Source organism: Nelumbo lutea, chromosome 6, assembly GCF_056320005.1.
Source record: "Nelumbo lutea isolate HS-2025 chromosome 6, American lotus-T2T, whole genome shotgun sequence".
Classification (NCBI taxonomy): domain Eukaryota; kingdom Viridiplantae; phylum Streptophyta; class Magnoliopsida; order Proteales; family Nelumbonaceae; genus Nelumbo; species Nelumbo lutea.
The window spans coordinates 16,354,785-16,426,873 of NC_142689.1; the positions used below are offsets into that span (position 1 = coordinate 16,354,785).

Here is a 72,089-nt window from a genome sequence, read left to right on the forward strand (position 1 = left end):
ATTGTATGCTATTTGCAACCCTAATTCATGAATTTCAATTAGTCCTATTAAATTTAGGAGTGCAATTCGGACGAGTTTGGTTGGGTTAAAGGTTAACCAAGGCCCAAACTTAAAGGTACAAACCTAACCTAACCCAACCGGAGGTCAACCAGAGCTAAACTAAATACAACTTGACCCAGATTCAGGTAATTAGGCTCACATACTTTAGGTGAGCCAGGTGACAATTCACATACTTTAGGTGTTTGTTTGATTGGGAGAGAAGGGTCCAGATCTGAGCCAGGTGTTGACGTTCAATTCCTTGCTAGTTGGTATAACCACCAGGCTTAATATAGAATTATTAATTACAATGACTTTTAAGTGCATTTTTTCCATGAATAACAGTATATAAATACGGAAGATGTTTCTGATGTGCAGCTACAATGTATGTATTATGAGGTTAGTGTGAAGAATGCTCTAAATCTGGACTTATGCATAGCCTAAAGGTCTTTTGTAAGTGACCTGAAGAACCATAATTAACTTCATTTTGCTCAACACCTTCAATTAATTCCGTTTAATATATTCAATTCAACAATTGATTCCTTAACTAATCCTTTTCAACATTCATATAAACTCCAATGAGATTCAGCTTTAAGTAATTAATTTATAATTTAGTTGCATCATTAGTTTTTCTATAACTCAATTACTTCCATTTTACTCAATTTGAAAGCAGTCCTCTCCAATATTTATATGCTGTTTTTAGGTTTTGAAACAGGGTTGTCCATTTGAAAATATACCTGTTCACAGTCCAGGCTTCAGGCTTGGCCCATGAATATTTTACACTGCTTCAAGCTCGGGATTCGGGCCAAGCTCATTCAAATTTTGGCGAAACCTAAGAACAACCTTAATTATTTATTTACAGGGTTATAAAATTTCTAATACAACATATCACCACTACTTGTTAAATTTACGTACAGTTTAAATTTTTTAACTTTTTAGATACTTGATTATTAAAAGCAGTTATTTCTAAGGATTAATAAGATTTATAAGATTAGTTTGCTAAGCCATCTATGCATGTGCTTTTTAATAATTCTATCATTTACCAACTTTTCCTATATGTTTCCTGACAATTTACATTGCATATCAGCTACACAAATAAATGTTTCTTTTGTATTTATACATTATAAACAATAAAGCTTTACATTTGTTACAGCTTATATATTTTTAGGATTTATTTTTTTCCTAACGTATTCATGTGTATCTTGGTTTATATATATCCAAAATGTATTCAAATATGTCCCTTAAAATTCATTTTTTGATTTTTTTTTATTTTTGTTTTCAATACTTTAAAGTTTAAACCACAAATAAAAAAGAAAAAAAAAATGAGAAGAATATGAACCTTAGGCTCAATTTGGAAAGAGTACAAATAAAAATATGTATACTGCATTGAACCCAAGCCCTCAGGCTGGACCCACTCAAATTTTAATGAATCCTCAACCTAAGCGTATCCAAGTGGTAGTCCTAGTACTCATCAAAATGTGATATTTTCTTCGAGTCCGGATATATTGGCCACATTTACCCATATGCACACATGGAACATTGGTTGTGTTGTGATCATCGATTTTCTTGAGATGCAAATGAATGAGCGTGACCAACAATGTGTTGTGGTCAACAGATCTGAACTCATTTTCTTTTGACTTTTTATGATTTGCAAGGTCATTAAACATCCTATTTATTAAAAAAAAAGTATCAATTGCTACTAGTAAAATTTTCATGTGAGACCAATGATCAAAATATTGGTATTGCAAAGAAATAAAATTAGTTGATTACTAATTGACTTTGTAGAATAAAATCATTTGCTTGAGTTTCATCATCTAAATTAAAATACGCTTGTTATAAGGATGATAATTAAGGAAATTGTACAAAAAGAACTAATTTCGAATTTCTTGTAGAATTCAATAGTAAATCCATATTTAATTCGGATCACTGTTCAATACTTAATTTGCATGAGTTGATGTTGTTTGTAGTATATAAGAGAAAAATAAAATAAGGATATAGGCATAAAGAAAGATTTAAATGCCCCACACGGCCCACACCATAAAAAATATAGATGTACAATATATTAAATTTTTTTTTTCATTTTGGTAGAAGAGGGAAACATGGAATTAGTCAAGCAAAGGTTGACCACTTGACCTCATAAAAAAATGTATAAAGTGGATCAATTAGATACTACCCAAACCCACCCAAATAATACAAGTAAATTTAATGCCTAGAAAATAGGGTGGTTACATGGCGATGGCGATAGGTTGCATTGCAACAAATTATCATGGTAAGTCAAGATTTATTGGTATCACTATAATAAATGTAGCAAAGGAGGAGGCACATAAAGAGAGTGTTTGGTACCACTGTTAAAATCTCTATTTGTAGTTGAGCCTCAAATTTCATCAAGGCATTTTGACTTTATCAAACCTACATCATGTTAGACCGAGCAGATTAAGTATAAATGTTTGTACCATTCTATAAAAGGGGTTATGTTGGGTTACATGTAATTTACTTTTAGAGTAAATAACTTTTTGACATTTTCTTCTTCACTGGGCATTTCTATTTCTAGTAGTATCCTATGTGGCCCTGATGTGTCAGAAACTTAGAAATGTAAATGGATTGGATTCAAATCAGGTATATTTGAATACGATCTAATATTGTTCATAGTAGATCTGATCTGATAGGATTCAATTTAAATTCAAATCTTGTTGGTAAGTTGGATCTTCAGATTTGACCCGATCTGATTTGTTTTCTTTAAAAATTAATAAATTATTAAAAATATATATATATATATATATATATACTAATTTAAATAAAAATATAAATATACATGTTTTTATAAGATTTTGCACTCTACATATTTGCATTTGTACTCCTTCCAAACTAAGCCTTATGTTCTTGTTAAACATTTCTAAATCCTCAAATTACCCTTTTTAAGGGACAATTTTATCCTCTCTCTTACATATTTGTATAGGCCTTATATTTATTATTTTTTCTTCTTTTTCATCCAAAGTGGGCAAAACAGAGATAACATACTTTGCCCACCCATTTTTCTCATTTTGAAATGCTGTCCTTTTCATCCATGTGAATCTCAAAAGAGCATTTTAGTAAATCAACTTTTCTGCCTATCCGATTAATGGAGAAGGGGTGTTGTAAGTAGGGATGCTCAACGAAAACCAAAAAATCAAAAAACCAAACCAAAAAAAAAAAACTGAGAAATCGGAGAACTGAACGGATCAGTCAATTAACCTATTGGTTTCTCAGTTTTTCAAAAACTGGTGGTACTAGTTCGGTTCAGTTAACTGAACCATAAACACCTCTAGTTGTAAGCTAAAAGTTCATAAAAGTCTTGGTCACAAATGAAAGTTCAAGGGACTAAGTATCACTACCCTCTTGGTCACAGGGTGGTAATCTATAATTTTCCCTAAAAAATTGACTTAAGTTAGTGCAAGATGCCCTACTTTTTTTAGTCACTATAGTAAAATACAATTTTTTCTAATTCAACTACCAAAGACAAACCAAGTGGTCAAGGCATGGTGCCAACCGGTTAGGTGGTAAGGTATCCTACTCATTGTAGCGGGGACTTGGGATCGAATCCTGCCTGCACCTAGGCATGGAGTTGGGGGATGGGTTACCCCCGATTGTATAGCCCCTTAGAGCAAAAAGAAACCAAAAAAAAAAAGGAAGGCAACAACAACAACAAAGTGGTGAAAGAAAAACCGAAGAAGACAAGTTTGGATAGAAGGCAACTCAATATACAACTCCATCAAACATCAAAAACCGGATTATGGGCTGTACATAGATTGCAAGGGAAGAAGATTGAGTAATAAGGTTCATTGCAAAGGTATTCAAGCTGTAAACTAGTTGTCAAACGTAAGGCAACAAGAGACCTTTTTCTCTCTCTCTCTCTCTACTACTACCAAAAAGAAGGAAAAAAAAAGGAGCGTATAAGCCAAGTTTCGTGCACATATGCTTCCCAATATCAACCAGCCCCTTTATATCCACCATGTTAATGGGTTTGTTCCAATCCCACCAAACCAGCAGCTTGATGGAATAGTTCTAAGATTTGAATCATGACCCCTAATCCAGCTCACACTCGAGATGGATTGTGATCCAGTCTTTGTAAGGTCAAATCATGAGTGTTGGTCCCCTTGAGAAGTCTCTCCTCTGTAATTTAAGGGTTAATGGTGTTACTTAGGGTTTGGATATCTCCTACTGGTTACTGCAATTGTTTTTCTCTCTGCCAATTAAATTTAAAGAAGATATAGTAAATATGGAAACCAATGTCAGCTTGGTGTAATCGTTGCTCATTAGAGAAAAAGGAAACTTGGCTCCATTTGTTCACATTAGTACAAATTCAAAGTACTTTGTTCTTGCTTCATGGTTTACTTTGCTTTAAATTTTATTAATTTATTTAAGGGTCGTTTACTAGAACACCATTTCTACAGTTTGTAATCGATTTATTTAATCAACCTTACAATAGATGACCCTAATGTCTCCATTTGAATAAATTTAATCAAAAGAAAATAAAAATAAAATACCATTTTTGTCACTAATAAAATATGAACAACCACTCTATTTGGCTTTGTTTGGTCAATTTTAAATGTTATTAATTTATTTAACTTCATTTACACTGCAAACAGACAAAACTAGGTGTAAGAATTATTAGTTAAAAGTAAAAAAAAAAATTGGTTTCAACTTTTTTGGTTTGGTTATTTGGTTTTTGGCTTAAAACAATACCAGTTTTGATTTTTCAGATTTAAAATTTCAGTTAACTGAAAAGAAAAAACAAATTAACTGAATTTATATTTATTAATATCTATCTATGTATCTATATACAGACAGAGATACATACATACATATATAACAAAATTTGGTGTTAACTGAAAAGCCAAACTGAAAATTTTGGTTCAGTTAATTCAGCTCAAGTTTAAATTGGTTTCCGTTCAATTTTTGCAATTACAGATTTGGTTAAAAAAATTGGTTTCTTCCGTTTGATTTTTAATCTTATAAGCCAAATGCTCACACGTAGAGAAAACAAAATAAAATTTAAAACAGAAAGAAATCAGAACTTACATGGCCTATCCTATTTTGCAAGTGCAAAGGAAATACCATTATAAATAAACTAGGCCAAGAGAAGTAGTCTCGCGTTAGCAATCAGATCAAGCAAGAATAAATTGTTTACTGACTGAAGAGACAAGGCAAGTTAGCTAATGTTTGGGAGTGCTTATTCAAATAAGCACTTATTTGTGTTTATGAAATAATCCTCATCAATACATGTTTATTTTTTAAAATAAATACTTATTTAAGAAGCCTAAAATTTGAACTTATCTTTTAAGTGTTTATTCAATAAATGCTTATTTCTTTTCTGACCTGTCTTGACCCGTTATATCATTTTCAAAATACTTGTTCTACCCCTGTTTGAAATAATTATTTTTTTAACTAAACACTCGCCAAGTGCTTATCTTATAAGCACTTACCTATCAAATAAGCACTCCCAAACTTAGCCTTAGTCTAACTAGTTCTTTTTAACTCTTACTTGATTTTGATTAGGCTCAATCTGAAAGAATGCAAATGTAAATATGTCCAGTGCAAAACCTTGTATTTATACTCTTCCTAAACGGAGCCTTTAATATGAAGAATTAAAGGACACAGTTGGTGAACAAAAGAGGACGGTGGAAAAAGAAAAATTGGAAATTGACCACTTTATGTTGGATAGAATCATGGATGAAAATACTGGACACAGTTGCATCCAATCCATTTCCGTCCTTTACCTTTGAAAAGAAGAATACCTTGGATCTTTTCTTCTTTTTAACTAACTGAGTTCACATCTGTTGATACCATTGTCACACTGCATTCTTGAAATTACTCAATAAATAGTTCACTAACATGTTTATGATCCAATCACAATGTGGACACCTGGTGTTTTGAATTTGACAAACAAATGGGTATAGTGTTTATGTTTTATTGGATGGTCATAAAATTAGTATAAGGCGGTAGGAAAAATAAAAAAAAATAAAGCAGGAAGAGAAGAGACATGCAACTACTTAGCATCCTGACTTTTTTTTTTTGGGTATCCTCTTGCATCCTGACTTGGAAAGTATAATTTTTCCAATCCAAAGTTAGTAATATAGTTATTGCTCTTAAAATAATAGCATTAGATGTCACCTTAATAATTAATGGGTTCGGATAAGGTACGTGCATATAATAAATGCAGTAAGTAAATGTTTAATAAATATTCTGACAATTATCTTAAAATTTTGGGTAAAATACATAGGCTTTTCCTAAAGTTTCTGATAATTATAAAACTCCTTTTTAGTTTCGCTTTAACAAAAGCCTCCCTTAACATTTAAAAAAAATCAACAAAAACCACTCTTCTGTCGTACACGGAAAACGATAGATTCATGCATCAATATGTTCAATATACCTATTTACTCTCTTGTCTTCTGTACATTAGTTTATATTTTCAATATAGTCATATTCTAGATGATTTTGATTCCAAACAGGGCCAGGTTATAGCAGAAAGTGTAAAGCATTCAATCTCTGTTACAAATCTTTCTGATCTTTCTCATATGTACGTATACACATTCCCATACTTTTGAAGATGTATCAACGTGAACCAATGATTCACAAATCTGAATTGTCAGACTCGGACCGGATAGAAAACCAGAATGCTCACTGGGTCATGGTTTTGTTAACCGACCGATTGGTTAATTTGATTAGACCGAAAATGTCACCGGGTCAGCGGTTCAACTGTTGGATCCAACCAGAGTCTAAGAACACTGGTCGAGGTAAAGCAGTAAGGACAGAAAATTCTAAAGATGCTATACCTCACCTAATTAAGCATTTTGTTCCATTGCGAAAAAGAGAAGAAACTTCCAGTCCAAAGAGTCAAAGTTGAGGGACCCATACTCTTTTTCTTTTTCTATTCTTTTTTTCCTCCAATTTGCCTCCCGGATCATGCTTTTCGCAAGGATATATTAGTTTTTTCAAGCTTCAACATCATCATGCCTTGCAAATCAGATTAAAGTGATGGTACATATAGATTATTTTGATTATTTGAGCTCGGCTTGTAGAAATAGTATTAGGCTCGATTTTGGTTTGATTCATAATTTTTAAGTTCGAGTTCGGCTCGGTTTGAACTCAATTATAAGTCAAGTTTTTTTTTTTTTGAAAAAAAAAATTATGTGTATAATTTTTTTAATTTTTTAGATAAAAATTAAAAATTATAAAAATTATTTACTATTATACGTAAATAATAAAAAATATATATTAATAAAGGTATTATTATATATAATAAAATTATTTATTATTTATATTTATATATGTATGTATGTATATAATAAAATTAATTTATTTAATGTTAGGCTCGCGAGCCTCACAAGTTGAGTTTCACTCGGTTCGAATTCAACTCGATTAGCAAACAAGTCTATATTTCGGCCCATCAAGCTCAAATTTTGCTCAAAGCTCGATTTAAACTAATTCCAACTAGGCTCAGCTCATGGCCACCCCTAATGGTACCCCCTGCTCCGATCAAATTTACAACTATAGATGCTATAAACAACGATTTTAAGCGATTTCTTTGCAGCAATTGCCAAATCGAAAAAATAAATAAATAAATAAAGGGTCATTTGTTAAGACGGTTAAGAGTCTTAAGCATACTCTATAAGCCTATACTCTATATCGTATTAACTGAAAAGTACATTCCCTATAGTTTGCATTTTATTAAGGCACACCTTATAATTTGCATCATTCTTACTTAATGCTTTGTCCCTCAAAAGATCCTTTTATCTTTTCATTTTGGATAGGTCAGGATGTCAAATATTTTATCCAAAAATAAGTTCACATTGGTGCTCCACAAAGCAGTTCACAGGCACATCTCAGTATACATTGGGAACATCTCTCATAGTTGTTATTGGGGGATATTCTCAGTACATGGTTGGGATGTGCTGTGGAGCACAGGTGCAAATTCTCTAAAAATGCCCTTAGTAAGTCTTTCCTCTCACATAACTTGGCCTAGGTCAAAACAAAAACCATCATCAAAACTCACCATAAAGCATGTCTCACACCAATCTTACAATGCTTTCAGCCATGTATTAAGAACATCTTTCGATGAATGACACTATACAAAAATAAAAGATATTCTCAATGCATGGCTGTAAAGGGCTGTGAGGAATTGCGACGTTGCAAAGGAAGAAAAGGAATTCAAATCTGCCCCCCACAATGTCCCATAGTACATCCCCGTCATATATTGGAAACATCTCCCGATGATGACAATATCATTTCTGAGATTACCATCCGGACATGTTCTCAATACACTGCCAAGATATTCTGTGCGACGTTGTGGGGGGCAATATTGTGCATGACTGATTTGATCTCAAATAAAAGAACGGTGAAGGCAATGCCAAGGAGGATAATAGAATAGTAACGATTTTGTAGAGATTCTGGAAGACGCATTTGGAGAATTCAATGTTTCTTGGGCTCGGAGAAGCGTACAGAAGCGGCGATCTTTCTAACCAGATTCAAACCCCACTTCCGGATCTGTTACCTTGTTCTGTCCTCACAAGACAGAACTTCTATCTTGCTCAGAAAGAGAGGTTGGCGTTTGCCTTTTTCTCATCTTCACAACCACACATAGACACATTGGCGGTTACTTTTTTTGGAGTAACAGTATATAAAGGAAACTTTTGGGGTTTAATATCAATAAAAATAATATGTTTAAAAAAAATTAAAAATATATTAATTTTTTAAAAATAATATTAATAAAGGGTAAAAACATTGTTTATCTTCTTCTTCTTGCCATTTGTTCATTAAAGCCATCGTCTGTCGCCGCCTATCACCTCCGCCTCCACCTCCAGCAATGTTGCCAGAGGTGGCCGAAGACAGAGGTGACGGCGGCGGTGCTGGTGGTAATTCCTCTGCCAGCCGCCACCGCCACCTCTGTCTCCACCCATCTCCGGCAATATTGCCGGAGGCGGAGGCATTGGACAGAGAAACTACCAATGTTGCTGCCGCCTGCCACCTCTGCTTCCGACCACCTCCGGCAATGTTGTCGGAGGCGGAGGTGGAGGTGGGCAGAGGCGACAGCGGGTGGCAGCGGATGGTGGCTCTGATGAACAAATTGACAAGAAAAAGAAGATGAACAGTGTTTTTGTTTTTTCCCTTTATTGATATTATTTTTAAAAAGTTATCTATTTTTGAAATTTTTTTAAATATATTATTTTTATCCAAAAGTTGCCCTGTAACTTTTAAATATATTAAAAAGTTACCTATTATTTTTCAATGCTAACGAAGAGACATTTTGATTTTATTGGCCAAAATCTGCTTCTGTAGGCGGATTCTGAGATTTTGTGTACCGTACTCACCCGCATTCAAAATGGGCCAAACCAAAATAAACATTTCAGTTTTCATTTTCTTATGATAAATATGATCAAAGGATGACAAGGTTAAAATCGTCAAATTATTCTATCAAAGATTATTAAGTAATTAAAAATACTGTTTTCAAAACGACTGGATCGGATGGTCAGACCAGAAAAACCGGGAACCGATCACCTAACCAGTTCCATTTTCCTCTAAAACCGCTTTTTCCCTCAAAACCATTGATTTTGGTCAGCAAATCGTTGAATCGACCGATTAATCGTTCTAATGGTTTTGACCGTTTTCAAATTTTTAATTTTTTTTTATTTTTTTGTTAGAACGGGCTGGTCGCTCAATTCGACCAATCGGACCGTTCGAACCAATAACTGGACCCCTGATCGATTCGGTCACCGATTCATTTTTAAAAACCATGATTAAAAATAATGCAAACTGTAGGGGTTGTTTCAGCAATATAAAAACAACAGAGGATGCTTTAATCAAATAGGTAAAATATAGGAGGTGTGTTAGTAAATGATCCAAATAAAAAACAAATAATTTTATGCAACTATTGGAATTTTTTTACCCCCGAGGATGAGGCGGAATCCATGAAAAGATTTGCTCAATTTATTTTTTCTTGGATCCCACCACATCTGTGTAACAAAGAATCTAAGATCTGCATAAAGCCGTTTACTCTTTGACGCAATGTTAGTGGTCAAAAGCCGTTGATTTGATTAGCGAATCATTAATTCAGTCAATTGAATCATCGAATCATTCGCCCTGGGAATAGTTCTGTTTTCTTGTTAGAGCAGGTCATTCATTTAAACTGCACAATCCCGTTCAACCCAGGAATCAGATCCAGAACTGTCCGATCCAGTTTTAAAAATCTTGCTTTGACATAGTCCAAATTAACTCATTGGGTTACCAAATATTGATGCAAACCATCAATCAGCCCAGCTTTTGCTCTTTTTGATTAACAAATGTGAAAAAAAAATCATATTTTTTGGGTTTTTGAAAGACCGCCAGACCAAAAACAGTGAAGCCAGAAAAACCAACATCTCAGAAAATTCACAAAAGCCCCAAACGGTGAAAAATCAGGAAGCTTCCCATTTTTCCATTTAACAACTCAGCAAACCACAGTAGACCAAGAAATTTATCAACCAGTCTTGATCTTTAAAGACAAGAATCCAAGAGCTCTACATCTATTGCCAATGTAGGCTGTCAGAAAATCTTCCTACATAGAAGAAGCTTGTAAAGCTCTGATTCAGGTCCAACCCATAAACTACAGCTGGTAGAGGAAACTAGACAAGGGTTGGAAACTTGAAGACAAGATGACTCGGATGAATGAGAATCCATGGTCCATACCAACAGACAATTAGTTCAATATTGCAACCACAGGAATATGAAGCTTTTTATTATTATTATTATTATTATTATTGATTTCTCCACCAGCCAACTAGCCAAGCCAAAAGCACTGCTTATAATCTAATTGTGAGTGATGGCTGCACAAACTTTATGGTGATGATTCTTATTATCCGTTGTAGAAAGGGTAAAGCGTGTCTCATGAAATGGAGTTAGGTACTTGGGCTGTATCATCTGTGGAGCTCCCTTCTAACTATCCCTCACTGACATCCAGATAGTTATCAGTTCCCTTTGAATACATAGAAGAATGACAAACTCACCAGAATAAAGACCCCAACCAAGAGGAGTTAAGTTAGGGGACAAGGGCAAATCTCAAAAGACCCCACCCACCCCTTGCGCATACATACAAACGCAGGATAGACAGACAAGAACACCATATTTTATCCGGATTTTGAGAATCAGTGGAGTAGGTGCCATCCATGACATTGACGGCATGACGAGGAGATAACGCAGCAAAAAGATGAGTAGAAAGCACCTCGACGCATGACTAATCAGTTTGTTGAACTTGAATTGGATTCCACCCATTTAAAATCCGTGCCCCACTTTGCCATGGCACGAAGCCATGAATCTCACCTTAACCCCAATGGAGTGGTTACGGATGGGCCAGTCAGTCAGGTTGAGGTACTCTCCGGCATGGCCCAACCTGAATTTGGACCGGCCCGCCATGCCCGTGGCACGGCACACGGACCGTGCCAAGCCTGGCATGATGGACTGAGCCGTGTTGGGCCTAGGGTTTCACAGGCCAGCATGATGAACTAGTTGTTGGGGGGTTTCTAATGGCTAGTTTTAGCTTTTTGAGAGTTTTTTTTTTTTACAGAATTACCCCCCAATAGCTATAAACAGTTATATAGGTGGGGTATTTATGTATTTTGATTTTGGGGGGGAGAAAGAATGACACAGATGCCCCTCATTAGGTAATATAACAGCTAGTTTGAAGGGGTATTTTGGGTAAAGTGATAAATAACTTTACAATGACCAAAATAACTCTTCCCAAAAACTAAAAAACAGCTAGTTTTTAAGGTATTTTAGGCAATTGAATTATTTTCAATTTTTTTAAATAGTCCTATCCTCCACCATTCTCATTGCACCAATTCAACAATTCTCTTAATCTATTTTCTAGTTCCCATACTCTCTCAAGTATGAGTCTCTCATACATTCTCTGATTCTCCAATTCTCAACTTTATTGAAGTTTCAACAAGAAGAAGGCTTGTTCAACAATTCAAGAATCTCAACTCTCAAGTTAGCAATTTGGGATGCTTGGACTCTTGGAGTTGAAAGGTTTCAACCATTAAAATCAAGTTGAGATTTCGAACCAGCAATCCGAGTAAGTGCAATTAAATTAATTTTTATTTTTTTTAAATTAAAAAAAAATGGTTGACTCCTCCCAAAACCAATTCCCCAACATGTTCAATGTCAACAATATTAAGTTGTAGCATAGTAGTATTAACACCGATATGGATGCTATTGATATTGACAGAACTTCCACCTCTAATACTGATACTAGGGGAAAGAAAAAGAAGGCCACTAAGTTGATTAGCCCAATTTAAAAAATATTTAAAATAGAAAAGGTTCACGGGAAGGGAAAAATAATTGTTTGCCAAAGATGTAGGAAAGACTTTAGCTATTGTATCAAGGATGGTATTGGCCATTTGGACTGACATTTGCTCACCTATGAGAAATAAGAAGAAGAAGAAGAAGAAGGGAGAGAAACAACACAAACACAAATTGGGTGGGGTTTGGTACTTTTAAATATTCTAAAAAAAATGAGACAAGAATTAGCAAAATACATTGTACATGCTGAATAACCATTTTTGTTAGCTGAAGATACTAAACTGAAAATTGGTTACATAATTCTGTAAATCCACAATTTAAAAAAGTTTCTAGGAATGCTATTAGATTAGATGCTTTAAATTTTTTTTATTCATATAAACAAAATTTAATTTATATGTTATCAAACTTTAATTCTAAAGTTGCAATTACTTCTGATATTTGTATTTCTAAATTTAACATAAGTTATATTTGTGTTACTAGTCATTTTATTGATGAAAACTAACATTTAAATAAAAAAAAATAAGTTTTACTAGGCTTGAATGGCTACATACTAGCCTAGTTATTGCTACAAGTATTTAAATACTTTACATACTTATGGAATTTACAATAAATTATTTTCTATTAGTTTTGATAGTGCTAGTAATAATGGTTCAGCAATAAATATTTTAAAATCTCAATTAAAACCTTGTTTAAATAGTAAATTATTTCATATCAGATGTGCATGTCACATCTTAAATTTATATATTTAGGATTCTTTAAATACTATTTCTACTCATATTTTTAATATTAGAAATTGTGTTATATATATTAAAAGTTCTGGAGCTAGAAAATAAGAATTTAAATATTTATGTCAAAATTGCGGTTTGAAATATAAACATTTTATATTGGATGTTAAACATAGATAGAATTTTACTGCTATGTTAGAAGGTTGTATTTCTCACAAACAAATTCTTAGTGATTTTTATAATTGAAAAATGTCTATTGATATTATATTTGAGGAAGACTGGGAGAAGGCAATTTGTATAAAAGATTTTTTAAAACATTTTTATGATGCAACTAATGAAATATCAGGTATTTATTATCCAACTAGTTGTAATTTAGCTTATCAATTAATGATGATTAGTGATTGTTTTGCAAAATATAGAAAGAATCCACAATTTAAAAGTATTGTTGAAGTAATGAAAAATAAATTTAAAAAATATTGGAAGAACATTTCTCTTCTTTATTGCTTAGCTATAATACTAGATCCTAGGATTAGGAAAGATGGTTTAGATATTTTACTTGAAACATGTTGTAAAAATATAAATATTAAAATTGGAAATAAAAAAGAAAAAATTAATAATTTATTACTTGAAATGTATAGTTTATATGAATTTGAAGTAATGGAGAATAATAAAAAATTTACAATTTATACAGCTACATCTTCTACTTTTGAGCTTAAGTCCAATAGTGGAAGAGAAAAAACATTTTTATTTAATAAGTAAGAGGAAGAAATCCACTACCTCGACAACAAGCTCATTTACTAAACTTAATTTTTATTTACAAGCAAATTTTTCTACTTTAGGTGATTCTTCCTTTACCTTTGAGGGAACAAATAATTTTGATATTTTAGCTTAGTGGAGTGAAGATGCAAAAAATTATCTAGTTCTCATCGCCATGGCTTGTGATCTACTAATCCCTTCAATGTCTATAGTTTCATTAGAATCTTGTTTTAGTTAGGTACTAGGTTGTTAGACGACAAGAGAATCTATATGAATGATGAAAGTCTACAGATGTGCATCTACTTTAAAGATTGATTGAATGCTAAAGATAGATTATAAAACAAAGGAGGACATGGCACTACACCTTATGTTTCACCAGAATAAGATGATCAAAGTCAAGAACAATAGGAAAAAATGATGAAATCAATATTTTTTGTATGCTCAATAGTTATATAACATTTTTCAAATTATTGTAAATTTTGTTTTAATTTTATTTAATTTTTTTAATAACATAATTTTTATCTTCAATTTGTAACTATATTGTATTTTTATATTTTCTTAATTTATTTCATTTTCCAATTTTCATATTTCATTCATTCAACCATTGTATGCTTTGTATCATTCAAATTTAAATGAAATAAAATTCCTATTTTTCTTCCAATTTGTTATTCACTTTGAGTCTTTGCCTCCTTGACTTCTTATTCGATTAAGTTTTTTTTTTCATTTCTTTGTTAAATTTCTTATTTTTTTTCAAGTAGTTCACAAAGGAAAGTTAAATATTTAAATATTTTAGTTTTACTTGGCAAAGAATTAAAAAAAAATAAAAATGTAAAAAAAAAAACAGAATGGCCTGATTCAGCCCATGCCCAAGGCCCTGCCTGTGGCCTAGCCCGACATGGCCCAAGCCCATGGCACGACCTGCAACCTGCCCCACCTAGGTCCACGACATGGCACGACACTGGCCCGCACTGGCTTGGGTCGTGGACCATGTCGGGCCAACCCCCAAATTATCCCTGGGGAGGGTGGCATGGCTCGCACTTTGCGTAGGCTGCAAGCAAACCCAACACGGCCCGTTTTACACCTCTACATACTCTCTCATCATATCACAATCAAGGTTCAAAATTTTAATACGTATCAATCGATAATATCAGGGACTTCCCGATATATGCCCCTACAATGGGTGTTTTGGGATTTAACCTGGTTCAGGGGGTAAACAGGCCTTAAACTGACCCCTTTGGACCAGATTAAAAAAAAAAAAGAAAAAAGTGAAATAAGCCTCGATATAGGCCGATACACCTCTACCAACATATCAACCATATCGATAATTTGAACCTTGATCACAATTTACAACCTCTTGGTGTTTGGAATCAATACCGAAAAGTAACACATCTAAAGAGATCAGCTTCCATCAGAGCAAACCCATGCTCACACCATCCCAACAGCCTCTTGCACCCTTGCATCGGGAATATCTCCCCATGAAATAAAACATGTGTGAAACTATTCCCAATGCAAGACTGTAGATGATGTTTGAATGGGTGTTGCGCTGATGGAAGCCAAACTCGCATTTAAAAAAACACTTTTTTGAAAATCGCCTGATGTTAAAGCCTATATAACAGCAAATAGCACATGCCTATGCAGCACCATTTTTTCTGAGAAAATGCCTCTCAGGAAGCGGCATTAGTTTCAAACACCACCTTAATTAGAGGACCACCCCATGCAGGTGATGCTTTTTGTAAATACCATCCCAACTGGTCTCTTAGTTTTTGGCCAGGTCGCCAGGACCACACCAATTAAGTGCTTATATGCATTTGGAAAATAAGCCCGAATACTTATTCGAGAAACTTATTTTTAAGTACTTATTTCTTTTCTGGCATGTCTTGACCCGCCATGTCATTTTGAAAATACCTGTCCCCTGTGCTTTTTCACCAAACACTCACGAGTGATTATTAGAATAAACACTTATTTTTCAAACAAGCACTCCCTGACTCCGCCGCCCGCCCATAAGACAAGATTATATCACTGACAAGTTGAGAAATTGATTGTTACCAACTAAACACCCCCTCAACAGTTCAATTGGTCTATCAGAAAAAGAAGAATAGCTAATTAACTCAAAGACTATTAACATCACTGTAGGTGCATACATGCTTGTGACGAGCATCTCATTGTCTGTTTCATAAGCATATGTACGTATATAATTAACCAGGCTTTTAGCAAGGAAAAATACTTGCTTACTTGCATTCTTGTACAATGCAGAGGTCCAAGCATTGATTCCTAGTTCGTGGAATACCAAGTAGGAGATTATTTACAGGCAATAGTTGCATGATAACATAGATAGCTAGCTACCTGAAAATTAGTAAAACTTCTGCTTAATTCCTCAGACGAGGGAGAAATTGATCGAGGTCCGATATCTTCAAAGCCAAATTACCATCTGAAACCATGCTTCAGTGCAACTAGTTTCCACCAAGACTAAGTTTTCCAATGTCTAACATCTGCCAACTACTGTCTGAGATTATTGCATCAATGGCAGATCCTGTGCGACGACACACAGTAGTCTTGCTCTTCAGATGATTTATGTAGCATACTTTCAATCTCTCAACTTCCTTCGTCAGAGTTTGATATTGACCTGCAATAAGGAAAAACATTGAACATGATAGGAAAAAGTTAACTTCATTTTATTTGTTCTACCACTAATTCACTAAAGGTGAAGGAGATAAAGTAGAAACGACTTCGAACAGCTACTAAATAAGATAAAAAAATACATATGCTGAAGTTTTCACCATTACCAAAATGGCCGCAATTTCAAATAATGAGCTGGCACACTAACGTGGTATTCAATTTGTGGTTCTAAAAGGTGGTAATAAAATGACGAGGCATTTTTTGAACCAGACAATACAGAAGAGGCTTTACTACTCATGGTTCATTTCTTGAACTATAACATGTGAGTATTGATTGCATTATTCATGTCCAGAGATAGTTTCAGCTCTTATTGAGATTGGAGCATTCTTGGCGTGTGATACACCATGTGTTATGTCATGTTTATATCAGCAAACCATGTATTCTGGGTTAAGAATGCAATAAATTGAAGAGTTTAGGAAGGGGATTTTACTGGTTTTGAAATCATGAGTTGCTGCTTCCAGAACCACCAACAATATAGCCAAATGCAAGAAAACAAGATTTCTCATTCTGAAACCAGCTGGAACACAAGCAAACCACAAACCCAACACACCCTAAGTGGTCCCAACTGAAGATGTATAATGCCTATAACTTCCAGTGTGTCCCATGTTATACAGATCAGGACCCACCAAAGAATGAGTCTCACCTGCAAAGGCCAAAAAGAAAGTGCATGCATAGGAGATCATAATACCCTTTTTCACTTCTAAAATCCTACAAACTTTACAGTTAGAGAAATTTGGAATAGGCCATTCAACCATAAGTGAGGGCCTTTTGTTGGGCAGTCTTTCACCAAAAATTAGCACTTGCGAGATGTTGAAAAGGAAAAGATTTGGATGGTGTATATCCCCACGCATTTTGTCTCTTCTGCAAAGCAAGCGGGTAGACCCTTACCACTTGCAAATCTCCTATTCTTTTGCTGCAGGCATTCCAGATTTGCTTCTTAGGCCTTCTTGAATACCAGTGGGTGTGCCCCCTTCAGATTTGAGCAGCATCTCCAACTCATCCTATCCTGTTACTCTTCAAAAATAAGATTATGTGGAGAAGTGCTATGGGAAGCATGACAAAGAAAGATTGAGAAGCTCACTTGCTCATTGAAACCATCAAAAAAGTGATACAATGGGTCAAGACAGATCATTGCATTTGAAGATATTTTAAGAGGATGGTCATGGATTGCTTAATCCTCAATGAGAGAGGATAATTTCTAGATGGTACACACCCACATCAAATGCAACTAAGCTTTTTTTTATGAATTGCGGTTAAGCTTAATTTTGATAGCTGCAGTAAAGGAATTCCAGGCTCTGATGGGAATAGAGAATGTTTTAGAAATTATTAATGGGAGTATCCTTGTTTTATTCTCATCCCAATTGGCCATGCAAATTCCACAAAAGTTGAGAATTGGCGAGGTCTCTTAATTTATGAAATTTGGCAGTGGAAGGGGATTCTAATGTTGTAATTTAAGCTCACAAAATAATGGACTGATTATGGCACCATGAGAGAGGTGAGAGCACTGGAAAGGGGCCTAATAATCGGTTATAGTTGGATATACAGATGACAGATCAGCGAATGAATTGACTGATGCATTGGCAAACAAGGGTAGATAGAGGAAATTTATTTTGGGCTCAGCTGGGAAAAGAAATGTTACTTAAAATGTTAATACCAAGAATATAAAGAAATGAGGTTAGGTGGCATAGGTTGGCCTATTTTGGGGATGCTTGGCATCTATGTAACTGTTACTCATTCTTTTCTATAACCAAAGTACCTTTACCAATAAAAAATAACACAGGTTTGCTAATATATCCTTAATTCCTAATTAATCTTTCACATTTAATTTCAGCAGGTTGGAAAAATAACACTACTGCTTCCTCCCCACCCCACCTGCTATAGACTTCGCACCCATTGAAACAAGATTGGGACATTCTTTGAGTTATGTAAATAACTTCTATGGTTCTAGTCAGACTACCTTAACGGCTTAACCATGAGAAGATAATTTCTACCAGAAATGCCAAATCATGAATGATGTATAATGACTGGTTCTGTCCAACTCCCTTAAACACATTCCAAGTGTAGAGCAGTATGGATCACATATTCCTGTCTGTCTTATCATTTTGAAGATAGCATATCATTAAAATTCTTTGCTCTGCTCAATAACATGCCAGAGCCTTTGATCTTTTTTATAAGAATGTAAGCTACTTCCTTTGTCCTTCACTGTCCAACCTTAATGAGCCTCAATCTTCAAATAGAAAGATTCTCAGGAACCACAAATTTTGGTAAAAATGATAAAAGACATACCATCCATGATCAACTTTTCCTTCTGAAAGATGGCTATTTTCTGCTTAAGTGTGGTGTTTTCCATGGATAAAATAGCATGCCTCTGAAGTAGAGAACCAACTCGAGCAGCCAAATCGGACTCCAAACACTGCAAAAACATGAATCTCAATTTAAAATTTCTTTGAGAGCTTGTAGAAGAAAATGAATTAAAAGAATGAAAAAATAATAATAATACTCTGGGAAATGAAGAAATAAAACATTGAGACCAACTTTTTGAAATCCGGATTTTGGACAAGACCACCCAGATGAACCAGGTCCACCAAAATTGGACCATTTTTTAGTTTGATTAAAACTGGGAAAAACCAGGACTTTTAAGATGAACTGCTGGTCAGACAGGCAATTGAACACTTTCAGAACTGATGCCCAGTCCAGTTATCAAAGCACATTGCTTAAGGCTAAAAATTCAACATGCCAACTTGAACATTTAGTTCAATTAGTTCACATAATGCAGCTCCATCATGACATTACAAGCCCAATTATCATAATGTGAATGGAGCACATGATCCACAATGGTTTCTTTGATATTTGTTACAAGAACTTCAGGATGGGTATGCTACTCTGACCTAGATGCACTACACACTTGGAGGGTAATTGGGAAAGTAATCAGCTAGCAGACTTTTCCAATCTGGCTTGTTATTCTAGATTAACACAGGTGCTCACTGACCACAACTCTTCCTAGAAAGGTTCAAAATGCCATCTTTCTGGCCAGTATGCATTTGGCTAATGTTCATTTGTTACTTTGTTTTGGGAAAGAATTCGGCTCTGTGATTCTGACTTGTACTTTATTTATTAGGTTGCATTTGTGAGTGCTTCTTCAACAGGCTTTTTGTGCTTTTCAAGTTGGAGAAGCCAAAAGCCAGTCAAAAGATCGCTTGGTGAAAAAGCCCATCTGAAAAAGGACAGTAAAAAACTCCACTTAGCTAGTATACGTTTGCAAGAAGCTATTTTGGAAAAAAAAATGGTGACCAGCCAAACACTAAAAAAGCACTTTTTCAGAAAGTGGATTTTTCAGAAGCCCTTTCAGGCCAAAAAGCACACCCAAATGTGGCCTTACTCTTGTAACTAGTTTCTTCAGAGGTAAGATGCCTGCCTCCCCCATCTAGGTTCTCATTTTGTTTATTGAATGTATTTTTTCAATGAATTGAAGCAACAGAGAGCTGAATCTCCATCTAGCTTTTCATTTAAATTTATAAGATTTAAGATAGGCACCCCTACACTTAGAGTTGGAGTAAAGATGGACCCAAAATTTGAGAATAAGGATAATAGACTACCTGATTAGGATCATAAAATATTTTAGAACTGATTAGACTCCAACCCTGTAAAATCCATAAGGCTGTTTTTCAATTTGGGAGAATGGAGTTTATGATTGAATGGATACCAGAAAGACTAGCCCCTTCTCTACGAATAAGAGTTACAGCACATCACAAAGTACATTTTCTCCCTATGACTCACTTTTTTGGAGGCAAACAGAAGAGCAGAGAAATAAGTGGATTTCATAGTAGTTTAGCATCCCACTTTTCCATCTCTGCCCTAATCCACACACAGCTTAATTTGGCACATAAGGTTTCTGATCATTCTGTTGAAATCCCAGAATCTGGTTGTAAGTGAATTCTAGAATCAGGAAATTAAAAACTTTGATTATAGATTTCTATCTATAGAAACCAACTTAAATGCATCACATTCTTTTTCTATAGGTAAAATGAACCACATTCTTGATGCAACATATTTATGAAAAGAATCAAGATTGTATCCAAAAGCCCTTAGGGTCATAACACAACTACCAACCTAGTAAAATAATCTCTAATAGAGTTGATACCAGACTTTCATTCCCAAGTACCAGTCTCAGACACAAAATAGACATGGGTATGGGATATGTGTTGGATCTGCCGAATCTGTCTTTCCAGTGCCTAGTTTGAATCGGTTGTGAATGTATCCACTTAATAGGCCACACACCTAACATAAACTATTAACCGATTTTCTTAAAATAGACGTTGCAATTAAAGGTTTAAACTGCTTAATATGTGGAATTGTGGATGCTCTGTTTATTTGCCATTTTCCAGGGTTTTGATTATCATGTTACAAGTTCATTTATTTGCTTTGTTTTGCTATTGATACTTCACTTTTTGGATATGAAAAACAGAATATGTCTAAACTAAATATAGCTTAATTACACAATTGGAAAAGTTTTATCATCCAGTGTATGACGTATTTGTATATTGACCGGCAGATTACTTTTTTGAGGTCAGACAGATCCAAGTCCAATATACATACCCACATCCAACACCTATACTCAAACTCCTGTAAATGCATGTAACAGAATTTGGAACAGCCACACTCTTTTAGTGTCCAAACACATAATGGGAAAAAAAAAATCTAATGGTTAATCATCTTATCTGGCTATTTTAGGTAACGGGAAATGTTGTGAAATATAGAATGGAACATAAACTTGCAACCGCTATTTAACCAAAAAAAAAACAATTTTCCAATATTAAGATTTCATTTCTTCATTTCTCAAAAAAAATAATAATAAAGTTGCAACCGCTCGGATTCCAAGCAGTCAAGAAACTCTTGGTACATAAATGTAGCTGCTTTTAAATGTTTATAAATAGCATATTTATTGGGTCATCATCATCATCCAAGCCTTATCCCAGCTAATATGAGGTCAGCTACATGAATCCTGTTTTGCCATTCTGTTCTATTTAATGCCATATCCATTGTTAAATTATGTGTACTTAAATCATTTTCTTACTACTTCACCCATGTCCTTTTTGGTCCACCCCTATCTAGCCCTTCAACTTGCAACAGATCAATTCTTCTTACAGGTGCTGTTGATGGTCTTCTATGCACATGACCAAACCATCTTAATCGACCTTCTCTCGTTTTATCACCTATTGGAAGCTTGGAGCTACTCCTAGGTCCCTTCAAATGATTTCATTTCTGGTCCTATCCTTTCTAGTTTTTCCACTCATCCATCTTAGCAGTTAGCATATGCATTTCTTCCACACAGCATTTTTATTTCTATTTATACTTTTTTCAATGTTCTTTTTTTCCATTTTTCATGTTCACATCTTGGATAGTCTGTTACCAAAAAAAGCTTAGATGGTCAAATCATTCAAATATTGAACCCCCAGTCATGTTGGTTCCACCTCCACCTCCACCTCTAGATCGTTTAAGTGAGAAGATATCTTTTATGACACATCATTGGAAAGATATCCACTCAAGTGCTTATCAAGTGCAAGCCTTTTTTCCCTGTTGACCTATAAGGCTACAAGTACAAGCCAATATTTCATCAGTATAATTCCATAAGACTAGTCCATCTTGTAATGGCTAACCTGAAGAAGATTAACAGTCCTTTCAAGTTCAGCAATATACTGAAGCTTTCGAACCCTTGATCGCTGTCCTGAGTGCCTGCGAAAAAGGTCAATAACTTCAACAACTGCTAAATATAATCTTGATTTTGTCAAAAGTCTTTATAGCATTGACGTAGATAACAATGTTTTAGAACTGCAGATAACTATTGGGCCATGGTTGAAACAAGACCTGAAATTTTCAGCCTGGTCCCAGCCCCATATGAGATTTAAAGCACAACTAAATTGTTGTGCCAGCTGACTGAACTACATGAAAGGCTCAGCCACTCAGGTCAGACCTCTTACCCAAGCAGGCATACCTATCCAGCCAACTGACATGGTCGGCTATCAATCTTGAGTTCCAAAATGTTAAGTACAGGCATCAAAGTAGGTATTAAATAGAAAGAAGGTCATGTTAAAATTGTAGTTTCCAAATTTATATTCTAGAGTCCATCAAAACAAAGAAGAATATCAGTACGATGAGCAATAAGCCCCAATGACCACGTAGTTAGGTGGCTAGTTGACACCCCTTCCTTCTAAGAGGCACAAGTTCAAACCCACAGAAAAGCAGGCAATCCACATTGCATGATCTAGTGGGGCCTGCATGGATCCGTGCTATCCTACCCCCACAACAATTTTGACAGCTATTTTACCTTTTACCGGGCTAGATGTCCTATAAAAAATCAAACTAAAGATTTAGAAACTAATCTAAATTGTCCAAACGGCATGCCAAATTCAATTGTTGATCTTGCCCATTGAATTACCATGCCAAAATTCAACCTTTTTATCATCATCATCCATGTCTTATCCTAATTGTATGGAACCGGCTACATGAATCCTGTTTTTCTAATCTGTTCTCAACAAATCTAATTAATGTTTTGCCATTTTGGTATCTAAGACCTTATTTGGGCTGTCTAGATGACATGCCAAGATCTAGCCATTCATACGTCCCAACTCTTAGTGTAGATCCTTTGGCAGTACACAAACACCTAACTTTTGATCAAGAGCACTTAAATGCAAACCTAACTCCCATATAATTTGCACGATTGTATGGTTGATCTAGACCTTCCAAATGGTGTGCCAACACCTAACTTTGTTTTCTCATGTGCATGTGTGACTATTCAAGGTTGAAGCCAATGGTTTTCCAATAATTGATATCAAAGCTCGTGGCTGCACGTAATAGATGCATTTACAGCATACAAGAAAGCACATGTTAGACAATTAAAAACAATTCACGTACTACAGAGTTACTAGATGCCAATGCAGCATAAAATTGTTTTAAAAGTTATGCACATGAAAATTTGGGATGAAAATTGTTGAAAGACTTAATGCTTTGACAGGAAAGGATAGAGTTTAACGTGTCTAACCGTTTTGCTGCCTTTGTCTCAGAATGAAGCTCATTGTTCAAACCACAAGCACCTCCCTCCAAATAAGACTGAGCAGTTTCAGGAATGCAGAGATTCTTAGATGAATGCTGCATAGGTGTTTGAGGAACATATTCTGATAGTGCTGAAACTATTGAGTCTTTTGAATGGGTTAGATTACTCCTGCACCGAGGAGAGTTGGGACCATATATACATGCAGCCTCCATACCAGTACCAGTTTCATCAGAGATGGTATTTTTTCTGTCAGCATTGGAAGTTAGATTCAATGATGCAGGCGCCTCTAAAAGAGTTAACGAATCACTGGCTGACCGGCGATGAATGATCCCCTTCAAATTCGTGTCAGAATCACCTAACAGGTCATCAAGCCAAGAGGGTTGTTCTTCCAAGATGGAGCTCTGGGAATGAAACCGATGGTGGTGGAGGTACAGTTCACCATTTCCCTGTAGAGTTTGAGAGACAGTACCTTGGGTGCTGCAAGAACTAGCCCTGTTCTGAGGCGGGCACCGAGGGGGGAGGTGAGCCTGCCTTGACATTGTACACTAAATTACAATGTATAGATCACTACTTGTTTAAGTCAGCCATGGTTAAGCTTCCTGTTACTTCTTCTGTAATAGAAGTATCCGGCAGGTTCTATTAGTAGTTTAATCGGATGCTTCCGCCAGCATTTCAATGAAACTCATTTCTAGAAAACCTTTCCTTAACAAGTAAGAATTAATAAATGAAAAAACAAAACTAAGAATCTCCAGAAGAAACAAATGAAACCAGACAAAGTGAATTGAAACCAAATACAATGAAGCCAATTAAAACAACCAGAGAAAATAAAAACCTTTGTTTTCAATAAAAGAAACCATGTAAAGTAAAGAAAACTCCAAATATAGCCAATATGATCGTATGAACTCAACAACTAAAAAGAAAATTACGGGAAAAAGTGCTCTAAAGAAATGGGCAGAACGACAAATGAAAAACGAAGACTTAACATAAGGAGCTTTAGATTTTCTTCTACCATCAACACGACCCTAGAACACTAAAACAAGACAGAAGTTCACTCTCTTCTTCTTCCTCTTCTTCTTCCTCTTCCTCTTCTTCTTCATGAGTTCCGAAAAGGAACTTAAAATCAACCAAAACCGAATAAAAAACGGCGAGAATCAACCACCCCAACTGCGGATTTCTGAGATAATGGTTAGAAAAGGGGATATAAAGCACATCCACCGTTCTCGGTCATTGAAACGGAAACAAAAACCAAAATGTAACAACAACCAGCAATTTTTTTTCAAAATAAAAAAAAAAAGACAAAAATTTTATACCAACAAATCAAAATCAAAACAAAATACAACCCTGAAAGCGCTACAAGTACTAATACAAAAAAAGATCAGATATTTGGGGAGAAAAATCAAATTTTGTTGGTTTTGTTAATATTTTCGCTTACCTTTTTCTGTTTATATCTTTTGATTACCTTTTCCTGGATTGGATTGGAAGGAAGGAGTAGACTAGAAAAAAAAAAAAAAAAGGGCAGGACAGAGGAGAGATATTTAGATGGAGTAGAGGAGAGAACAGAGAGCACGCCCTCCCACTCTGCTACTCAATTTGGTGTCGCTGGATGCCACTGGTATACTGAATGTAGTAAAGAAATAGTTAAGAAAGGTTGTGGAGGGAGGTGGAGGGCGTAACGTGTACGCCATCTGTACGGGTTTGGCAGCTCGAAGCCCAATGTCCCCACCTGCCCTCACTTTTACAAATTTGTCCCCATGCATTCTATGCTTTTCCTAATTTACCGAATCCGGATCACCTTCCAGTCTTCCAACCCTCTACCAACACCGCACATCTCATACATGGCGGGCCTCAATTTCATAGTGAGATGTACGGTGTTAGATGAAATTGGGTTACAAGAAGATCTCAATTGTAATGTACTTCATTTTATTTCTTTTTTTATAACGGATTAATTAAAACTTAAAAGTTTAAACTCCCCGTCACTTTTCTTTTAAACATACCCTCGCTTTTCAATACATCCAAACATGATTTTCAAAACCGGACGGATCGGAAAAACTGAAAATCAGTCAAGTGATCGGTTCTATTTTCTTCAAAAATTAGATTTTTCGTCAAAAACATTGATTTTGGTCAGCAAACCGTTGCATGGGGCGGTTAATCATTCGAACCATTCAAACTGTTCAAATGATTTTGATCATTTTTTATTTTTTTTATATTTTTGCTAGAACGGGTTAAGCATTTGATTCGAGCAATCAGACCGTTCGACCCATTAACTGGACCCCTGACCAATTTGATCACTGCATCAGTTTCAAAACCATGCCTCCAAACACCCTTTTAGTGGAGAATCTCCATCTCCTTTGTATCTTAACGCTTTGGGGTATCAATTTTGCGGGAATAACAAGCACAAATGGTTTTTTTAGTTTTTCTCACAAAAATAATTTTTTTAATATAGAATTTTTTTCTCTCCTACTTTTGCTCTAATTTTTACTTGAATCTTTTTAATCAGCTCACTTTCCTTATAATCTTTTACTTAAATTTATTCGTAAATATCATTGTTCAAAATTAAAGGCCTTGTGACCATTATTGAGTTGTTTGGGAGATGATGGAATTATTTTAGGAAATATTCATAACTAGTTTTCAATAAAATTTGAAGACTTACCAAAAGAAAAAAAAAATCATTGAGACTTCAAATGATCAAAAAATTTAACTTAGCATGGCAAAGTAGTAAATCAAAAAGTTTAACTAAGAAGTTGTTTATTATGTATATGCATAAAAGAGAATTGTTTTTTTCTTGGGTAGTTGACTATTACCTTTCAAGTAGTTGATTATTAAGTGACACTAGGCTAGATTATCACAACCAATCAACTATTGTCCCTTAGGTTGTGTTTGGTTTGAAGGAAAAAAGTAGGGAAAGGAAAGGAAAGGTAAGAAAACCTTTAGAAACCTTGTATAAGTTTCCTATCTTTCATTGCCTTTCCCTATATTTCCCCTCAAACTAAACATACCATAATAGGTAATCAATTGTTAAGTGGCACCCGGTTCAGCTATCACAAGTTAGTTATTGGGGGTGCAGATCGGATCTCTATCCAATCTTATTTGGTCGAACTCAGATCACTCCCAGTCGGATCTTCAGATTGTATCGAATCATCGATCTGATAAAAAATCAGATCGGATTTAGAACACCCCTTATCAAATCCGATGTGTTATATATATATATATATATATATATATATAAAATACATATAAATTATTTATTTATTCATTTATAAATATATTATTTATATTGTATTTTTATAAATTTGTTATATTTTTTATTTTTTATAAAAAACATGTATATATATAATGGAAATACTTGTATTTTTTGTTTTTTTTTTCTTTATTTAAATGGATATACTTTTATTTTTTCTTTTAAGAATATATTAATTTTTAAAGAAAACAAGTTAGATCAAATCAGATCCGATAAGATTCAAATTCAGATAAAGTCCTATCAAATCGGATCAGGTCCGACATGAACAATGTTGGATCAGATTCAAAATCAGATCCATTTAATTACCACCTCTTTAGTAGTCAATTGTTACATTCGGTCGAACCTTAGATCATTTAAGTAATCGATTTTTACTATTTGGGAATTGATACTTTAGGTTCCAAACTTAGAATTTTTATGATTTTGTTTAAAATAAAATCTGAAAAAAAAAAGCCTTAAAACCTTTTCTTACTTAATCATTAACGTTGTGGTGTAATCAAGGTAAATCTGAATTAAGTCCATAATACTGATTCTTGCAAATTGATTACATCAAGTCTTAATGAGTGGAATAACTTTTGAAAACTTCTAGAACTTGATATCTTATTCTTCTTGTCCATAGATTAAGCTTGCATTGGATAGATTTTAGTCCATATGAGGGAATAGTTAGTATAATTGCATACTTAAAAATGCAAATGATGTGGAGATTTTCTCTTTAACTAAAATACCCCTATCTTTAAATTCGATCCCTATCCCCTATCTAATTTTAAGGGCATTTGGACAATCATTTTTTATCACATTGAATTTCCTCTCATTAAATATTATTTTCAAAGTATTAACCTCCATTTTTTCTCATTAAATCCTATATTTAAGGTTTTTTTTTCTTACCAATAAATTTTACTGATCTATTCTAAATTTAATACTTTATAATATCATGTTTTTCATTTTTAAAATTAACCCAAGAATACAATTAATCCTCCACCTAGGCAGTCCATAAAAAACTAAAGCATCTAGGTCAAGCGGATCGACCTATTATGTCATAATTAAACAGCAAAAAAATTTAAATAAAAATAAATACAAAAGTTAGAAAAATTGAGCACGTCCATAATATTTTCTATTAATTGTATTAAAAAAATAACTGTGATGTACAAGACTTGTTTTTTATCGACAATAGAAATGAAATACAAAAATTAAAACCGACCCAAAAATGAAATTGTTTTATTTGGTAGTAAGCAAACAATTCAACCTTTTTAGGGAAAATTTGTTAGCAATTGATGTCATAATTAAATAATAAAAATTAAAATAAGATAATATAAAACATTACAAAAAATACAAAAATTTTATAGAAAAAACATTTGAACACATCTCTACTATTTTATATTAATCATACCAAAGAAAAATAAATGCTATAAATAAGATATGTTTTTATTAATGATGGAAATGAAATATAAAATCTAAAAACAATCCAATATTGAAATTGCTTTTCTATTTGTTGGCAAGTCAATAATTCAACCTTTTAGGTCAAATGCAATGCTTGCAAACTCGGACCAGACTGAACGGTTGGACGATGAAAATTGAGAACCGATAGCCTTTTCGGTCCCAATTAAATAGTGGTTTTGGTGACCAAGTTAATCAGTAAATTGAGAGTTTTCGAGAATTCAAATACTGCAGTGGCACATTTTGAAGTTTGGATAGTAAAGTAAGACTAACCTCAAAGTACAACAATGAAAGGGAGCTTTAGATAATAACCCTAGACCAAATAATAAAATGGAAGAACTCCCACCAATGTGACTAGTATGTCCAGCTGATAAAGCATTACCCAACAAATGCTAAACTTTGCATAGAGATCACTTCATAATATAGGGCTCGAAACCAAGTCTACAGAGAAACACTACGGTATAGAAATACATGAGACAATGCCACCCGTAATATAGAACACAAAACACAGCCAAAAGACAAGGTGCAGTCCTCCATAACAGATCCATCAATATAATGCATGGATGCATTCATGCGGGGGATAATATCAGAACAAATTGTTAACCAAGTGAAACAACATTCTGCACCATTCTTTTAACTAAAACCTGAGTCATTGTTGAACCGGGAGTTCCGAAATTGCACCACCTGCCTCAATCACCTGAACTCTACCTGTGGGCAGCCTAGCTGTCAGATCCTCCACGGCTATCTTCACCACATCCCTCCTCATGCCAATGTCAGCAGCATATCGGCTGGCACAATAGACAACAACTGCAGTTGCCGTCATCCCATATACATTTGTAGTAATGAGGCGCAAGGGTGTTGATAGGACAGCTGCAAGAGGGCCACCGATGATAGATACAGCCTGGCCACTCTGGCCAATTGTTCCTTGATCAACAGCAAGCAGACCGGTCTTGCAGTAGATGGCGAAGTCCTCACAATTGTTCTTGAAGACGTTGTAGCATCCAAAGCCATTATTAAGCAAGTAAGTTGCACGATGGATCACAATGTCACTTGGGTCTGATCCTGCAAGGGTGCATGTTCCGCCCCGAGCTTTTGCGAGAAAATGAGCAGGATGGACATCATACTCGAACCGGTATAGGACTCCACCAACAAGGAAACAACTAAGGCAAGAGGATACAACTCCATGTTCTTGTTGGTTACAGGTGGTGCAGGGGACTTGAGATTGGGATGGTCCAGAGCTTACTAGGAGGAGATCCAACACTGTCCCAGTTCCCACTTCTTGACCTCGTCCTCGGGTGAAATGTATGACCTTATCATCCCCAATGTAGATGCCTGTATTTGTCAGGGTGAACTAAATGAGAATGTTGACTAGCCAACATGTACTACAGAAAAAATAGCATAATATTGTTTAATTAATGGCGTAAAGAACATAATATTGTTTAATGTGAAAATACAAATCCGATAATAGGGGACAGAATTCAACAGTTGGGATGGAATTTGGAAGCTTCTAGAGAAGTTTTTTCTGTTTCTCTCTCTAGGAAACATAAAAGAAACCTTTTTCTACTTCCTGGGAATAAACAAACGGAGGACTCTTCCCAAGGGATCACTGGGAACATAAAACTGACATGTTTTATGATCCAGGAACCAGAATAAACAATATATCTTGACCCATCTAAGCTAGAAGCATAGGACTTGTGAAACTCCAAAGCAGGATTCAGCTTTGAGTAGTGCTTAAGTGCCCATTTGGGAGGGCTGAAGTGCAGGCTTTTGGATTTCCAAGGTGGGTCTGAAAACAAACAACCTATACACCATATTTGGTGAAAAAGAAAAGCTTATCCAGAGTGCTTCAGCCAGATGAACCAGCTTAGCTGAATATTAAGCTCAGCCCTCCCAAATGGACCCCGAATTGCACAAACCGCCTCAACCACCTAAACCCATTTGACTTAAACGTGTTGGGACAAGTATGTCGAATTTAAGAAAACTACTTTCCTTGTATAAAAAATTAAAAAGAAAAAAGAAAGCTACTTTCTGCTTCTAACTCAAGAGTCAGATAACTACAGTGTTAATGTATGATAAATAACTATTAAATGGAAATCTCAAATACAAAAATCTAACAAGAACACCAGAAGCAATACATTTGTAATTTGTTAAAACAGAAACTTGTAAAATAAGAAGTTTGATAGTCTGAAACACAAAGCCAAGTTCACCCTACATTTGACATGAAGACAGTCGGATAAAAGGAGCTTTTCAGTTTAACAATTTCAAAATTCAAATTAAAAATCCCTACAACTACAGTTGTAACTCTATTTTCCATTCCCAACTGTAGCTGTTTCTTTGTAATGCTCATTGCCAGCTGCAATCATATACCATAATTTAAAACATGACTGCAAATTATGAGCACAATATTTCAGCTTCTTATTGGAAAATAATCAAATCAACAGACTCTTGCCTCTTGACCATTAACACAATCCAAAGTAAATTCTCTTCTGAATGATCTACCTAACTTCAAAGAAACATATATTGTAGGGAGAAAAACAATTATAGAATACGATTTTTTCAAATGTACTCTTACTAAAAATTAATCCCTATTACTAAGATACCACAAGCATAGGCCCACACAAGATTTTAAAGAATACCTATTATCTAATGCCTGTTTCTATATATGCCACAATAGATGAAAATTGGCCCTGTTTCTAACGTTGAACACTCGAATATCTGCCATGGTCATCATAAAATAAGAATCTTGAAGAGCATTTTGAAGTTGGCCATGATCCTAAGTTGAAAGAGAATAACAAATATGTGCTTGTTGATATGGTTTGCCTCCATTAGAGGTGGGTAACTACTACCTATGTTTCATCTTTATGGATGCTTCAGACTGGGCACTGGTAGACACATGTACATTGACAAAAACAAGACACTTGGGGAACTCTTTGTTACACCTGTAAGTCAGACTAAAGAACCTCAAATTGTTAGTGTTGTGTTGGTGCCTTGAATTCCATGTGCGATCTCAGTCCCTGACCCGGCCCAAACATAGTTGAGAAAAACCCGCAGCTCACCAGTGACCATCCCCTAGGGTGTGGGGGCAGAGTGCTGCGGTATGGACTCGTAGTAGAAGTGGAGATCACCAGTTTCCAGTCTCACAATTAGGTGGATCTCACAGCACATCTGATCTCACGTCTCATCTGGAACTCGTGAGATTCCAAACTCACTAGTCTTCCAGACTTGTTGTAGCCCGATATCACAAGCTGATCTCGTAGCTGGGACTCGTTGACCTCGCTTGTGTGATCTCACAAGAGGAGCAGGATCAATTAGTTACAACTTGTAGGGACCATTCCAATTAGGGCTTATTCTCTATAAATAGCCCTGTATTCTTGCATGAAAAGTTATCTTGTGTCTTGGAATCCAAGAAAGAATACAAGAGAGTGTAAGAGATAAGGGAGGCTAAACTTTGGGTGTATTGGGAGTAGACCTGTTCATGGACCAAGCTTCAGGCTCAATTTTACACTGTTGGGCTCGGCTTCAGGCTGGGCCCGTTAGAATTTTGGCAAAAGCCAAGCCCAAGCCCGACCCATGAACAGGTCTAATTGGGAGCTTGGGCTTTGGTGAAAGGCCAAGAACATTGTAATTGTAAATCTCCATTGTAGCTAGTGGATTTATTCTCCTCTGATGCCCATGGATGTAGGCTATAAGCCAACCACATAAATCTTTGTGTGTGCTTTGTGTGCTCTGTTTTGCATTTGTCTTTCCATTTTTCTCTACTTTCCAATCATTTTATCATTCTTGGTTTTGTTAGTACCCACAACAAATTGGTATTAGAGTTTGAAGAAGGTAATTGGAATGCTCAATGGCATCTAGATTGGGTTTGCCAATGAAGTATGAAGTGGAGAAGTTTGATGGAATGATTCAACAGGGGTTACTCAAAGCACTGAAAGGGAAGGATGCTTTATCGATAACAATGCTTGAGGAGGAGGAGGATTAGCTGGAATGAGCACATAGTGCTATTCTGTTACTATTGTCTAATGAAGTAATGAGAGAAGTTGTAGATGAAGAAATGGCTACTGGAATATGTATGAAGATGAAGGCCATGTTGATTAAATAGGGATTACTCAAAACACTGAAAGGGAAGGATGCTTTACCAACAACAATGTCTGAGGAGGAGGAGGATTTGCTGGAACGAGCACAAGTGCTATTTTGTTACTACTGTCTGATTAAGTAACGAGAGAAGTTGTAGATGAAGAAACAGCTACTGGACTATGGCTGAAACTTGAGTCAATCAATTGTCTCTGTATATTTTACTACTTCAGCATTTAATTTAAATGTCAGATCTGAATACAGCCAGCTTAAACCTTCCATCACTACTTTTCCCATGTATCTTTCTATCTCTATTAATCTAAGGAGCAATCACATGCATTCCCTTCTCCTTCCAACCCTTACCTTAATTTCTTTTATCCAAACCTTAAATTTCCTTCCAGCAACTTCTTTACATTTAATTCTTATATCTAAACACAGGAACAGTGGAACACACCTGCATTAAGCCTAAATGGTATCAATTAGTAAAGAAGATCTGGGCCACAGGAATTTGGCTTCTCATGGCTTAGATGGGTTCTTCCTCTATCTATAGGCATAGAACCCTGGCGTGCTGGGCTTACTAGGATTCAAAAGCATGTGAACTACCCTCTGAAAGAGCTACTTCATGACCGTATACAGAACTCTCTCTCATTTTCTCTCCTCATATAGGAAAGGCAATGAGTGGCTGACCTAATCATGGGATTCTCTGTGGGTCAAATAGAATAGGCAAGATTACCAGACTAGACATCAAGTTGTACATGATCCATTTCCATGGTTTTTGCCTATTCAGAAGATTCTTCAATTTCAAAGGCGGATATCAAGTTTCAATCATGACACCCATGTCAGAACAAAAAAAAAATTAAGAAAACCACCTTAGTGATGAACATGATATATAAAGTATCAAATGCAAAATGCAGCTCCCTCATTCATGCCCATCTGTGCCAACATGACTATACATTCAAAACATATAAGCAAAGGCATGGCCTGGTCATATGGTTATGCAGTGCGTGGCATTATTCTGAATTCATAATTTCATGTTTTTGTTAATTGTATTTACACAAAGGCTATTTATTTAAAAAAAAAACTAATACATTCGAAAAACAGGTAAGCCTAACTTGAGCAACATCACAGGTAGAGGAAAAAAATTACAGAAGTATTCATCAAATAAGGCCAAAATAGCACGAACAATGCTGATGATCTGAGAATTTTCTCTAGTGTTGAGATTTGATCAAATAAGAAGGAAGTTATTTTGTAGGAGTCACAAAGGGTCCGGGTGTTTTCTCCCCAATAAAGATCTTGGGAAGGTTAGTCATCAGGACACTTAAAAGTTCAAGATTGTTGTAACAATGAAAACAACTGTATCACAAGCTCAACATCAATTTATTCATGAAATAATCATCTGGAAACCATTTTTGAACCTTAAGATGTTAAGTTCCCATCAAACTTTCTGAATGGCTACTGTGAAGTTGTTAACTAATCAGATGTTCTCTAAATAAAAAAGACATCATTTCCACGTTATTAATCTCTTCTATCCTTCTTTCGAGTCGAGGTGCAATTGCACATTTTTAACCAGCTCTCTACCAAAAAGGGAAAAAACCGGAGCAAATAGAAATGAGAAAACGCGTTTTGCAGAAAATAGAAACCATTAAACCACAAACCCCATGAGATGATTACAATACAAAAGCCTCGAGTTCAAAAGAACAAAAACAAAGCAATATATATATATATATAACAAACTTTAGAAAGCGAAAGGGAGAACCGTGATGGGCGTAGACATAAGCGGTCCTCCATGAATAGATGTGATCCCCTGGTTTCAGGCTCTCTTTGTTAATCCTGATTCATTTGTCGGTATATTGATAAATATTCAAAAGAATAAGATACAAATAGATCTATAAATTGAATAATTTCCATCAAAATGAAAACAAAAAGTCGATCTCTTACCTGTTAGAGAGCAGTCCCATGTCTTCTTCTTCTTCTTCTCCTCCCTCCCTCCCTCCCTCTCTCTCTCTCTCTCTCTCTCTCTCTCTCTCTCCTCCTCTGGTTCGCTAGTCGGGCTCGTCCGGCGAAATCAGGGCCCAGCAAGGTAGCAACGAAAAGCAACTTGACTAAAGTTTTTTGATGCGTATAGATTCCGATTCCGATACACGCATCATCACCCGATAATTCGAACTCGCTAACGCGCTTACACCCCCAAAGCCAAATAGAGATTAGTTGGAATCGCCTACGTTACAACCCGGAGCCGGAGGTGGTTGGAATTTGGAATGGAGATGTCATGTTACCCATGCTTATACAGTGGCCCACTAAATGGGCAATTCGGCTGCTGCCAATCAAGAAACGCCAAGTCAGCATAACGTAGGACAGTAAAGGATTTGGGCCGGAGATCACATCTCCGCCCCACAGCACATATCCGCCGTGTATTAGAAACATCTGCCGACGATGACATCATTGAGAGTGGTATATCATCGGAAGATGTTTCCGATACACCGCGAAAATGTGCTGTAGGGCGTTGTGGGGCGGCTCCTTTACTGTCCTATACACAGCGAGAGTGGTACTATCCGACTTTCGCGAGCGGTGCACGAGTAACAACGAACCGATCTCGGTGAGGTACCTTAAGCCCAAACGAGTTTGAACATCTATTTTAACTCACAGGCCCGAGCCCGACTATTTTAGGGCCGGGCTCGGGATTTGTTAAAAAAACCCAGCCCGAGCCCGGCCCGACCCAATTTTTGTATAAATTAAACCCTAACCCTAAATATTAATTCATCTCTTCTCAATTCCTCTCTTTTTCTTAGTCGAACAAACTCCCTTCTCAGTTACAGTCTCACATAGCCAAACATTCTCAGGAAGACAAAACCGGCGTAACCAATGAATTCCAGCGGTGATTGGTGAGTCCTCTCTCTCTCTCTCTCTCTTTCTCTCTCTCTTTTCATTATTCGGTTGTTCCTCTTCTCATTTCTCCTTCTCACTCTCAGAATCTCAGCTCAATTCATTTATCAGACGTGAACTTAGGCATCAACGGTGAGTCTTTTCTCTCTGCCCTTTTGTTCTATTCCTCTCTTATTGTTTGGTCGGTGGCGAACACAAATACAGACACAGGCATCGGCAACGAACACAGACACAAGCACCGATTTACCGTTTTGTTAGGTTAGGCTTTGGGCCCAAGTTGTAGGCCCATTGGTCAGGCCGGGATCGGGCTCGGGCTCGAGCCTAACAAAATCTTGTTTATGAAGAGTAATAGCCCAGCCTGGCCCATGAACGAGTCTACTTCGAAGTAATCAGAGAATGATCAATCATTATTCTGAGCTACTTTGTTGGATAGTTGGACACTCAGTATGCATTGCCCTGGCCCGATATTTTCCTAGCTTGAAACGGCCCAAGTCCAAGCCCAGAGTATATCAAATTCAAGTGTTAGTTGGACCCAAGTCAAAAAAATCAAGTTTGACTTGGGGTTTAGGCTTTGGGCCCAATTTTTAGCGTTGAGCCTAGCTTAAGTTTAAGCCAATTTAGCCCACCTGGATTAGTATTTATTAGGCCCCGTTTGGTTTGTAGGAATGGGGTTTGGAATGGGCTATTCTAATTTAGTTGGGTGAAATCAAAATCCCATATTCATTCCTACTGGAATGACATTCTCCCATTTGAGGGAATGGTCATTCCCTACTCCTCCCATGGGAATGAAATCTCATTCTCGCTGATTTTAATTTTCATTCTCATTTTTGTTTAAACCAAACAGACAATGAGAATAGACCATTTTGATTATGATTCCAAAGGGTTTTGATTCCAATTCCAATTCTGATTGCAAACCAAATGGTTCCTTAATTTTTAATGGTTTTCACTAATTAAAAATTATATAATTTTTAGTAATTATCTAAATTACTAAAAATTTAAGTTTTTACTAAAATTACATAAATTAAAAATCATATTACATTTTCAATAAATTTCATAAATCTATACTATATATAAAAGTGTGGATGTAGAGTGGAAGTATTTTTTACTAAAATTACCCTTTATTTCTTTGTTTGAGAAAGGGTATAAAAGTAATTTTATTACAACTTTAATGACAGCCTTAATGGCTAATGAAATGACCATATTTGTCTATTTAGTCAATTTCTAATTGTAAGGATTGAAAATGTAATTTCAATTATTACTTTCCACCTCATTTAATCCACTCTCATTAAGTCTTATACTTAAGATATTAAATCTAATTTTCTCTTATGAAATCCTATATTTAAGTTATTTTTTACTAATAAATACTACTAATTAGATTTATGTCAATATTTTTAACAATATAAACCCATATATTTTAAAATTAACTAAAAAACAAAACCATTCTTTATCCAAGTGGTGGCTAAGAAATTCAATTATCTGAATCAAATTGATAAACATATGAAGTCATAGTTAGGTAATAAAAATTTTAAAATAGAAATAAGCATAGAAAATTACAAAAATGTAGAAAAAATTAAATACATTTATGATATTTTTATTAATCAAATTAAAAAATATGTATAATAAACAATAATTATTTTTATCGACAATGAAAATGGAATATATAATTTAGAGCTGACCAAAAATTGAAATTATTTTTATTATTTTGCAAAGATAAATAGTTCAATTTTTGAGTCAAATGTATAATATTTAATGTCATAAATAAATAATAAAAATATAATAAAATAAAAATACATAAATTTAGCAAAAACACATTCAGGCACATGTATAATATCACACAATTATCATATTAAACGAAAAGAATGTGTCACATATCAAAATTATTTTTACACACAGAAGTACAAAAAAATTATAGAAAATGAACACAACTATAATTCTGTATTTAAATTACTATTAAAAATATCAATAAGATTGTAAAACTTTCTTTTGACTAAAATACTCATTTTTGAATTTAGTCCCTATTTAATTGTAATGTTCAGATTATAAATTGAACTACTATTTTTCACCTCCTTCAATTCCCTTTATTTAAATCTTACATTTCTTTGATAAATGAACAAAAAGAAGATACCCCAAAAAGATAAAACATTACAAAAAGAAGAATCTAGCCAAATAGGTATGCCCATCAATGATACTTGAAACTTCGCAACTCAATCTGATTATCACATATTTGGATGAGGTATTTATGTAATTATATTTGGATTTTGCTATCTGCATCTGATTAATAATAAAATAAAAAAAATAAATAAAAAATATATATTTATATAAATTTTTTGATACATTATTGCTCTAGTCACTCCCTTTTTCAACTTGAATTAATCAAATGAAGAGGGGAATTTCCTAAGCAAAACAAATGGAATAGCAAAATGGGAATATCGGTTTCTATTAGTTGAAGAGCTGAAACCTCCTCCCTCCCCATTTAATGCCCAAAAAATCCCCACTTTTCATGTATATTTCCCCCACTCCCATTCCCCCAATGGCCATCCATATTTATTCTCCCCCCTCCCCCCAATCCACTTAAAATTTGGCCCCCTCATAAAAAATTCCTAGCTCCATCCCTGAGCTGTTTGGCATGCTTGGAAATTAGAATGAAAGAAAAACTGAGAAAATGTTTTGGCATATCAACCAGATTTTTGGTGGTTATTAGGAGCCAAGGTGAAGCCCCTATTTTGTGGTCCAAAATTGAGAGAGAATTCTACCTGCCCTACCCTTGTTTTGGTGTCCAAAATTGAGAGAGAGAGACAATGAGAATAAACCATGCTCCACCCTTGTATTGTCATTCAAAATTGAGAGAAAGATGCAATCCACCCATGTTTTATTGTCCAAAAGTGAGAGAGACATGAGATCCAAAACTAAGAGAGAAGGAAGAGAGGCTACGGACTAAGAGAGGTGGGATATAGAAGGAAGTTTTAGGAAGTGTTTTGAGTGGTTCCCAGCTATATCACAATTTATAATCGTGATTGATTGTGATTCTACTTACTTGGGGGTGTGAAAGGGAGAGAGGGCCATGCCGATTTGGCAACTTGAAAGACTTAGGAAAAGAATAAGGGAGAAATGCTAGAAATGCAAGGTTGGGGAAGGGAAGAAAGGAGAGGCCATCTAACGTGGCTAGTTTTGTTTTAATATATAGTAATAGATTTGATTAAAGATTAAATCAGGTTTTACTTGTAAACTAGCGGGGACCCATGTGATGCATGGGATTTATTAAGAGAAAGCTAAATAATAAAAAGGGTCATACACTAAAATACCTCTTATAGTTTCATGGACTTACTAAAATCTATCATATAGCTAGCATTTTACTAAAACACCACTTATAATTTGCAATGGATTTAATCAATTAGGTGACAATGGAAAATGACAGTGTTGACCCTAATGTCCATTTAAATAAGTTTAATCAAAAGAAAATAAAAATAGAAATACCATTTTTGCCCTTAATAAGACATGGGTAACCACTCTATTGACTATATTTGTTCAATTTTGTTTTTTATTCAAAAAAAGTGTTAGGAGTATTTTTTGAATATATATATATATATAATTGGGCCAAGGTGGGGCAAGGACCTCAATCCCCACCCCCGACCCCCGACCTTGACCAGTGATTCCTATTAATCCTCATCCCCGCCCCTACCCCTACCCCCGCCCCCGCCAAAGCAATCCCCACCCCCGACCCCCGACCTTGACCAGTGATTCCTATTAATCCTCGTCCCCACCCCTACCCCTACCCCCGCCCTCGCCCCCGCCCCGCCAAAACAATCCCCATCCCCAATCCCATTGGGTTGCAGAAGTTAGGTTCCCATTGGGGATGGGGAAAATTGCCATCCCTAAAAGTGTGTTCTAATTAACATTAACAAATGGCCCTAATAGAAACACATAAGAGTATACAATTGTTTTATATTTTTAACTTTTAAAATAATTAATAATTATTCATATTTTATATACTACTTTTAATAAATTTTTTATAATACAAAATAACAACAATTAATTTCAGTTAGGTTTATTTATCAAATTAATGAAACTAGCCAACCCAATTAACTTGACCTGAGTTGGTAGATTTTCTAGTATTTTAGGTTGGCATTGGTTAAAAAATTTCTCAATTCGACCAAGTTGGATCAGTTCCACTTTGGTTATTTGTAAATTGACCAAAATCAAAAGACTTAACCATATATATATATATATATATGGAAAAATTCCATATTTTTGAACCAAAGCCAACCTAAATCAGTTCCACTTTGGTTGTTTGTAAATTGACCAAAATCAAAAGACTTAACCATATATATATATATATATATATATATTAGTATTTTATATTTTAAATATAATTTTTAATATGAAAAAGTGGAATTTTTCCATATTCCTTAGTCTAAAATGTTTTATATCATAAATATAATTTTTTAATTTATTATTTAGTAATCGCACTTTAATTTTTAAAATTGAATAAAATTTTTAAATTTAAATCTTTTGAACATAATGACCAAACCAAAAAATCAACCCAAACCAATACAATTTGAGCGTGTCGGTTTTCACAAAAGGTTAGCCAGTTTCAACTGACCAACTCCCTAACTTGACTAGGTCAATTTGGTTGGCCAAATAGCCTATGACCGCATCGAACCAACTAATGAACACTCACAATTTCAGCTAAATTAATAGTCTTATCTCTAATAAATAACAATAGTTTAATCTCCCATAATTATTACAATTTTATAAAAAAAAATACACAGTTATTGAAAATATATTGATAATGAAAACTACAATAATTACAGAAATTATAAAATATAATAAGTACTAAAAATATATTAACTTAGTCAATAAATAGTTTAATCTCTGCTAAATATTATTAAATAACTTATAACAAAAACATAATAAGTACAATAAATTAAACTTAAAAATTTCAATAATAGTAATTTAATCTCCAATAATTATTGAAAATTTTCTATTAAATAACTTAACAAAATAAATTTATACATATTTATTGAAAATACATTTATCACAAAAGACAATAAATATTAATTTTAGTATATATAATTATATAATAAATATAGATTAAGAGTTTAAAATTATTATTAATAAATATTAAAAATTTAAAGTTATTTTCTAAAATTATTACTTGATATAAGTGAAATTAATTATTTACAATATTATGTAAAAATATTAAATTATTATTAATTTAAATATTATGTTATAATTATTTTTCTACTTTTTAGATTTTTTTAAATTAGTTACATAATTTATTTATTTTAAATATTTAAAATCTAATTATGTTAAATATTTTGTTATTTGAAATATTTAAATACTTAAATAGTATGTAAAATATTTAAAATTTAAAATATTAGTTATTTATTGAATTTAATTATCCATAAAATCATAATTTATACTATGATTACATAATTTCAGTATTGAATTTGTAAAATATTAAATTATTATTAATTTAAATATTATGGTGTAATTATTTTTATACTTTGAAGAAATTTTTAAATATATTACATAATTTCGTTATTTTAACTATTTAAAATCTAGTTATGATAAATATTTAGTTATATAAATATTTAAATAATCTATAAAATAAATGCAATAAGTACAATAGGCTTAAAAATTTCAATAATAGTAATTTAGTCTCTAATAATTATTGAAAGTTTTCTATTAAATAACTTATGAAAATAAATTTATACATGCTTATTGAAAATACATTTATCACAAAAGACAATAAATATTAATTTTAGTATATATAATTATAAAATAAATATAGATTAAGAGTTTAAAATTATTATTAATAAATATTATTTTTTAATGTTATTTTCTCTAATTATTACTTGATATAAGTGAAATTAATTATTTACACTATTATGTAAACATATTAAATTATTATTAATTTCAATATTATGTTATAATTATTTTTCTACTTTTATTTTTTTTAATTTATTACATAATGTACTTATTTTAACTATTTAAGATCTAGTTATGTTAAATAATTTGTTATTTAAATACTTAAATAATATGTAAAATATTTAAATTTTAAAATATTAATTATTTATTGAATTTAATTTTCTATAAAATCATAATTTATACTATGATTACATAATTTCATTATTAAATTTGTAATATGTTACATATTATTCATTTAAATAGTATGTTATAATTATTTTTATATTTTGAAGAAGTTTTTTAAATATATTACATAATTTTGCTATTTTAACTATTTAAAATCTAATTATTATAAATATTTATCTATTTAAATATTTAAATAATCTATAAATTAATTTTTTTTGTTATTTGAATTTTTTTATTTAAAGCTATTACATTTTATTAAATATTAAAAAACATTTAAATTGATAATCCAAAAAAACATAATTTAAATTGTTGTACATAATTTTGTGATATATTTTGTATAAATATAAAATTATTTTTTTAGTTTTTAATAAATATTTTAAAGTTATTTTATAATTTTGTTATAATATTTAAATAATTCTTAAAATTTTTAATCTAAACTTTCTTTAGATAGATATAGATAAAAAGTATGGGAGAGGATAAATAAGAATTATAGATAATTTTGGAGAAAGTGGGGGATAGTGGGGGAGGTATTTTAGGAGTAATTTTAGGAGAAGAGATTATTTAGGTGACATGGCAGGACCGGTTTTAATATATATATATATATATAGATAGATAGATAGATAGATAGATAGATAAGAGAGAGAGAGAGAGAGAGAGAGAGAGAGAGAGAGAATTCACTTTCTTTGAATCTAGTGTAAGTAGTATGTGCTATCACATGTGCACAAGTAAAAATGAAAGGTAATTTTTTTATGATGACCTGCATTAAAACCAAGGTAAGTATCCACTTTATAATAGTATATATTCACTATTTATCTGGTATATTTATTTTAATTTCCTTATTTAATTTTATCAAGTTAGTTTATAACTGATAAGTTGTGTCATTTAAAAGAAGTATTTAATTACTTAGAGTACCCCTGAACTATCTAACAATTACTTGAAGTACATTGTAATTATAGAAAAATGACAAATGACGAAAAACACATTTTTCTTTGTGAAGTAGTCAATTAACATGACCAAATAGTTAACTGCTTCATCCTTTCAAAAGAAGGTAGTCAACTACTACCTAGTAGGAGATAATCTTTTTTCTCTCATAGTTAACTACTACTTGTAACTTAGGCCGCGTTTGGCAAATCTTTCGTGCGGACTTCGGGTTGTTTAGAAGCTTGGAAGCCTAAATTCTGGGCTTTTCTCATTTGGCAATGGAAAGATCTATTGGGAAGCTCCAATTCATAAAAGATGTTATCGTCCTGAATTTGGGCTTTTTCAAGAAGCTTCAAATGAAGTTTTTACAATCTTTCAGCACCCCCGTCTTCTTCAAACGTGTGGCATGATGCACATGCTTGGGAGAAAATGGGTTATCTTAAAAAAAAAAAACTATTTGAACGTGTAAGTGGGACCTACCAATGGTATATGGAGCCCACATACATGTCCACACATGGACCCACATGCATGTTCACCAATGGCATATGGGGCCCACCTTGTAAAATGTATGTGGGCCCACATACATGTCCACAGATAGATCCCACATGCATGCCCACCAATAGTATGTCGGGCCCACTTGTAAAATGTATGTGGGCCCGACATACATGTCCACACATGGACCCCACATGCATGCCCACCAATAGTTGTCGGGTCCACTTTGTAAAATGTATGTGAGCCCCACATACATGTCCACATATAGACCCCACACATGCCTACTAATAGTATCTCGGGCCCACCTTGTAAATTGGATGTAGACCCCACATGCATGTCCACCAATGGTATGTGAGTCCCACATGTTAAATGAAAGTTTTGTTGGACCACACACAAGACATTCATATGTACATAACACACATATTTTCATCACATTAGCAAACAGTCTTCTAGCTTTTATGATCTTTATTGAGATCTATGAAAAATATTTCAACCAAACAGTCTTTGGTTTTTCAAGATCTATTTGCAAAAACTCATCCTATCTTTTAACTATCAAATCTTGTAACAGATCTTCTGAAAAAAACTTGCTAAACATGCACTTAATCTCGACTATCTTACTTGTTAAAACCAATGTGACACCATGCTTGAATGTCATAGGTAGTCGACTACAGCCTTATGGTCAACCGACTATTGAGTTTGTCCCAACCTTAGAACATTAAGTAGGCGTTTGGGGTGGACTCCTTAGGCTTCCATATTTAGATTTTTCATAGTTAAGTCTAGTAATGAATTCAAGAACCTAAAAAACTTTTCTAACTTGACCAATGACCATTGGTCTATAAGGCTTTGTTTGATTTGCGAGAAAGAGGTGAGAAAGATGAAATATTCCTAAAATGTTCCACTTTTCCATGTTTATTTTGTTAGATGCACGGAAATGGGATGGAAAAATAGGGGATGCACTTTCTCAAAAACTGGGATTTGGAGTCACACAAAAACAACGTGACCCCCTTGAGAAAATAAAGGGAAAGAGTATCGGGCTTGCCTATTAAAAGAATTTGTTGTCTGTCTTCTTCACTTCGCCCAATAGCAATTCCCAAGCTTTGGTGACTTTTTCAAATAGATGGTTGTCTCCTTGTGACCTTTTCGACTATTCTTAATTCCTCCGCCAATAGCAATGCTCTATACTCTCTCTCTCTCCAACGTTTGATTTCCTTTTACCATTTTACTTCGATTAATAGATATAACCTGTTTTTTCTCAAAAATACATATCCCGTATACTACAAGGATATTATTGTTATTCTAACACAATGATTTCCATCAAATGTTTCCAAACACCATTATCATTCCTTCGATTAGAATGGTGATTTTCAGAAATTATTTCCAAATGCACTCAACTCATTTTGATAATTAATTATTTTCAGAATTTATCCAACTATATAACAAGTGGATGCCCTTCAATTGTAACAGATACAATGTTGTTTCAAAGCCCAAAAACCATTAAACGAATCCCAACATTGGTAAGCCAGTAGTGTTGAAGCCCACCTTTAAATCTCCTCTAAATCTGAAAAACTGCAATCACCCACCATATGTTCAACCAAGTTCCCTGTCAAACACCTTCGCTTGGAACAGTTTCATCCAAACCCATCTTACCAGTTGTGAACCCTATCATCTAATTTGGAGCCTATGGGCACTTGAAATCACTACAGGAAGAAAAAGAATTCATGAATCATGATATTGTATTGTAGGACAAAGTGCGTTAAAGTGCCTTTCTCACAAATGCCATTTCATGGATGGCAATGGTTCGTTGCTATGCGAAAAATGATGGATTCAAAGAGAGTTTGAAACTTTTTAGAGGGACAATTGATTTTTGGAGCTAAATAGTTTTATTTGCAACTCTGATTTATGTCATATTTTCTCTCAATAATTTTCCCACCAACCAAATGATAGAAAATGAAAACTTCACACTTTCTCATCCCATCCCACCCAAATAATCCCACAAACCAAAAATTTAGCCTATGTAGTACATTTTGTCATCTGATTTACATCAAGTCCTAATAAAAGTAAAACATTTTGTAGACTTTGGAACTTTGGCTTCTTCTTTTTCTTTTTAGCAATAAGAGTAGATTTGTATTATTTGAATAGGCTTCAGTCCTTTTAAGGGAATTTTTTATATAACAGAACACTTATGTCCTAGAGCGTTAGTATTCTCAATGAATTTGCTATCATTAAAACACATGGTGTCAGCATTTGTAATGCCAATGAGTTAAAATGAAACAAGTACAAATTTTCTATGATATAAAAATACGAATCACAGCTACAAACAAATAGATGTAAAATTGAACTAAGTGCAAAATTTGTACCTGATTCAGATTTGCAGCACAACTGGTCTTAAGAAACAAACTCTATATGCAAACACGACTACATGAGTGTTTGAAGTACAGAACGTTCTCATGAGTGTTAATGCTATGCTATTTCCTAGGGGTGCAAGTCAGGTTGGCCCGAGCTAACAATTTACACTGTTTTGGGCTCAGGGTTTGGGTTGGGCCTATTGAAGTTTTGACAAAATTCTAACTTTGACCCCGAAAAATTGCACCCCTACTATTTCCATTTCTGCTTCCTATAGGCAGTGTCAATTACCCTTATAATTATATCTACTAATAACAATTACTAAAGCCTTGTTCGTTTACAATTTTGTAACTTACCTGTGTAATTAAGCTTACCCCAGGAAACATTTACCCGGGTAAAGATCACTTACCCATGTTCTTTTGATTCCTAAGCAAGTAATATAATTACTTTTTACCCATAAAAAAACTAATATCAAAATGGGTAAATTTATCCAATTATGTTTTATAATTTTTCCCTCAAGTGGGAGAGTAAGTGAGACTCTCCCAATTATGTTTTACTCACATGGGAGATGGATAAGTTTTACCCGGGTAAGTGAGACTCTCTTTACCGTGGGGGCCAGTAGTTAATACAAAAAAAATGTTGTAAAGTTGGTCAATGGAAAAGAGATACCCACTGATCTCCCCCCTTATTTACCAATAAACGAATAGGGCCTAAATGTTAATTTGATATTTTACTTTTTTAAAAAAATTAAAGATATATTAGAACAAACCAAACAATCAGGAGTCTCCGTGTGCCTAGGCTACTGTCCAAAACCCAATTCCAGCTTCATATATCAATGATCATGTGACAGTAGAGATTTTCATGTCAATTCAAGGGTGATATTGCTTCATCATATTGGGGACAACTTACATAACAACGGTTTTCTGTTCATTAATTTAATGGGAACTTGGATTGGTGTTGGAAATATGAGGTTCTGATGAACTTCCCACGAATGTAAGAAGCATGTAATTGAAACAGTATCCACAAATAAGTTGAATTATTAGTGGCTTGGAATAGAAAGAGAGAACCCCACTTGATAGATGGGAGCTTTCTGTGCTCAAAGAGAGGACTGAGTGTAGAGCTAAGAAGGGACAACCCAATGAAGTGAGTAGGAACCTTAGCTTACCTTGACCGTCCATTTGATTTGTCTGGTTCTGGTTGGCGAATTTAAAATTGAAAGCATATTGCTGATTCGAATTCATGTGCTAAGTTGATTGAACTTAGTGGTTTTCTTGGGAAGAGAGCAATTTTGTTGATTGGTTATCTGCTGATTCTACTTATCTATCAAAAACCTTGTTGATTGGTTTGTGTTAACAACTGCTGTCTTCTTTTCTTGTGGGAGCCGAACAGAAGTGTCTTGATTCTCTTAGAATCAACTAATCAAATACTAGTTTCTAGAGACTAGAAAGAGATGTTTGAATACACGACAGAAACAGTCGCAGTCAGGGAGAAAAGATGAACGAGTACAACTTCATTTTCTTGGAGTCATACATTTGGATTGGGTTGGTGTTCTATCAAAACTCATAAGTTTCGTTGCTACGGTCTAACCTCAAGTACTAAACCTAAATATATCACACTATCACTATTAGACGAGATCGGCTTCTCTAAGGGCAAGCCCGTGCCCACATTGTTCCATGTAAAACATATAAGTATGAGATATTCTTAATGTAAGGCTGTAATGGGTTTTGCCCTGACGCGAAACTGAATTCCTATTAGACCCAAACCGGTGTTGCTGGTTTTGTTTTTGAAAACAAGAACACTTGCTACATAAGTAAATTATTTTATTTTTATTGATGTGGTCACTGTTTTTGTTTTCAAAGATGAAACCAATTGTCCAACACCCGCTAGGTATATCAGATGCTGACCAACCATGTTGAATCGAAAATTTTGGTTTTGATTTTTTTAGTTTTTGGTTTTTATAGTTTGATTAATTTGATTTTATAAAATTTTGAAATCGAGTGTTTAAAAAAAATCGATTAATCAAAAAAACCAAATTAACCATATTTTATTATATATAATTTTTACTAATATAACATTAATATAATATAAATATATATTAAAGTATTGTTTTTAACTGAATAACCGAAATTTTAGTTTGGATTTGATTTTCAGTTTTACAAATTCGATTTTTAAAACGGAGAAGTATGGATACACCCCATGCAGAATTCTGAATTCCTACCCCCCTACTACTAGTCCTCTCCCCCCATATAAATCACACCCTGCTTGTGAATTTGGCATCAATTCACATTAGGATGCATTCCCCCTTTACTATGGGGCTATAAAATTCCGATCTGTGCTGATTGGTCATTTTCCCATTTTAAAATTTAAAATAAATAAACCAAATGATGATCCTTACCGAATACATTACTGGGTGAGCTGACGTGTCTTATAGGAAGAATCGGCCTGTTGACATCCTAGGCTGTCAAATTTAGACAGCCAATATATTTTGGCATACATGCTACACCCGCTAGTAGAGCTTTTGATTGGAGTCAACAAGGTTTTCTATGAGGTTTTTTAGCAAATAAAAAAAAAAAGCTCAAAATCATTCATTCATTATATTTGAAAAGATTTTGTACATCCATATTGACCGCTGGTATTTCAAAACAACGCTCATTATTATTATTATTATTATTATTATTATTATTATTGATGAAGGAAGATTTGGCCAGACCTCACAGTTATGCGACACGTGGCAAAAACAACAGATCGGCAAAAAAGCAAGTCTAAGGCGTGAACACCAAGGGGACACCAGCGGACCGAACTCCCTACTGGGGGCCCGAATTCACCCTGCCCAAAACCAGAAAGTAATCCGAACTGGCCTACCTTCAGTTCGGGATATACCTCGCCGAACTGGCCAACCTCGCAACAACTCGATATACCTCACCGAACTGGCCAACCTTGTAACAGCTCGGGGTATACCTCGCCGAACTGGCCAACCTCGCAACAGCTCGGGATATACCTCGCCGAACTGGCCAACCTTGTAACAGCTCGAGGTATACCTCGCCGAACTGGCCAATCTTGTAACAGCTCGGGATACACCTCGCCGAACTGACCTGCCCTATAGATACCTCCGAACTCAAGACTTCGCCTCACTCACCACTCCGCGTCACCTTCTGGGCACCAAAACCAAACAAGTTGTACCATGCTTGACACTGAGGAAGTCCGTGCCCGAGGGCGCCGCACCTGACTGACTTGGGATATGACGCTTGGCGGCCGCACTCTAAACGGCCACCTGCCACCACCACTGACACCGCCATCTCCAGTTAGAGAGACGGTTAGGCAGTGATGGTTTTGTCCCAGCAGAAAGGACGACGGCCGAATTGACAAGCGCAAGGGTAATCATACCCGACCTGACAAGGGCCTCGGAGCGAGTGCGCGAAGTGATTATAAGAGCCCCCTGCCCCCAACAAACAAGGTATGCAAACTTTGCGCTATCTGGTTTTATCTTGCTTTTGAAGGATTCTAACTTAAGCTTTGGAGCCGTTACACCGGGTTCGCCCCGGAGCTTCCTCATCTCCTCCGTTTCAGGTTCCCTGCTACTCAGTTCAGAAGCAAGGTCGTTGACAGCTAAGACCGGCCGGATCGTGCATCATCAATTATTATTATTATTATTATTATTATTATTATTATTATTATTATTATTATTATTATTATTATTTTATATTTTCAATGATCATTGTGTTTTGGTATAAGGGTTATTGATACATGAATTTAGGCATTTTAAAGGACTAGTAAACATGTATATGCATTTGCATGTGACAGTATCTCTATGACAAAACCATTTACAATTCATGGGCAGCTTTTGAACATTTATAAGTGGACAGTTTTTGGAATGAGAGTAAAGGACATATATGCCCTTTTTATGCCCGTTGTATGTTGCTCTTTTATTAGTAGTATAGATTTAAATATATAACAACCAACCTAGTAGACTTATTTGCAAATTATAAAATTTATACTACTAATAAAAGAGCGAATAGTACCATTTTTTGGACATTTCATTAGACATTTTTACCCCTTATCTAAGCAATATACAATGGGCATAAAAAGGGCATATATGTCTTTTACTCCCACTCCAAAAACTGTCCACTTATAATACTTAAGAAACTGCTTACTTGTAACTGTTCAAAAACTATCCATTTATAACAGTTAAGAAACTGCCCACTTATAACTGTTTAAAAACAGTCCATAAATTGTAAATAGTTTTGTCTTAAAGATACTATCACGTACAAATGCACGTACATGTTTATTGGTTGAGAAGAAAAAAAAGATGAATGTCAAATTGATTACACACATGATCAATACTCAACTTTCGATGCTTTGAAGTTTGAACCATGGCTATCTCTAACTATTTGCATGACATGCTTAATAGAATAGGTCAGGCCCAGGGTTTTGTAGAGGCAATTTATTTTTATTTTTTTATAAAAAATGAAGTAAGGGCTTATAGGTTAATTAAAGGTTCAAAAAGCTATAGAGATAGGACACACAAATCAGGTATTGATCCTTTTCAAATAAAGTTTTATATAAAAAACTAATTTGTCCAAATTATATTTTGGCATATACCATTTTTGTAGTTAGGGACACATTCATTTGTAGGTATTAATACATGATATATTGGATGGATAGAAAAGTTACAAGGCCCTAAGGCATACACATGCAACTCTTTTGTTCACAACCCCAAGACACATTTCCACTAGCAAATCGCTTTTATGAATGTCTTTATTCTTATACGTTTGCTTTGAAGGAAAAGGTAAGGAAAGGTCGGAAAACCTTTACAAATCTTGAATATGTTTCTTTATCTTTCATTTTCTTTTCCTACATTTTCCTTTAAACCAAACATAAAAAGGTATGTGGAAAAAGAATGCAATTACCACATTGAATACTAAGAATACTCTACAACAAAAATGACATTATACCAAAATCGCTTTGACCAATCAAAGCATCCCGTGAATTTTGATGAATACCCCCTGAGTGGTATCATGACCTCTTTTATGACATCTGTTGGTTGGCTGTAAGTTTTTCCAGTATCATGTGTTTTTGGTATCATATTCGAATCCAATTAAGACACTGAATGAGAGGAGGCATATGTTGGGAATCAGATCCATTCCCAACAAATGCATCAAACAAGACACTACAGTGGCACATATTAACAATAACAATGATAATATGGGGCTATACAACCAATGGGTTGTTATATTATTGTCATTGTTCTTGTTATTTGACTTTATGGGGCTATAGGGCAGGGGTTTGATCCCAAGTCTTTGCTAACCAGCCAGAGAACATACAACCAGAGCTACCATCAGTTAGTTTGTTGGGAGTAGATTCAAACTCTATACATTGGCATTATTTGCCAAGTGATAAACCATTACATTATAAATCTAATTTCATTTAACAAGAGAGGTGATGCCACAAGTAGGTAATTTGTCAAATTTAGGGGAGGGGGGGAGGCTTAAATTCATAGGGTTTATGGTGCAATGGCTTTGCTATAGCATTTGCCTTTCCTTTGTAGTTGTTGAGCTTAGCTCTTTTGAGTCTCATGTTCTCTTGTCCCCTTTCTCCTTTTGTCTTTTTTCCTTAGAATGTCTTTTAGGCCATGTTTGAAAGTGCTTAAAAATAAGTGCATATTCGAAATAAGTGCTTATTTGGGTGGGGAAGACACCATTAAGCACTTATTGGTGTTTGGGAAATAAGCCCGAAATAAGTGCTCATACAATAAGCAACTTGTTCAAAATTTTCTCCTAGAATTGTCCTCGGTAAATTTTTAGAATACCAATTATACCCTTTACAAAAGCAATTTTACAAAGGCACTTTTACAAAAGTAATTTTATGAATGTAAAAGTATTTTTCTGAAATCACTTTTATGAAAGCACTTTTTAGGAAAGTACTTTTACGAAATCACTTTTTAGGAAAGTACTTTTATGAAAGAACTTTTATAAAAGTACTTTTATATGAAAGCACTTTTTATAAAAATACTTTTACGAAAACACTTTTATAAAAGAACTTTTATGAAATCACTTTTATAAAAGTACTTTTATAAGAGTACTTTTGCGAAAGTACTTCTATGAAAGCACTTTTATAAAACTTTTATGAAAGTAGTTTTACAAAAGCATTTTTATGGAAGTACTTTTATGAAAGAACTTCTATCAAAGTACTTTTATTCATTCACTTTGAATTGGATCTTTTGAAAATTTGAAAGAAAATAGATGACAAAAGAGTCACAATTGCTTATTGGAGAAAAAAACCAACAAATGCCCAACATGAAATCAGTGCTTATTTTTAAAATAAACAATTGAAAAAACTGTGTGCCAAATGCAAATAAATGCTTATTTGAATAAGCACTTACTTTTAACATAAGCACTTCCAAAAATGGCCTTAGTCTCTTTCATTAAATGTTTAATTTGTACATTTTTGTGGAAAGCATGTTCTTTGTTAAGGCATATCTTTTTGTTATTAGGTAGTGACATGTTGATCAATATCAGTTTTACATATGGCAAGGGATACAGTATTGTAACCGTGTGACATGTGTCCACTTGCATGTCTTGTTGGGTGATGATGCAAACTTCACTCACTCTTTGTATGGAATTTTGGAGTTTGGCTTCGGTTAGGGCAAAGCCCATTAGAGCAGCTGTTGGAGCGTGATCTGGTGGCTCTCATGTGGCTGACTCTAATGCTAAATCGGATGTTTGCTCTATCGGTGGTTGAGTTGAATTGGGCCGAGCTAAGTCTATACGAGTTGTGTGATTTTACAAGAGAGAAAGTTAGAGTGCTCAAGTTGCTTTTACTCGGGGAGGGCACTCGGATGCTTAATTTAGTAAAGAGTTCTTAGAAGTTATTAGGAAATTAGAGAGTGCGAGAGCTTAATCGCCCATACCTCTTTAGGTAGAAATGAAACTTTTATATAGGTGTGAGTGGTCAGAGACCTCTTGTAATGGGTCTCAAGCTCTCATAGAGCTATTTCCGTTAAGCCAAGAGAGTAATGATATCGGTTACGTAATTTACATAGAAGGCAAAGGTTTGTCTGGTTAGCTATGATGCGCGTGATGCGAGTAGGCCGGCCCAACGGTTGACTCATTAATAGTCTAGAGGATTCGATTTGGCAACGGATCTATGCGACAAGTCAGCGAGTATGCCTTGTAGGTCGTCAATAGTACCCGTCTTATCTTGGCCGGTTTCTAAGGTAGGTCATTCCTTGTTCAGAGGTCCTTTAGGTCGGCCCTGGTGAGGAGATACTAGCCGACCTGCCGAGGTGACCTGCTTACTCAGCATCGATGTGTCACTTGAAAGCCATGTGTCGTGATGTTATTCAGAGGACCAAATTACCCTTCATCAGCATTGGGAATATCTCCCTGCTCATGTACTTTATTTCATGGAGAGAGAGTGTCAATGCAAAGTTGCAAAAGGCGGTTGGAATGGTATGGCACGGGCTTGTGCCTCTTTAGAAAAGCCTATTTAAAAGCTTTGAAGCTTTGGTTAAGCTGTTTTCAACTGAAAGCTTTTTTTTTTTTTAAGCCGAAGGACAATAGATTTGGGCTTTCCTAGTGCGTCCGGCTCAGTTTGGAAGGAGTACAAATGTAAATATGTACAAAATAATACAAAATATAAGGTTTTACACTCTACAAATTTGCATTTGTACTCCTTCCAAACTGAGCCTCGGGATTTAGTACATATTTGTGAAATCCAATAAAGCCTAAAATAGTCATCAAAGTCACGAATATGCTTTTTTGTTGAAGGTTTGAAGCTTCTTTTAGTGCCTGTTTGGGAGGGATTTCATGTAGTGACTTTGGCTTGGATTTACAAGGTGGCCTTATATGAAAAGACTAGAATCTATGTTTGGTGAAAAACCCAGAAAGCTAGAACAAGCATGGAGCGTTGATATGATCTCTCCCAGAAGTGCCCTCCACTTTAAATCTCTTATAAAAAATGAAACAAAAACGACTTTCGAATATCATTGTCTTGGTAGATCCACTCACCTTTTTGTTCTTAATTCTAGTCATTTCGTTTCAATTTCTTTTATTGTTCTTGTCACATAGCTTTATTAATCAATTAGTTTTAGATTTTTGATCCCAAAACACATCTTCACGAGCCAAAATAATATCTAATTGTTTAGAAAAAGCACAATTGTGATTAATTAGAGAACAAGTAGAAGGAGCACCCAATAATAACTACTGAACTTCCTTAATCCTCCTCAAAATATTATTTTTCTAATAAATAATTGTGAAATGATTTGCATTCTATTAAAGGTTTAAAGGTTATTGGACAAAAATATATCTTTTTCTTTATAAATTGAATGGCTACTTCCGCGTGGTGTCTGTTTTAGACGAGACGAAGAGAGAGTGTTGTTGCATCATGCATGTACCAAAATTTGCCCATAGATAGAGAGATACGTATCAAAAACAGAATTTGCCTGTACTAGTCTCCCAGTCAATATTCACGTAAAACGGGCTCTGGGTTTGGATCCTTGGATTTAAGCAACCGACGCGTACGCCATATCTCACCTTTTCCTACTTCCCCTGTAGGCTGTAACTGATCTCACGTGCCATCAAAATTCCTGATCATCTGATCATGTGGTTCAACTCGATGATCAAAATGAGAGTCTACCCAGTAGACGGATTAGATCACAGCCGCACTTCACCCGCGTCCTCCCATCTGAAACTGTGATTTGCGTGGTTGATTAAATCATAAACCATGATTATCACATGTAAAATAAAGTGGTGCTGTGTCGCACGTTGATTCAACGCAGACTGACATTCATTCACAACCGTCAATTAGTGGGCCCACAACCTGATTAACTGATATCAAAAGTACTCTAGACTACAAACTATGGGTCCCATATACCTTCACATCAACCTCTCATCAGTCAAGATCAAGGACTCCGAAAACGAGGGCAGCTGCCTTCTGCCCACGTCTAGCATATTCCAATATTCTAAAATCTAATCCCCAGAATCTTCCGCATAATACCACCATTGCATCACAGATTCGATACACCCAATAATCTCCAGCCACGTCACCAAACCACGTGAGAACACCTTACGTCGGCATATCTGCCCATCTACCAAGATTGCCACGTGTCTTACGTGGCCAGAAAAAGAAAAAAAAAAAAAAATTGGTGTGAAATCAACGGAACTCCGACCGTTAAATTCTCACCCCTGTCTTCTCTTTCCGTATCTTTCTCTTTCTCTGGTTTTCCCCTTCGCTTGCTCAACTCTTCCTCTCTCTCTATCTCTGGGAATTTATCTATATTACCGATCTTTCTTGAAAGAGAGAATCAGCAAACTTAATTGCAAACCCTAATTCGAAGTGTTGGCTCTTCAATTTGATTTAAGTTTGTCCATCATGAATATGGGATCCGAAACTCGTCCTTCCTCCTCTGCAGTAACAGCAGAGAGGGCTTTCTCGTTCATCTCGAAAGGGTGGAGAGAAGTAAGAGACTCTGCAGATGCGGATTTCCAGTTGATGAGAGCTAGAGCGAACTCCTTCAAGAACCTCGCCACCTCGTTCGATAGGGAGCTCGAGAACTTCATCCATTCGGCTTCTACTTTCTCTGTTCCTGCCATCCGATCTTCTCCACCCACTGAGATTGAATTTGTCAAGAGACTTCGGCCGAAACTTTCTGAGTTCCGTCGAGCATACTCGTCTCCGGATTTTAGCCGGAAGGTTTTGGAGAAATGGAGCCCTAGATCGAGGATTCGGATTGATTTGTCTGCAATAAAGAACGCTATTGTGTCTGAGGTCGAGGATAAGGGCGGAATTGTTGAATTTGGTGATTGGGAGAGGATTCGGCGTGGGAGACAGGTGGGGTTTAAGGAGTTTCGGTGGGAGTGGAAGGGAGAGGGTGAGGAAAATCAGAAAGAATGGGAGCCAATCAAGGCGTTGAAGACGAGGTTGAAGGAATTCGAGCATAAGAATTCTTCGTCTGAGATCTTCAGCAATTTTAAGAACAGCGAGTTTGTGGAGAAAGTGAAATCGAGTCTGGTACGTTCTTTCTCCCCTTCTGTTAGAACTTGGAAGTTTAATTGGATGGATTACTAGGTTTTATAGCTTCTGACGATTACATATGAAATACGATCTTTATTATGCCTTGATTGTGAAGGTAAATTTATTGGATTATTTAATTTCTGTTGGTTGTGTAAGTTGGGATTGGAATTATTGGCCTCATGGTTGCGCATCTTGTTTTGAGTTTTTTGACAAAACTATGAACTCGAGCCGTTTTACCCTAACTTGGTGTCTTTTGTCCTAGTATGATGACTCTGGCTATGGTTATGTTGCCTAAAATACATGTGAGTATAGTAATAGGCTTTATTTCCTCCTTTTTTGGTCGACAGATGTAGTTATAAGCCTGATTATAAATTCTAAGATGTGAAGATGTTACTCGCCTCTGTGAAAACTGCAAGGGAAAAACATTAGCTTTCATGGTCTTTGTCTTGGATTAACTTTCTTCTTGTGCTAAAGACATAGTTTTGGATTTGAAGGGTAAACGGGGCTTGTTACATGGTCTAAGTTTGAAGTTATTTCCTTCTGTCCTCTTTGTCGGTTATTTTTGTATATCTGAGTGGAGTATGTTATTTTGGGATCTAATCAATTCAAGTAGAACTGGCTAGTATATATTTTGTTTTTTACTTTATTTATTAGTTTTCTTTATATTCTGACAGTCATGAATAAGATCCAAAATAGAGTTTTAGACATATTTTAGATTAGTTTACAGGTTCAAACTATTTTTGTTTTCATGACCTAGAATTAATTTATAGTGTAAATAGATTCAATACAGCTAGAAGATATATGATTATATTCTTTAGGAGATTGTGTAAAAGCATATTAATGGAGGTAGGAATTGAAACTACTCATCAGTTAGGAAAATTGTTTTAATCTGGAGAGGGACTTGCAATTTTTTTTTTAAAGAAAGTTTTATTAAAATAATAAGAGAGATTACAAAGGAAGGTGACCTACAGTCACTTAAGAGAATAAAAGATACCAAACTTCACCTCCAAACACCAACCCCGACCCCTTAAGAAAAATCCATACAAACCAGCTGCATGACAAATAAAACATACATCCAGAAAGGCTCTAGAAATATACAAATGACCATCATTTAACAATGGAAATGCATAGAATAAGTACAAAGAGGGAAAAGAGGCTCTAGAAAAACAAGCTTGGTAAGAGAAAAACAATATAAATGGCCATTCCTGCATAACAATACATGAAATACCTTACAACGCTTTCCTTTGCAAAGACTGTGACAGCATTCACTTATTTTCACATGACATTGAAATGTTAAAAAATGATTTTAAGTCCCTAAATTACTTTATTTCTCCAGAGTTTTGATATCTTCACTTGCTCAGCTATGATGCTTTTCGTTGAACTTCCAAACACCTTTATTTTGGTTGTTTTTTATTTAATTTTTAGTTATCTTTTAGAGGTATACACGGGTCATTAATCATGGTAGATGCTAGAACGGGATTCGTGTAGCTGACCCCATATATTTGGGACAAGGCATAGTTGATTTTCAGTTAAGTTGAGAGTTGCTTAGGACTATCTTCCGAGTGCTTAATTTAGTATATGTTTATTGACATGATTTGCTATTTTTAGGCTGTTAATGATAATAACCTGGCTATGGTAGTCTACTAGTGACTCTGCTGATGAGAGACACTTTATTTGTTTGTTTGTCAGTTCTAGCTCTTTTTTTTTCTTTTGTATTAATATATCCTTACAGGTGTGCTGCCGTTGGGGAGGGGCTTTAGCAAAGTGATATGTAGTTAACCAACTTATTAAAAACTGCTCCAATCTATGGGTGCCAAGTTGCATGGTTTTGCAATACACTCGCAAGATTAATGATCCATATTAAACATCTGAAGTTCATTTTGGTTAAAGCTACATCTTTATTGGGTACTTTCTGCTCCTGTATCAAATTAAATATTGTAATACTTTTAGTTTTGATTGAAAGGATGAGTGGTTGACAAGAAGAGAAGCTGTCTATCATAAAGTTTGGTCATATCTAGTGTTTTAAAAGGTGTGGGCAAATGCCCTGAGGCGTGTGCTACAAGTGCTGATGCCTCTGAGGCATACGCTTCAGGTCCATGAGCTGCACACCTCATACGCCTCATGCATGCCTCATACAGAAAAGGCAGAAAGAAAGAAAGAAATGGAATGAGAGGGAAGGAAAAGAAAGAAAGAAAGAGAAGAAAAAAAGAGAAGGAAAAGAAAAGGAAAGGGAAGGGGAGGAAAGAGAAAGGAAAGAAGGCTTGGGCTGGGGACTTTGTCCCCCATACCCCCTAATACCTTTTTAGTGCAGCCCAATTTATTTTTTTGTGCCAGGGGGATCTTGCTCCACTCTGGCTTGCTCAATTTGCTTTCTTGCCTCCATTTGACAAGACCCTTCCTTTCAGCTAGTGCTATGCATCTTATTCTTCTTAATACAAGAATGAGACATCTTTCATGAAAAAAGAAACAAAAAAAAAGGATCCTCTTTCCTCTCCTTCCTCCTCACTCCTTCCTTTTAAGAAGGCTTTCACCTCCTTGTGCTTGGGAGGCTTATGCCTCTTATGTTCCGAACTATGCCTCACACCTTCAGGCAGTGAAATGACTTGCGTCACGCTTCTGTGTTTTAAAACATAGGCAGTATCTTGCTGCAATATGTCATTTTTATTTTTGCCCAAGATTCTTTAATTGTGAAAATTTTGATCATCACAACATGCTGCAATATGTTATTAATTTTTTATTTATAGGGTTCTTTGATAACAGGGGACAGGGGAATGGGTGCAAATAAGCTGCAACATTGATTTTATAACTGCGTATATTTTCAGTTGGCAACAAATCCTTCTAAGTTCTATGTTCCAAACTCCAAGCATTATCTCTCTAATCAAATTAAGCTTGTAGAGCTGCTTTGTTCCTAATGCAAAGAAACAATGTTGTTTCTTCATGAGAAATACTGCCTTTTGGAATTTTCTTTTCATTATTTTCTGTATAATTGTATTTAGTTCATCCTTTTGGTTTCATTTCAAATATTATTTATTTATTATTGGCTTTTCTTTTTTGCAGAAAGCAATTTGCAAGGAGCCTCAAGAATCGAAGGTTTGGGTTATAACTTCTACATCATATTGGCTTCTTATTGATTTTCATCTTTCTCTTTAATTTTTTTTTTAAATTTCAATTTCTTATTACATTGAATCTCCTTTAAATTTGATGATCTAGCATATGCTTGTTTTCACTTTATCAGGTGTATATTTTGTCATTGGCTTAATTTCAGTGCCATATACCACCATTCACTATATCGTCACTGAAAGTTTATATATGAATCATGGAAGCCATTTATTTTAAGGTTTTTTCAAACTTCTTTCCCCTCCCTTTTTTGATTTCTGTGACAAACATCCTCATTGAGGAAGGAGTTATAAGGAGTCAGTTCGTTGGCATAGAAACAAGAGTTATAGCCATGTTATTGTCTGTCATCCAAGAAAGCTTTTACTGTTTCTCCAATTTGCTTTAATTTTAGAATATTTTTCTCGCACATGGGAGTCAGGACTGGAGGGATCCTATTCTATATGCCAATCATGAATACTTTATTTGTTTCATACTTTATCCAGAGAACGTTAATGGTATTCTGCATCCAATGTTATCAGTTTTATTTTAAATGGATTAGGAGGAAATGCACTTTCTTGTTTACGTGTTACCATGGCCCTGTCATTGGTGCTATATAATTGATGGTGTACCCTTTGGTACAAACTCTTCTTTTGCAAAATATTTTTTTGGGAGTAATACATGTGATTGTCTGCACTTTCTTATTTATCGAAAGAAGAAAAAAGTCTGTCACTATTCTCAGTCCAGACAACGATGCCAGATGGTGGCTTGGTTTAAACTTTGTATCCTTGTCATAGGGGTAGATGTGGATTGTTGTACTAAGCTTGGGCCCCATAACTTGCCTGATGGACCTAACATCAGGTTGACCCTGGCTGCAAGCCTGTAGGTATAAACACAATTCCAGTACACAGCAGGCTGAAATGGACCAAGTTTCCAGTTTAATCAAGATTGACAAGTACTTGGATTTATAAGTAGGAAATTTTGCAAAGGATTGCTTATGTCACTTTGTGCTGAATCTTATTTTCTTTATCATTTGATGATAGGATGTACTGCCATTGGATGTACCTGAACTTCTAGCATATTTGGTGAAGCAATCAGGGCCTTTCCTTGATCAACTTGGGTTTAGACGAGGTAAGGAATTTCTCTTGTTCTCGTTGAATTAACTTTTTGATGTTATGGGTCTATATTTAAACTTTTATTTTGTGTGTGTAGGGATGATCTATTAATGTATCATTAGTAGCCTAATTGTAGTGTATGTCAATATAGTTATCAATGGAATGCGGTGTTTAATACTTTTAATTGCAAGGACTTTCATACCTGTGCAGAACCCCTATTTGTTAAATAGGCAGAATCCTTAGACCTTATCACCTTAGTTAATACTTTTGAAATAGCCTTAGTCTGTTTTACTATTAAATGGTATCAGAGCCCTTTTTTTTTGATAAAACAACGGTGTCAGATCCCTTAGATGTTAGAAGAAGGGAGTCACTTCCGAGCTTAGATAAGGTATATTTTCTTTTTGCTATTTCTAGATTAGAACTCTTGATTGCTCAGTCGAGGCTAGAATCCTCGAGCTCGTGACAAGAAGATGCCAGACTATGTTGAGAAAAGGCCATATCTAAGCTTTTTACAATGATTGAATACATTTGATGCACAGTAATATGGTACAACATAGTCCAGAAACTTTCCCACTTTTTACAAACCGTTCCCTTTTGATGGTACCACAAATGTATTTGAGTTGATTGTATGAATTTCAATCTTGAAAACCTTTTTTATACTGCATCCAATAGCAGCCTAAGATAATGGGTTCAATGTATGTGATACTGCTGTTGGCAATGTTTAATGTTTTGTTGCAGATATGTGTGACAAGATAGTGGAGTCATTGTGCAGCAAACGCAAGAATCAGTTTCTCCTGCATTCGTTGTCATCAGGGGATACCTCCTTTGTTGAGCATGAGAACATTAATGATGAACTGGACTTAAGGATAGCCAGTGTTCTCCGCTCTACAGGACACCGTTACGAGGGTGGCCTTTGGACTGATTCGGTAAAGAATGACTTGGAAGATGGGAAAAGGCATGTTGCCATTGTAACAACTGCTAGTCTTCCTTGGATGACTGGGACAGCTGTAAATCCACTGTTCCGAGCAGCATATCTGGCCAAGTCTGCAAAACAAAATGTAACGTTGCTAGTACCATGGCTTTGCAAATTAGACCAGGAGCTAGTTTATCCCAACAATCTTATTTTCAGTTCACCAGAGGAGCAGGAAAGTTACATACGAAACTGGCTGGAGGAAAGGCTTGGCTTCAAGGCAGAATTCAAAATTTCCTTCTATCCAGGAAAGGTATGTACTTTATCTTGTATGCTGTACCATCTTGATTACCTGAAAGTAAGCTGTTTATACAACACTTTTTCACTTCTTAACTTTCAGTTCTCAAAAGAAAGGCGTAGTATAATACCCACTGGGGATACGTCACAGTTTATTTCTTCCAAGGAAGCTGACATTGCCATACTGGAAGAACCAGAACACTTGAACTGGTACTATCATGGTAAACGTTGGACTGATAAATTCAATCATGTGGTTGGTGTTGTTCACACCAATTATTTGGAATACATCAAGAGGGAGAAGTATGGAGCTTTCCAAGCTTTCCTTGTCAAACACATTAATAATTGGGTTGCCAGAGCATACTGCCACAAGGTATGAATGTGTGATTGTTTGATATGGTAATTTCTGTGGTACCTGAAACATACATCCTTCATCCTAAGTAATTGTTTTAGTAGTTGTTTTCTCTCTGCTTATATGGGTAGCAAAAAAACTGAATGTATTTGTCCTTTACAATAATATACTGACTAATTTAGAGTTGAATTAGAAGCTGTATATTTTAATATAAACTGGTGTGGATTTTTTATACAGGTTCTTCGTCTATCTGCTGCAACTCAGGATATGCCAAAGTCTGTCATATGCAATGTTCATGGTGTAAATCCAAGGTTTCTAGAAGTTGGAGAGAAAGTAGCAGCAGAAAGACAACTTGGGCATCAGGCATTCTCTAAGGGAGCATATTTCTTGGGAAAGATGGTCTGGGCAAAAGGGTACCGGGAATTGATAGATTTGCTAGCAAAGCATAAGAATGACCTTGAGGGTTTTAAGTTGGATGTCTTTGGGAATGGAGAAGATGCACACGAAGTTCAGTCTGCTGCTAAGCAGTTTGACCTGAATGTGAACTTCCTTAAAGGGAGGGATCATGCAGATGACTCGCTTCATGGGTATGAACTAATTTAACAAACCTGTTTTATTTAGCCGCACATTATTTTGTATTCAATTTCCTTCTGTTTCTTTCTAATGAAGAGTATGCTTGATTAATACACTTGTTCTTTTTTGTTAATGGTTACAGTTACAAGGTCTTCATAAATCCTAGTGTCAGTGATGTCCTTTGTACAGCGACAGCAGAGGCTCTTGCAATGGGAAAATTTGTAATTTGTGCAGATCTTCCATCAAATGAATTCTTTAGATCATTTCCCAACTGTTTGACTTATAAGACATCAGAAGACTTTGTTGCAAGGGTGAAAGAAGCATTGGCTAATGAGCCTCAGCCTCTTACCCCAGAGCAGATATATAATCTCTCCTGGGAAGCCGCAACTCAGAGATTTATAGAGTCTTCTGATCTGGACAAAGTCTTAAGTTACAGTAAGGGAGTTGCAGAATCAAGCAAAGCCAATGGGAAACATATTAAAGCAGTTTCAGTGCCTAGCTTGATGGAGATGGTAGATGGGGGTCTAGCATTTGCACATTACTGTCTCACAGGGAATGAGATCTTGAGGCTGTGTACAGGAGCTATACCTGGCACAAGAAACTACAACAAGCAACACTGTAAGGACCTTCATCTTTTGCCACCACAGGTAGAGAATCCTATTTATGGCTGGTAACTAAATCAACCAGTCATTAGTATTCTGTGTATAGTAGTAATGCTATATATTTAGGTAACTGTTCATCCTAGTTAGTTGGAAGGGGGGGGGGTCTTTATGATCCCCATGATAATTATTGTCTCTCTTTATCCAACTCTCCATCCATGCCTTTGATCCAAATTTTGTTTTTATTTTTGCCCATATTCATTAGAGTGCTTTATCAACAATAAAGTAAATATGGAGTGCTGTCTTCCAAAGAAGGATGGCCAATCAAGTTTTTTCAAATTTTTTATCTATAACACAATGTAGTACTTAAACTTGCACTGTGTGTGTGTGTGTGTATGGAGAGAGAGAGAGAGAGAGAGAGAGAGAGAGAGAGAGAGAGAGAGAGAGAGCATGTGTGCATATGCTGGTGTGGAAGGAAGAGAGTAAGAGAGCACCTTTGACAGAACTGGAGGATCTCGAATGGTTTACTGACTACTTGTAAGCATCTGACCTAGCTCACAAGGTTGGTTGTCTTTCATCAGGGCATTTTGATTTGGTGCCCTTGCAATTGTTCTTTCTTCCTCTTTATTGCATCAGAGAAGCTAATCTCTCTTTCTAAATCTTACTTCAATCAACAATTTTGGATCTTTTTGATCGACACCCCAAGGAGCTCACTCCTCATCCCAAAGCATAAAGAGGTAAATTGGGTTAGGACTGTTCCTGCCCGGGTACAAGGGTAGAACAAATTTGGACATCACCTGACTTTAAAAGTGTCAAAATGTTAGAATGGCACCATCTCAAGATTTAGGGTAGGGGGTGTTCACTTGCATGCATGATTATGTTTCTCAAAAACAAAAACAAGTACCACATGGAGATCCAAGAATGTATTAATAGGCAAATCATTACTTTTTATCTAGTCTACGTTTGTTTTGGAGTGCAAACACACAAATCGATGGAAATATGCACACATGATGATGTTTACCCCAAAGAAGAGTACAAATTTTGGTTTCAAAAGAATCAAACCAGACGTCGCTGTGATTGAAGATCTAAGTAAGTAAACCGAAGACGTCAATGCTCTCATCCACCACCGACTTGCAACCACTTCCCACACTATTAACCGTCACCCTCCCTCTTTCTCGACCAACGGCAATCTTTCTGGTGGGACCTTAGTCTTTTCTAAAACCTCTGCAAAGGGAGTGATTCTCCGGTCTCCACAGCAAGTAATATCTCAAATTCACAATGGAACTTCCATTTTCCCACATGAGTGGGGATCCCCAACCGGCAACTCAGATCTGATCGGAAGACAGCCCTAAGGTATCAGCTTTGTCTTGCTTGCAGTAGGAATCAATATGATCTGATCTCATCGATCATATCTATGACAATATACCACAGATATGTGAAGCAGCGAAGGAAAAAATAAGTTGTGAAAATCTATAGCTGGTTGGGAGATTTCCAGTCAATGTAAAAGGTTGTGAAAATCCCTGACTAGGTTGTAAAGATCTTTGACAAGCCGCTGCTCTGACACTCCAGATCTGCTACCCACAAAATGTTTTCACATCTATACACCATGGAACACCACTGCCGTGTATTGGGAATATCTCATGGGATATATTCCTATGGGCAACTGTAATCTTGTGTAAGAACAACTTGTGGGTAGCAGATCCGAGACCCTACTCTGACCGGTGGAAGGTTGTGAAAATCTCACATCTGTATAAAAGTTAAAGATTTGAAATGTGACAACAAGAAATGCGAATACTTAGGTTCGATCTATAGCCGGTTGGGAGATGATTTGTTTCCAATCATTGTTTTATCCTTAACCAGTGATATTTCCGGATTGAGAAAATAGAGCCTCTGTTCTTACTGTCTTTTGTAGTATGGCGACAGAAGGTTGATACGTCATCATATCTTAGTCACGGCAATATACCCTTTGCATTTGTAAGGATGGGCAGTTCCAAATGACCACAAATATTCCTTTGTGTTTGTATCGATCAAAACCAAATGGGATGAATTGGACCTGGAAAAACGGTTTGGAAATTGTTTACATTTTTGTATTTGCAGTCTAAACAAATGCAGCCTTAGAAATTAAATTCACACATTATTCAATTAAACAAACAATACAATTATGAGCTTGGCAGGGTGGAGTTAGTTTTTTTTTTTTTTTCTTTCTTTCTTTATGGGGGCCAAAAATTGCAGTCTCAAAGGTATTTCCCCATTGGTAACAACATACATAAGCTGTGTTTGTAGTAGATGTAGATCCAAATTCTATAATCACTAAAAGATGATTGCAAAACCAAACCATAAATAGTATAATAAATGAATGCAATCACTTCTACTGAAAGAATAAATCCAAAGTTTTATAAAATCATACATGCTTGCTAAAAGGTAATTTTATTAGAACTTCTCAAAGAAGCACATACAGAAGGTGATATTCTGTCGGAAATTGAATCTTTCAACAACAATAACAGTACAATAATTCCATTCTTTCAATTTCTAATACACGATTTTCTCTGAAATACTCAGGCCACCTCAGAACTACTTTATGAAAGGTTCTTTTAGGACCATCATGCAAAACAGAAACAGAATTGGATAATGATAGAGGACTAATTAAGAATTTAACTGGAGAGAGGAAAATAAATGGTTTCGATTTTTCGCATGGTACATGAGGCAAAGACAAAGACTAAGTATATTTCCATTGTATCATTTGAGGGAGAGCATTGATGCGGAGCAACCAACCCAACTACAAGCTCATTAGCAAATAAATGATTAATAATTTGGAACCGAAAGACCAGAAGCTCTATTAGAGTGTAGGTGTGGGTGTATTTCCCAAGTTTCATCAGCATGAGAATTGTTAGCATCCGATTTTTGTTCGATTCGTCGCCTTAGCGTCCATTTTACCCCAAACAGCCAATTAGATCCACCCATCCTCTCTAAAACACTCAAATACCAATAAAGCCCCAATTTTCAGCCTCAAATCCCTCAAATCCACCATTAAATCTATCCGATACTAATACAATGACATCGATCAACCCCCATTTGCACTTTAACCCTCATATCAGACACTACCATTAGATTATCCTAAAATACCTATCCAACAAATTTCAACTCAAAATTCCTCCGTTTATCCCTTCATCAAGCGAAGATTTCATTTCAACCATTCTCGTTAGCTTGAAACACTTACATCCTAGATCCTCTTGATTCAAACACATATGAACCAATCAAACCATATGATTGAGCCCTAGACATACAAAACAATTTCCCATGAAGTTTCGACCCAAGACTCTCCCATTTACTCTTTCATCAAATCAAGATTCTGTTTTAAATCATCTCATTAACTCAGAGTCCCACAGTCGTGACCCCCCTAAATCTATCAGACATTGCCACCAGATCCCTGGTACTTTAAAATACCCACATGCGAAATTTCAACCCAAAATACCTATGCTTTCCCCTCCATCATGCCTAGATTCCATTCCAAAGCCCTAGATTGACTGAATTTTAAATCTACCCGATCCAGGCCCAGTTGGCCCAATCTAATCTTACCAATCATCTCAAACTGCCCAAAGACCCTATCCTGTGAACTTTCACCCAAAACTACCTTTGTTTGCCCCTTCATCGCACCAAGATTCCATTTCGAAGCTCTAAATTGATTGAACCACTACCCCTCTAGATCAGATTGATCTGGGCCTAGTTGGGCCATCAAACCCTACCAATCAACTCAGAATGTTCAAAGACCCTACCTTGTGATAGAAACAAAAGTACCCTCTCAGCGAATCAATGGTAGCAACTGTCACCTAAGTCCATCCTTCACTTAATTTTGAACACTATGAATCCATGGTATTCCTAATTTCCTGATCCTGTTAAAGGAATACGGTTTTGAACCAAAACAAAGCTCTCATTCTCCATGGCATCGATCAGTTTAGGCTAAATCCAGTTCAAGTAATCCTCGTTACCACCTTACTCTCCATTGCTTTAGTCTTCTCATTTTCATTTCTTTGTTTATTTTTCCCCTGTTTTGTCATGGCATAGGCAAGATTCAGACCTGTTCATGGGCTGGGCCAGGCTTTGTATATGTATAAACAAAATACACTTAGGCCCGAGCCTGAGCCCAGCCCGATCATCGAGCCTAAGTCTTGAACTTGAGCCCGATCCTCATATAAAACCCAAAACTCGACTAGAAATTTGAAAACAATTTTTTTTTCTTTTTTTATTCAATAAAAAAGTGTTTTATTTATATTAAAAATCTTCAAAACTCAAAAATAATAAACATCTCACTATTACTTAGAAAGAAAGAGAAGAAGAACAAAGAAAAATATTATATATTTTTTTATTAAATAAAAAATATTTTTTATTATTTAATATATAATATCAAGTGGGGCTCAGGCTCGGACTGGGCTTTTTTGAGAAAACCTGTGCCTGAGCCCATGGGCCCAAAACTATGACTAATCCCGACTTAATAATGGGCCGTAGGGCTGTTCACGGGTCGGGTTGGGTCAGTTTACTGGCATTTTTCCAATCGACCCGATTTGGTCGGTTTACCTAGAAATGAAACCGAAACTAACCCAATACTAAATAAAACCGACTTGGTCGGTTTGAATCGGTTTGGGTAATTTTTGTGAATGATTCTCTCGGTGTGAACGGTAAAGGATTCAAGTCTAAGAAATCAAAGGTTGAATGCCTGGAAATTAATATATATATATATATATATATCAGTTCGGTTTCGGTTTTCATCACAAGAAAATTGAAACTGAACCGAACCATCGGTTTATGTTTTTCTGTAACCCAAAACCAACCGGTGCTGAAGAAAAATTGACCAACTCAGGTTGGATCAGACCGGATTGGTCAATTTGAGTCTTGTTATGAACAGCCCTAATGGGCCAGGCCGGGCCAGCCCATCGGGCTACCTGGCCCATGAACAGGTCTAGCGAGATCTAGGGAGGTCATCAAAGCCGGTGATGTCGTGATGATGCTCTTGCCGAACCGGCCTCTACAAAATTACAAAATTATTAATAGTGGTCCGTCATTGTTGTGTTCTCATCCCCGTTCCTTGATTTTCTGGTCTTCCTCTACATTTCTCTGTGATATTTGAGAGGATACATGTATTCCGAATCCTTGTGAAGATGACGGATCATTACCTGTCTCATTGTTTGTCCTTGTTTCTTTTCTGATAGTGCTGCTAATAATGCTGATATGTGTTTGGTTTAGGGTTACTACTTTTATGTTATTGAAGATTAACACTTCGGTAACAGTGACTGAGATTTCAGACAAAAGTTCACCTCATTGTAAACAAGACTTAAATAAAACTACAAAAAAAAAAAAAACAACAAAAGAGAAGGGGCCATAAGGGAGATGGGAGAGTGCCGATCACCAGATTCACCACTTGTAGATTCATAGTGAGGAGAGTAGTTGACCGGGGAGGATAGTTTAACCCAATCATTAAAAAAAAAAGCAAAAGCAAAAATAAAATTACAAATAAATTGAGTAAAGGGGAGCACGGGTGATTGTAAGAGGTGATAATATGAATAAAAAAAATAAGTAAATAAAAATGAAAAACAAAAAGGAAGAAAAGAATTAAGAAAGATAAAGAAAATAAAATCATATAAAATAATAATAATAATAATAACAACAACAACAAAAATAATTTCATAAAACAAATAGGGTTTCATGAGAAAATAGCAAAAAAGCAGTGATAAAAAAAAAAAAAGAGAGAGTAAAAATAAAAAATAATAACAAATAAAAGGATAAATAAAATAAAGATAAAAATTTGGAAAATTTAAAAACAAAAGAATTTTTAGAAGTTTAAGCTGCTGCACTTATCTCAATATGGGGTCCTTAGGTAGAATACTGAGGCTGTCGTCCGGAGGCTAATACCATCTTAATTATCACCACTCCGACAGGCTGTTATAATCCATATAAGGAGGATACCACCATGACGCTTTGATTAAAATGGACCATCATGGTCAGTAGGGATCATATAAAAAATAAATAAATAAAAGACCTTTTCAGAATTCAGTCCATTGATTTCCCAGCAAATATTGTTATGCCCACCCCTCAATAAATACCATCCCCTGAATTGGAAATCTTTTCCCCTTGACACTCACCCGAATTATTTCATTGCATTGAGAATTTTGAGACGAACTGAGCTCAAATTACCCCTAAATAAAATGATCACTTAAAATCAACATACACACAGGTGTAAGTGTGTAACAATTCTTCTTCTAAAGTGTTGGTGTTAGTTAGACCACCACAGCCCATAAGGCTGCAACTTGGGCCGGGTTAGCCCGAACCCAATCCTAATCCAATCCAAAAAAAAAAAGGGCTGGGTTGGGTTGGGTTGAGTTAGGGTTAGAGTTGAAATTTATGAACCTGATTTTATTTCGGGTTTGATTAGGGTTAACCCCTTAGTCAACCCAACCCAACCCGAATCCGACTCTATAGTACATGTAATATATAAATATATGTTATATGAAATATATAATATACATTGATTTGTTTAGATGCATGATATTTGTATAGCCCCCACCACATAGTATCATATATATATATATATTTTAAATAATCACTTCATTTAATCATAATTAGAAAGACTAAAACCTTAATAACATTATCTTATGTTTTTTTGAAAATTTTATTCTTCATCTCGCCTATGTTGTTTGTCGCCCAAGAAAGATCTATTGTAAGTCATAACTTATAATAAACTATAGTCATTTCTAACACTTGTTATTTTGAATTTTATACCAAAAGAATAATAAAAAAAAACATCAACAAACAAATACTAATAAAATATAAGATTAATATATGTAGTGAAAGTTGAGTTAAGATCTAAAATCAAGAAATTTTATGAGGTTTTAAGGAATGGGAAGAAGGTTGGATTGGGCCCAACCCGAAATTAACTTCGAATTGGGTTAAAGTTGAAAGAATTTATTTAGGACTGAATTGGTCGAATTGAGTTAAGGTTAAGATTGAGGTTTAGAACTTAAGATTGAACTAAGGCTGACCCCAACCAGACCTAACCCGGCCCGACTTGCAGCCCTAACAGCCCATTTCTTCTACAATTGGTCATGGAGTTGCAAATAGCCAAACAAAAGAAGACTCCTCACAATACTCGAAGACGAACTTTAATCTAATCGAGCTGTAATTAGTATATCATTATCCGAGTATTTTCCCATCTACGAAAAGACAATTCAGGATCAATGAGAATTTGGTGACAAGTTTCAATTCTAGCTTTGATCTACGTGATGATGGTGGATTTTTCCCTCCAATGATATTGTGACACATGGCACCTTAGAACAAATAGGTGACACCCGGAACCACTTTGGCAACAACTTGCCTTAGCCAAGTTGATGGTGTCCCACCTGGCGGCACAAGTGCGGCCTGGCATGGCCTGGCACAGGCACCAACCTGGCGACTTGGCGCATGTGCTGACCTGGCGACCTACAAGATGTACCCGCTGGGGAATTCGGCATGCATATCCAAACACTCCCACGATCCTTGGAAGTTGGCCCACCTGCCGAACGATCTGGAGGGTGGTCAATATGCATGGTGTTTACCTCCAAGAATCTCGGACCAGTTAGACACGACCTCTCGAAGATCTCGGGGGCGGTACGTGAGCAAGGCCTATATAAAGGCACCAACCCCAATGGCATAGGGGGAGCAAGAGAGCAAGCAAGCAAGTAAGCAAGTTCTAGCTCTCAGACTTTGTAATTTTTAGCTCACAGTCTACTATGAGAGCACTGGCTTAAGCATCGGAGCGACCTCGCCTGGTTAGCCACCCCGAGTTCTCTGATATTTAGTTCCTTGTAGGTCTCTAAAGAGCAACGAAACTCATCAATTCAACTCGCCACCAGGTAGCTCGGCACTTCATAGGTAGCTCGACACTATGGTTAGCTTGCCACCTAGCCTGCCTAGCTTGACTTAGCTCGATAGCCAAAATTCTCCACTTCGACGTGAGTCATCGACCACTTTGAAGCAGACCAAATGACGAGGTACTTAGCCAAAAAATTGATTCATCACTACGTAAGGGGGTTAAATGGATAAACCCATGTAACCCAGCATCCCCTTTCCCACTAATCAAAATTCTTTGATGATTCCTTTTCTAATCCAATAGATTATCAACAAATTAAATTATGGTTTGTGGGTGCATTATGGTATCGCTCCATCACTAAGCCAAAATTTGAGTTTTCAATCAATAAAAAGATCTAATTATATGTGCATGGAGCATCAGTTAGCGGTCAAGAGAATTCTTTTATATTTTTTATTGTAGCCTATATATCTAAATCATCCTTAGTTTAGTTGTATTCTTTCTATTATGCTGATTGGGCTGGATGCTTGGTGATTTAAGGATCCTTTTGTATTTTCATGGTTTCTAACCAAGGATTAAAATATTGGCACAAGATAACTTGGATATAGATATAGATACGGATACGATGTTTGGAAAATACATGACGAAAAATATAGAAATACTTGGATACACTATATAAATGTATAGAAATTTCATAAATATATTAATAATATTAAATTTAATGTCAAAATAATTATAAATAATATATAAATACGAAGGATATTTATATTTTGATCGTATATATAAAGAAATATATTACAACTAATACAGCGAGATGCATAGATATTATGTGCTTTTATTGATAATGCACCAATCAAGAATCTAAGACATATTATCTAGATTCTTAGAAATTAATACATGCACCAATCAAGAATCTAAGACATATTATCTAGATTCTTAGAAATTAATACATGCACAAAGTCATTATTATTTTATTTTCTATTAAAGTACAAGGCACAAAACATATGAAACTATTCTATTTGAATTACTATATCAATATTTTTATTTTATTATTTTTATTTTTTAACATTAACAAAAAATCAACAAAAAATATCATTTCTCAAATGTTTGGTAAACAATATTTTAATTTAAAAATAAATAAATATGTTATTATAAAATATAAAGTAAAGTATTAATTAATAATTTATAAAAATATATAATCTTAACTTAAAATATATCAAATCTATTAAAATTTTGAAGATATATATCATATAAAAATTCATAAATTTTAATTAACAAAATAATTATTCCATTATTAATATTTTATTTTATAAAATTTCTAAAATACACAATTATTTTATTTTTATATAAATGTAGATTAGTGGAATTGACCAATTCAATTTAAATGCATTATTATTTAATGAAAATTTAAATATTAATTAATAATTTATAAAAAATTGAATATACATATAGTTTGAAAATTTATAAAATTTAAGTATTAAAATAATTATTCTATTAATAATAATTTTATTTGTATGAATTTTTTAAATTAAAAATCAAATTTCGGTATATATGTAGATTTGATAAAATACTAATTTTAAAAATTATTCTTTTTAATTTATAATTGGAGTTGTTGAATATTAGTATATATTGTTTATTTGGGTTGTATGTAGGCTAGTAGACTTTAATGTTGATAAAGATTAATGCATTTCTTTTATTCTCAAAAAGTGGTAAGTGGCTTGGTGGTTGAGGCATATGTTCTTGGTCATTGGGCGACTTTAATTCTATGTTTGAATCTATTTGTGACGTATCTTATGGTAGTGAGGTCTGATACCGATATAATACGTCTCATATTAATATTTTAATTCTTGGTTCCAACTAATTAATTTAATTTATTGAACTACATACATAAGCCAAGATGTCTTGTTCAAGCGCTAGCTGAATCTAAATATCGTAGGGTAGATGTTGCAGTTTCAGAAATTGTGTCATCTATTTTTTTTTGTATGAACTCTGATAAGCCAATTGTTTACATATCATTTAATTAGCCTACAGTGTTTCGCTCAAGTAATATTGAATCTGAGTGCCCGTTTGGGAAGGCTTCATGCAGTGACTTTTGGCTTTGGAAGATGAATTCGGTGAAAAATTAGGAAAGCCCCAAGAAATTGACCTTCTGATGAAACTAGTTTTAGTAGCTTTTTCAAAGTGGCTCGGTGAAAGTAGCTTAATCAAATGTAAAGCCCTCCCAAATGGGCCATTTGTATATCAGCTTTACATAATTTGTGGTTCAGCTCCATACTTATG

General features: G+C 35.0%; 3 protein-coding genes across 6 annotated transcripts; 1 reads left to right on the top strand and 2 right to left on the bottom strand.

Moving 5' to 3' along the window:
* Window positions 1–15,899: 15,899 nt before the first annotated feature.
* LOC148847598 (bZIP protein) lies at window positions 15,900–25,258 on the bottom strand. Of its 4 annotated transcripts, XR_016100886.1 has the most exons (7): window positions 24,986–25,169; window positions 23,542–24,164; window positions 22,160–22,235; window positions 18,789–18,915; window positions 17,391–17,508; window positions 16,933–17,145; window positions 15,900–16,449 (listed from the first exon to the last, which is right to left on the bottom strand). XR_016100886.1 is itself a non-coding variant. In XM_088950382.1 (5 exons), the coding sequence occupies exons 2-5, from the start codon at window positions 24,090–24,092 to the stop codon at window positions 16,277–16,279; spliced, it is 927 nt and encodes a 308-aa protein (XP_088806508.1). In that variant the 5' UTR covers window positions 24,093–24,250; window positions 24,986–25,258; the 3' UTR covers window positions 15,900–16,276. The 4 variants fall into 4 exon arrangements, 2 of the variants coding, with proteins under 2 accessions (XP_088806508.1, XP_088806509.1); XR_016100885.1 differs by lacking the exon at window positions 16,933–17,145 and having other exon boundaries at window positions 23,542–25,172; XM_088950382.1 differs by lacking the exons at window positions 16,933–17,145; window positions 17,391–17,508 and having other exon boundaries at window positions 23,542–24,250; window positions 24,986–25,258.
* Window positions 25,259–28,739: 3,481 nt separating this feature from the next.
* Window positions 28,740–34,374, bottom strand: LOC148847599 (protein LEAD-SENSITIVE 1-like). Its single transcript, XM_088948697.1, has 3 exons — window positions 34,232–34,374; window positions 34,050–34,123; window positions 28,740–29,554 (listed from the first exon to the last, which is right to left on the bottom strand). The coding sequence occupies exons 1-3, from the start codon at window positions 34,249–34,251 to the stop codon at window positions 28,872–28,874; spliced, it is 777 nt and encodes a 258-aa protein (XP_088804823.1). The 5' UTR covers window positions 34,252–34,374; the 3' UTR covers window positions 28,740–28,871.
* A 19,798-nt stretch (window positions 34,375–54,172) lies between these two features.
* On the top strand, window positions 54,173–62,325 carry DGD1 (UDP-Glycosyltransferase superfamily protein). The gene is made up of 7 exons (XM_088950799.1): window positions 54,173–55,036; window positions 58,097–58,129; window positions 59,176–59,263; window positions 59,986–60,470; window positions 60,558–60,824; window positions 61,041–61,390; window positions 61,519–62,325. Exons 1-7 carry the CDS (start codon window positions 54,398–54,400, stop codon window positions 62,048–62,050), a joined length of 2,394 nt encoding a protein of 797 aa, XP_088806925.1. The 5' UTR covers window positions 54,173–54,397; the 3' UTR covers window positions 62,051–62,325.
* The last annotated feature ends 9,764 nt before the right edge of the window (window positions 62,326–72,089 follow it).

What these genes read in the sequence shown, in the direction of transcription:
- LOC148847598 (XM_088950382.1), bottom strand. Translation starts at nt 24,092, where the DNA reads ATGTCAAGGCAGGCTCACCTCCCCCCTCGGTGCCCGCCTCAGAACAGG. An exon ending in GAGACAAAGGCAGCAAAACG is followed by an intron (nt 22,236 to 23,541) that starts GTTAGACACGTT and finishes CCTTTTTCGCAG; the next exon opens with GCACTCAGGACAGCGATCAA. An exon ending in GGAAAAGTTGATCATGGATG is followed by an intron (nt 16,450 to 18,788) that starts GTATGTCTTTTA and finishes TCCTTATTGCAG; the next exon opens with GTCAATATCAAACTCTGACG.
- LOC148847599 (XM_088948697.1), bottom strand. Translation starts at nt 34,251, where the DNA reads ATGGGACTGCTCTCTAACAG. An exon ending in ATGGGACTGCTCTCTAACAG is followed by an intron (nt 34,124 to 34,231) that starts GTAAGAGATCGA and finishes CAAATGAATCAG; the next exon opens with GATTAACAAAGAGAGCCTGA. An exon ending in TTATGTCTACGCCCATCACG is followed by an intron (nt 29,555 to 34,049) that starts GTTCTCCCTTTC and finishes TGACAAATACAG; the next exon opens with GCATCTACATTGGGGATGAT.
- DGD1 (XM_088950799.1), top strand. Translation starts at nt 54,398, where the DNA reads ATGAATATGGGATCCGAAACTCGTCCTTCCTCCTCTGCAGTAACAGCA. An exon ending in TTTCCTTCTATCCAGGAAAG is followed by an intron (nt 60,471 to 60,557) that starts GTATGTACTTTA and finishes CTTAACTTTCAG; the next exon opens with TTCTCAAAAGAAAGGCGTAG. An exon ending in CCAGAGCATACTGCCACAAG is followed by an intron (nt 60,825 to 61,040) that starts GTATGAATGTGT and finishes TTTTTTATACAG; the next exon opens with GTTCTTCGTCTATCTGCTGC.